The sequence below is a fragment of the Mixophyes fleayi genome, chromosome 3 (genome assembly GCF_038048845.1).
Source record: "Mixophyes fleayi isolate aMixFle1 chromosome 3, aMixFle1.hap1, whole genome shotgun sequence".
Classification (NCBI taxonomy): Eukaryota; Metazoa; Chordata; class Amphibia; order Anura; family Limnodynastidae; genus Mixophyes; species Mixophyes fleayi.
Window position 1 is genome coordinate 881,168 of NC_134404.1, and position 72,089 is coordinate 953,256.

The following is a 72,089-nucleotide window of genomic DNA, read 5'->3' on the forward strand; positions in this document are numbered from 1 at the left end:
TCAACATCTTGAAATTGGATCACTACATATTAGTGACTGTGCTTGAACCGAAGTTTAAGAGCTATGTCTTCGCTTTATTTCAAACGGACCCAGATCATAAGAGATGCAATGAGCTCCTGGTGAGCAAGTTGACAGCTCAAGTGGTACATAACACAACAACGTGTCTTCCTGCTAGGCAAAATCTTAGCTTTCCCAAGACACCCAGTGGTGATGCAGATGAGTCTGCACAACATTTAGACATTTGGTGTGGTCTAAAAGTATTGCCCAAAAATTGTGACAGCTCTGTCGTAAAATTAACTACACATTCCACAAGGAAGGCCATTACCGGCACTTACATCAAAGTACAGAGACTTCTGTAATGATGGATTCCAGCAGGGATGAATTAGTATTGTGTGAGGATGATGTACAAACTAGTGAGGGTGAGGACGAGGGTGAGGATGATGACAGTGTAGATTTCAGGGGCTGAGATCTAGCTGAGAGAAGGGAGCTACCTGATTTTGGTATGCTTGTTAATATTTTGGGTAGAATGGCATGCTGGCATTTTTATACTTTTCTACAGTAAACTTTCCCTTTATTAGAGAGGTGTCTTTTTCTTTACTAATGTAAAAGCTGGTGTCACGAACACTCTCCCAGGTGCCGTGACTTTAGCGGTGTTTGCAGACTGCGGTCTCTCTCTACCTATCACACAGGTTATAGATCTACTGAATCGCCCCCAAACAGCACTCACACCTCACACACTTCAGGTTTTCCACCACCTATTGAATATGGGCAATAGGACCCCAATATACTGCCCCACACTGGCACACAAGGCTTCTAGCTGCTCACAGACTAGCAAGACCCACAACAGTAAACAAAGGGTTAACTCTTCACACCTCCAGATTGTTACACAAATACAAATGCAAGCACACTGTTACTCCCCTACCTCCGTCCCGGTCGTCGCTATGGCGACCGGGACGCCACTCCCGGGGGCTCGGCCCGGCCGTTGCCTAGGCAGTATTCTGACAGAGCTAGGCTCTGATTGGTTGGTGTTAGTATTTAAGGCAATGAGGTCTGCTACCTCATTGCCGGTTATAGCTTCTGTGCTCCAGTCTGCTGACCTGCTTGTTCCTGCTCTAGTCTTCTGAGACCACTTCTGATTTACCGTGTATGACCTTTGGCTTTGAACTGACTCCGCTTGTGTATCCTGTGACCCTGATCCCTGGCCTGTTTACCGTTTCTGCTATCCGCCTGTGACCCCTGACTTCAGCTTGTTTACTGATACCGCTGTCTGCTGCCGGCCCTTGACCTCTGCGTGGACCTGACTCTGCTTGCCTGGGTTCTCCCCAGCGGGTACACACTTCACGACCCTCTGTCAGTCAGCAGCCCAGTCTGTCCCCACCATCAGGGGCTCCAGTGAACACCTGACTGGCAGAGTAGATTCCGGGTTGTGTTGTGCCGGCTGGAGGGGTTCCTAACATTATAACCGGCCCACACACTGAGACGAGGTTGCGATGGATGGAAGCGGATCCACACCGTCTCCGGCACAAGCCTTAGCAGCCCATGTTGAGTCCTTGTATCAGATGATCCAGGGATTGGCTGAGCGTCTGTCTGTTCAAGAAGAAGTCGCAAAAACTTCTCAACCCACTCCAAGTTCCACCTGTGAACCTAAGATGAATTTGCTGGATCGCTTCTCTGGAAATAGATCTCTGTTCCGGAATTTCAGGGAGAGCTGCAAGCTCTATTTCCGGTTGAGACCCCGTTCCTCCGGGTCAGAGCATCAAAGAGTCGGGATCATCATTTCCCTCCTACAAGGTGACCCCCAGTCCTGGGCCTTTTCTTTGCCACAGACCAGTCCTGCCATGCAGTCCGTAGATGCTTTCTTTGAGGCATTGGGTCTACTATAGGATGACCCGGATCGAGTGGCCTCCGCGGAAGCTCATCTACGGGCCTTGAAACAGAAGAATACTGCGCTGAATTCCGTAGATGGTCACCTGATAGTGGATGGAACGACCCCGCCTTACGTAGTCAGTTCCGTCTCGGCCTATCGGAACAGATCAAAGATTCTTTGGTGCAATACCCATCTCCTACCTCTCTGGAGGATCTGATGCACCTCTCCATTAAAATTGACAGGAGGTTTAAAGAGCGGAAAACCGAAAAGGAGACATCATCACCTCCATGCGCCTTCGTTCCTGTTTCCACGGATGGTGAGGAACCGATGCAATTAGGAGCATATCGCCTTTCCCCTGAGGAAAGAGACAGGAGACGATCACAAGGCCTATGTCTTTATTGTGGCACAAGAGGCCATTTCTCCCGTTCCTGCCCAAATAAGTCCGGGAAAAGAGCATGCCTAGGGAACGAGGGGAAAGTTCACCTAGGTCTGCAGATTGTCTCCCCGAAAAATGCCGTATTGATCCCTGCGCAGCTTACGTTCAATACCCGTTCCATGGGCCTGGCAGCCTTCATTGACAGTGGAGCTGCGGGCAACTTCCTTGACATCGGGGTCGCCCGCGCTGCTGAAATTCCATAGGTAAGACTCAAGTCTGCTGTTACTGTCTGTGGCTTAGATGGAGCTCCGTTACCTGATGGCAAGATTTCCTGGGAGACCCCGCCACTACAGTTGAATATCGGAGCCCTCCATTCGGAATCAATAACCTTCCTCCTTATTGATTGCTCATCGGTGCCCTTGATCCTGGGCCACCCATGGCTTTCCTGGCATAACCCTGTAGTGGACTGGATAAAAGGAGAAATTGTCCACTGGAGTTCTTATTGTGAACAGTCCTGCTTGTCACTACCGCTGCGGGTGATCCAGTCTATTCCAGAGCAACTTCCCTCACAATAGAACGACTTCTGGGACGTGTTTTCCAAGAGAGCGGCGGATACCCTACCACCTCACCGTGACTTTGACTGCGCTATCGAGCTCATACCTGCTTCCAAATTGCCTAAGGGATGCCTGTATTCCCTCTCAGCTCCCGAGACCAAGTCCATGCAGGAGTATATTGAGGAGAATTTGGAAAAGGGCTTCATCAGGCCATCCAAATCTCCAGTAAGAGCTGGTTGTTTTTTTGTGTCTAAAAAAGACGGAGGACTAAGACCCTGTATTGACTACAGAGGATTGAACCTCATCACACTCACATAACACCTACCCACTTCCTCTCATCTCTGTATTGTTTGATCAACTAAGAGGTGCAACAGTCTTCACCAAAATTGATCTTCGGGGTGCATATAACCTCATACGTATAAGAGCAGGTGATGAGTGGAAGACGGCATTCAATACGCTCTCTGGCCACTATGAATATTTGGTCATGCCGTTTGGTCTTAGTAACGCCCCTGCAATATTTCAGGATCTAATTAATGAAGTGCTACGTGAGTTTCTGGGACATTTTGTTGTGGTTTACTTGGACGACATCCTCATATATTCAGACTCGTTGTCAGTACACCAGGGTCATGTCAGACAAGTTTTACAAAAGTTGAGAAAACATCATCTCTATGCTAAACTCGAAAAATGTGAGTTTGAGGTTCAGAAGGTATCCTTTCTTGGTTATATAATCTCCTCGGAAGGATTCTCTATGGACCCAACCAAGGTCCAAGCAATCCTAGACTGGGTACAACCGAATAACCTCAAGGCGGTCCAGAGATTCCTGGGATTCGCCAATTATTACAGGAGGTTTATTGGCGGCTTTGCGGATATTGTGGCTCCTATTGTCACCTTGACTCACAAGGGAAGCGACCCAGCTAACTGGACATCTCAGGCAATAACTGCGTTTGAAACCCTGAAGAACGCCTTCGTGTCTGCTCAGGTCCTCAGAGACCCGGATCCTAAGTTACCGTTTATCCTTGAGGTTGATGCCTCTGACGTCGGTGCGGGTGCCATCTTGTCTCAAAAAGATTCCCAGACTCACCGCTTACATCCATGTGCCTATTTCTCTCGCCAGTTCTCTTCAGCGGAGGCCAACTATGATGTGGGAAACCGAGAGCTGTTGGCAATCAAATGGGCCTTTGAGGAATGGCGACATTGGTTGGAAGGCGCTACACACCAGATCTCCGTTATAACGGATCATAAAAATCTGCAATATATACAGTCGGCCAAACGACTGAACCCTCGGCAGGCTCGTTGGTCGCTGTTCTTCACTCGTTTTAACTTTGTAATTACATATCGTCCAGGATCTAAGAATGTCCGGGCAGACGCCCTGTCCAGAAGCTTTCTGGCACACCATGCTCCGGTTACTAATCCAGAACCTATTATCCCCTTGTCTATGATTCATGCTGGGTTAACCCAAGACCTGAGCTGTACTTTACAAAGGTTTCAGAGATTAGCTCCTGATAATACTCCAGTAGGATGTTTGTTTGTCCCAGTTCATCTGAGGAGGGCAGTTCTTGCTGAAGCACACGATAGTCAAACTGCTGGACATCCGGGAGTCTTTAAGACATTAGAAATCCTTTCCCGTACTGTATGGTGGCCATCTTTGTCTGCTGACGTCAAGAGTCACGTCCTGTCATGTGAGGTTTGTGCCAGAAACAAAGTCCCCAGGGCCCATCCAGTAGGTCAGTTAGTTCCTTTGGCCATTCCTGCAAAACCATGGACGCACTTGTCCATGGACTTTATAGTTGATCTACCACCTTCTGCAGGACACACTACCATTTGGGTCGTGGTAGACCGGTTCAGCAAAATGTCACATTTCATTCCACTAACCAAACTGCCTACTGCTCGGGATTTGGCCGTCTTATTCATTCAACATATTTTCCGGCTCCATGGACTTCCTACTGACATAGTCTCCGATCGGGGTTCTCAGTTCATAGCCCAATTCTGGAAATCCTTCTGTACTCTCCTTGGAATCAAGATCAGTTTATCATCCGCATATCACCCTCAGTCAAATGGGCAAACTGAAAGAGTTTACCAGTCACTGGAACAGTTCCTCTGATGTTATACTTCAGAATTCCATGACAACTGGTCCTTTTTGCTGCCCTGGGCAGAGTTTGCCTACAATAACTCATCTCACTCATCTACTCAAACTTCCCCGTTCTACTGTAACTTCGGTTTCCATCCCAGGTCTAATTCGCTATATTCTCTCAAATCTGCTGGTATCCCGGAAATTCGTTCCACAGCTGCTGATCTGAAAGTAATTTGGAGGAAAGTTCAGTCCTCCTTGAGAAAATCTTCATTGTCTGCTAAAAAGATTTCGGACCGCCATCGTACCACCTGCTCATTCAAAGTGGGCCAGAAAGTGTGGCTTTCAACTCGGAATGTTAGGCTCAGACAGCCTTGTAAAAAACTGGGGCCTAAATTTATTGGTCCGTTCATGATCACCAAGCAGATTAATCTGGTAGCTTTTAGATTGAAGATCCCTGGCTCTCTGAAAATTCCCAACACGTTTCATTGTTCGTTACTTAAGCCAGTATTATACCCGAATCAATCCCAGCCTACAGGTCTTCACCTTTAGCAGCCGCCTTTCACATAAATTCTAAGGTAGTAAACTTAAACTCTACTTAAACTCTAAGGTAGTAAAAGCTAATCAGGGTCTAGTGAACTGGAATACTGGAGGGAGGTGCAGAGTCTAACGCACCTCAGGTATTCACCAGGGACCCTCGCAAGGGAGTATTGGTTTCGCTGTGGGAGATGCACAGGTTGCGGCCCTCCAACTGAGAATAGAGAATAGTCAGGGAGGCCGAGTCGGTAGGGAGCGGACAGCGAAGGTACAATAGGATGATCCAGGTGGAGTGGTCACAACAAGCTGGGTCGGTGACGTTCGGACAGTAGAAGTACACAAGGAAGATTCGAGTGAGGGGTCAAGCAGCAAGCAGAGAATGGATACCAGCTAAGCCAAACAGGAGAAAACCAGGAGAATAGTCAATAGGTAAGCCAAGGTCATACAGAGTATCTGGAGATAATGAATACACAGGAATGATGGAGCTGAGGGATGCAATACTCTGGCAGCCTTACATAGAGTGAGAGCTCCTATGATTAGTGCCGGTGGAGCAGAGTCACCGGACGCTGCTGCAGCTTCCAATAGTGTACTGATGGGACACACGTGCGCAGAAGAGCCGCGCGAGGGCCGGAAAAGTCGTGTCTGGTTGCTAGGCAACCAGACGCAGCAAGACAAGGAGAAGACGGCTGTCCCGACATGGAAGAGGGATGGCGCCTGAAAAGTAGCCAAAAGGTCACAACGAGCAATCAGGTCAGGAGCAGTAGGATATACACAGTGAAGCTGGTCAGCAATTTCTTTAGCGCAGTAACACTATAACCGGCAAGGAGGTGTCGAAGTCAGCAAATTGGATGAAGTCATTTCAATTAAAATCGAGCAAACTTGGTTGTCTTTGTCTGAAAAGATGCGTACGGCACGCTACGGCGTGGAAGGGCGTACGTCGCCACAACACGTGGCAACAAAAGTATTTACGCTTTTACATACATTCGCACCAAGACACACATTTGTAAAATAGTACACATTAATGGTAGTTGCAACACATAGTTATTTATGTCGAAATATAAAAGTGTTTATGTGTAATATTATAAGTTATATGCATATCAGTAGAACATATGGTACAGGTTGAAGGAATCATGTCATGTGTGGTATCATATTAATCCCCTTTACATTTGCGACTGTCCGGTTCACTCTGCGAAGGGATCGTAGAGTGCATACGCAAGTTATTAATGTTAGGGAATTATGGACTATTAAGACTATGAATCTTGGCGGGAAAATCGGAGCAATATCCCCTGGAGAGATGACCCCCACCTTTGGATTCTTTAGGTTGAACTAGCCAATGATCGACAACCCCCTGGGCCTTCTTGAAACCTGGACCAATAGAAGCAAGCTATACCAATTGCATTGTTTACTGTATCTCTGTGTGCATATAAGCAGCAGCTCCTCATCTAGTGTTCAGTCACCTTGACCACAGACTTCAGACCTGAATGACTGTACACTGGATCCAGAGCACCTGCGATAAGTAACGGCTGTACTTATTATTATTTCGTTTGAATATATTCTGCTACTTTTTGAGAATAAATATTTGTGCATTGGAAACACAAATCGAGATTCGACAATCGTTATTGGATAGCGGACAAAACGCTCATAACAATTTAGGGGCTCGTGAGTTTGGAGGTTTCGTTGCCGGACAATACGCAAGACCAACGGATTTCGGTTCCCCAACAAAGGGTGGAGACGCGTCATATACGGGTAAGAATACAATGTGTTCAAAACCTGAATTTTACTCTGTGTTGTGAAACCGAATGTCCGTTTTGCATAATCTGAAGGTGCGCTAACTAGAATCAAGGGACAAAAGAGAAAACGGTTTCTTTTTCTGTCATATTGCCTTTTGATATATTGTATTGCATAGCGTATGTGTACTTCCTGCTTAGCGTATGTGTACTTCCTGCTTAGCGTATGTGAACTTCTGGTAGATTTGCCACGTGGTTAAACAATCGTTTTGATAGTTATTATAGGTGCATACTATAATTACTTGTGAAAGCCTCTGAGACATTATTACTGTTGTTGGGAACTTTTGATTTTCTGCGCAGAAAAGGTGTATAGTGTGTGATTTTGTGCCGTAGATACACTGTTTATTGTTGAGGTGCTCAGTTGCTGTCTGACGAGGCAGGTTGCCCAACTGAAGGACGGTATACGGGGCAGGTATACCGGGAGCAAAAACAAAGGAAGTTTTCGCACGCGCTTCCAAGAGCCATCGCAACGTTTATTCATAGTTAGTATTTGTAAGCGTTGCGATTGGACCGCACGGCAAGGAAAGCTTCGGAAGGCAGCGGGGAGGAATTACATTGGAAAGGTTGGTTGATTGTATCGACTTTGTGCTGCCAGTTGTTATTAACTCAACAGATTTTTGTGGTTTAGCCAGGGTATCGAGGAGCCGATAGCCCTTGGGTCCCACAGTGATATTTTCTGTGTTAGGGGTCCTCGTTTGGTACGAGAGGAAGCGAGTGGACACGGCTTGAGCAAATACGTCCACGGCCAGTAAGAGATCTCTAGCGGTAGAGTGTTTGTAGCAAAGGGTTGAAAGTGTTTTTGGAAGTGTGGTCTGCATAGACTGGTACTGTTCAACATGGGTGCTAAGCATACGCTAGAGATGGCCAGTGTACTGCCTAAGGAAGGGCCTATTGGTTCAGCACGGTTTCTTATGTGCAAAAAATATGGTGCTTACGCAACTGCGTATTGTGACACGTGGGTCGAGATGACCAAGGAGTGTGTTAGGCCTTTCCCAACAATAGGGAGTTTTAATGCAGGGGTACTAAATAATATAAAAGATAAAGTGTGGTTGATTAAGTCAACAAAAGTGAGAAATAAATATACTGACTGTTTAAAATTGTGGCAAATGGAAGGCAACACGTGGCAGAGCAGCGAGTGCACAGCGGAAGTAGGCGTGGCGAAATGCGAGCGCACAAAGGAAGTAGCCGTTGAAAAGCGTGGGGAACTCAGCGCAAGCCTATGTGGCGGTGGGAGTAAGTACAGCAGTTATTAAAAATGACAAAAAGGAAATTGCTAAGTTATATATCTATCGGTTTAAGTCAGTTTAAAGCAGGTGTTTCTGAAGAAGAGTATGAACCCACGGTAATTTCAGCCATTGCCCATGCTGTTCATATGTTAGAGGTTCAGCGTAAGTATGGAAAGGGGGCAATGGCTGAGATAGGTGAGAGTAGTGTGACCACTAGGAGAGACAATATTCAAAGTACTGAAGTAGCTAACCCTGAAGATAGTGAACCGGTGGGTACGTATCCAGTCCGCACAATATCAGTTCCTAATGGGAAGGCGGATAAGGATGGTGTAGTTCCTTTAAGAAATGTTACAATGCATTGTCCCTGGACTAGATCAAAATTACGTTCCATTATGACTGAATTCCCAGATCCTAGAAAAGAGTTGGCAAAGTGTCAGAAATTTGTTAAAGACTTAGGAAATGCATACAAACCAACCGATAAGGATTGGCGTGTAGTGTTGAGGGCGTGTCTTCCTCCCAATACTAACGTACAACAATTCATTAGAGATTGTTCGTTGGAGGAAGACGACACCTTGACAGATGCGATTAATCAAGAGAATATAGAACAAATTATCCAACATTTTGCCATCTATTTTCCAGTAGTAGCGAATTGGAGTAAAATTTTTACCATCAAACAGAAAGATAGTGAAAGAGCATCAGATTACTTCATTAGAGCTATAGCAGCGATGACACGGTTCACTGGGATATCAAACATAGGTGAGGACCCACATCACAGGGAAGTAGCTGTAGGAGTACTAATGGATGGTCTTAGGGAAAATTTAAAAACCAGAGTACAAACCACATTACCTAATTGGAGAGGCATCACAGTAGATTCTCTTAGGGAGTCTGCTGTGGAGCATGACAAACACCTTTTTAGAAAGAAGGAAGAGAAAAGTGATAGGTTGATGACGGTGAGTATACAGGCTCTAGAGAGGATGCATACACGACCACTAGCATACAACCCACATAATAAGAAACAGAGTGATCAGATGTTTCAACTGTAATGAAGAAGGACACATTAGGAGGGATTGTAAAAAGGACAGATACAACCCTAGAGGTGGGACACAGATATCCTCCAAGGAAGAACTCACATAGAATAGAAGATTCACATCTACCCGCACATATTATAGCAGCAAATGCTGTGCGGGAAAGCGATAGTCAGCGCTAGGAGTCAGGTCATACCTGTAGTCTACAGCCAGTGAGGTTAACAGAGAGTCTGAGAGAAGAACCAACAATGATAGTTGACATAGCTGGTAGGAAACAAACTTTTCTTGTAGATACAGGGGCGGACAGATCTGTGATAACCTCTCCTTTCAATCTACAGGTGACCAGTAAGACTATTCCAGCTATGGGGGTAACGGGAAGAGTGTTACATTATCCTATAACTCAGTGGTTCCCAAACTTTTGCAGTTCGCGGCACCCTTAGAGTCTCCAAATTTTTTCAAGGCAGCCCTCCAAAATAATTATTGAGCAGTCCTGTTTTAGAAGTAGTTGGGTCAAAAAATTCTAATAAGTATTTAGGTCAGGACAGAAATACTTATTTAGTTGTATGCAAAAATGCCCCCTCTGCATCCAGATACACTGCCCTCTCTCACACTGCCCCCTCTGCCCTCTGTCATGCTGTCCCCCCTCCTCTGCTCTGTCACGCTGTCCCCCCTCCTCTGGCCTCTCTCACAATGTCCCCCTCCTCTGGCCTCTCTCACGCTGTCCCCTCCTCTGGCCTCTCACGCTGTGTCCCCCTCCACTGACCCCCTCACGCTGTGTCCCCCTCCACTGCCCCCCTCACGCTGTGTCCCCCTCCATTGCCCCCCTCACGCTGTGTCCCCCTCCACTGCCCCCTCACGCTGTGTCCCCCTCCACTGCCCCTCTCACGCTGTGTCCCCCTCCACTGCCCCTCTCACGCTGTGCCCCTCTCCACTGTCCCTCCTCTGCTCTCTGTCCCCATCCTCTGCCCCGCTGTCCCCATCCTCTGCCCCGCTGTCACCATCCTCTGCCCCTCTGTCACCATCCTCTGCTCTCTGTCCCCCTCCTCTGCTCTCTGTCCCCCTCCTCTGCTCTCTGTCCCCCTCCTCTGCTCTCTGTCCCCATCCTCTGCCCCGAGCCAGGCGCCAGCCATAAAAAAAAACCCCCACAAACTTACAAATCCGTTGGGTGCCGGGACCCAGCAGCCTCCTCTCTCCCGCAGCTTGTTACTGACATCGATATTCAGCTACAGCTGCGGGAGAGAGGAGGCTGCTGGGTCCCGGCGCCCGACGGATTTGTACACATACGCTATGCAATACAAGTTTCTGTGTTCTTTTTTTTTTTTATGGCTGGCCCGCGGCACCCCAGTGACAGCGCCGTGGCACCCCTGGGAGCCGCGGCGCACAGTTTGGGAACCGCCGCTATAACTAAACCCACAGAAGTTACTATCGGGCCCCTGCATACTAAGCATTTGTTTCTCTTGGCTGCAGCGGCTCCTACTAACTTGCTAGGGAGAGACTTGTTATGTAAAATGGGATGTGTCATATACTGTTCTTCAGATGGTGTGTTCTTAGATATACCAGAGAAGGTCGCGCATGAGGTACAGGATATATTGGACACCCCTCAAAGATTAATGTTGCACTCTACCGTTGTAGAACAAAGTCCATCTCAAGTAAAGGGGATGTTGCTGGAAATACCAGGTTCACTATGGACCAGAGATGGACAGGACACTGGATTGATGGCAAACGTAGCTCCTGTTATGGTCAATCTAAAAAGTGGTAGGATAGCTCCAAAAATCCCACAGTATCCATTAAAACCGGAGGTGGAACTAGGGGTATATCCTGTTATTGAGAGGCTGTTACAACAAGGGATTTTAATTCGTACAGCCAGTACAGCAAATAGTCCCATTTTCCCTGTGAAGAAGAGTGGGGGGAGGGGCTATAGATTAGTCCAGGACTTAAGGGGAATTAACAAAGTTGTTGAGAGCCAATTCCCCGTAGTGCCGAATCCAGCTGTCATCCTCATGCAGATTCCACCGTCTGCTAGTCATTTTACTGTCATTGATCTATGTTCTGCTTTCTTCTCAGTCCCTCTTCACCCTGACTGCCAATACCTTTTTGCATTCTCCTTTAGGGGAGTGCAATACACATGGACCAGACTTCCCCAGGGGTTCATTGACAGCCCCAGTATTTTCTCCCAAGCCTTACATGACTGTTTGCAATCCTTTCAACCCCACAATGGGTCTGTTCTAATTCAATATGTGGACGATTTGTTGTTGTGCTCGGATTCTTTTATGTCATGTTTACATGATACTAAATTGTTGTTGCTTCATCTTTCACAAACAGGGCACAAGGTGGCAAAGGATAAATTACAGCCATGTCAGACTAAGGTCAAATACTTAGGACACTGCCTCACTAAGGGGCTAAGACACTTGACAACGGACAGGATTGAGGCCATACAACACATGACTCTGCCGCAGAGCCAGAAGCAGATTTGTACTTTCCTGGGGATATGTGGATACTGTAGATCCTGGATCTCAGGTTTTTCTATTCTGGCATTACCATTGCAGGAGCTAGTCTCTTCCTCAAAACCAGAACGTGTTGTACACACAGAAGAGTCAGAGCAAGCGTTCTTTAATCTTAAAGATAGTCTGACTAGAGCACCTGCATTCGGAATACCTGATTATGAAAAGCCTTTTGAGCTATACTGTACTGTTTCCTCTCAGGCTGGTAGGAAAGCAATGTCATGTCTTACTTGTTCGAGAAAAAATGTCGGGAAAACTAATCCAACTGAGCCATCCCACATCCCTCCTACAGACGGACCTTTTCAGGTAATACAAATTGACTATATTCAATTACCACCGTGCAGGAATCTAAAGTATGTGTTAGTATGTATTGATGTGTTTTCCGGTTGGGTAGAAGCATATCCGGCAGCCACTAATACTGCTGTGTTCACTGCAAAGAAAATTGTACAAGACTTTGTGTGTAGGTTCGATATCCCTAGAATCATTGAAAGTGATAGTGGTACCCACTTTACTGGTGATATATTCCAAAATATGTGTAAACTCATGGGAATCAGTAGCAGACTTCACACCCCTTACCGACCACAAGCCAGTGGTAAGGTGGAAAGAGTAAATGGTACTATTAAGAACAAGCTTGGTAAGGTAATGGCTGAAACTGGGTTAGCGTGGCCTGAAGCTTTGCCACTAGTCCTCCATAGCATCCGAACCACTCCTAGACCTCCTCTTAATCTGTCCCCCTTTGAGATACTGTTCGGCCGACAACCTCATTTGATCGCGACTTGAAGTGTAATAATGAAGTGACTGTGCAATATCTTATTAAAATGAGCAGACAGCTAAAGCAACAGAAACAAAAACTAAAAACGCTGTCACCTGGTATGCCAGAAACGAACTGTCATGATGTTGAACCTGGGGACTATGTTATGATCCGCAATTTCTTACGCTCAGGTTGTTTAACAGACCATTGGGAAGGCCCGTACCAAGTGCTGCTGACCAGTACAACATCACTGAAGGTTGCAGAGAGAGACACTTGGGTCCATTCCACCCACTGCAGGAGAGTCCGTAGCCCGGAGAAAGTGTGAGATAAAACTGAGACTGACGACACAGATCTGTCACTCGTAAATCTGTTCCAGGAGACCTAAAGCCTGCAGTCAAGACACCTTAACCAGAGGCGTTGCATCAGAACTATCTTTCCAGCGATGGAGTGGCTCAGAACTATCTTTCCAGCGATGGAGTGGCGGTTTTTGTTTTTCTTTTGTTCCAGGATTTTCCTTGTTTTTACTTTTTCTAGGACATTCGATTTTTGTGAAGGAGAATGGAGGACAGAGGAAGGTTCTGGCAGTGATATGGATGAGATGGAGATCGTGGAAAAATTACTAGAGTACTCAGAGCAGCCCATTATCAAGCTTGGTCCAGGGGTAATGAAAAGGTCTGCTAGCTCAGGAACTCTGAGACAGTGTGAGGGGCTATTGTCTGATGAGTATTGTATCTGCAAGTTCTGTGACTCCCTAGTTGAAGAGAGATGCATCCAGCGATGCCAGTCCACCGATAATCTGAATGTGGGCGGGCATCCTCTGGAGGATTATCACTCCTTGGTGGGTAAGGTCCTAAACCAAACCGAGTGCTGGGTGTGCTCTCACGTGCCGCAGGGGCAGCAAAACATAGGACTAGTGCCATTCCCTTTAAACATCTCCGAAGTACTCGAATTTAGGAGTGGGAGGCCCATAGAGGGGAGGTACAATATCACTAGGTCCCCTAGTCTAACGCTTCGACAATACTCTGTAGACAGATCTTTGCTGTGCCTAAATATCTCTCATGCAAAGCATCTGGAGAATTGGAAAGCTGACCCATCAGATCAGACAATGGCTCGCCACGCTCATTTTAGAGGGAGAATTATAAGGTCACCAATAGGCAGGAATGTTGATGGAAGTCACAAATTAGGGCGTATAACCAAACATAAGAAAGTATCCATTGGAAAAGTCTCTAAAGGTAATTGTAAGAATGTCATCCATGCTGACACGTGTCTTGAGCAAATGGAGACACTAGGCATGGGTAGTTTAATCAAAAGCCTGTGTGATATAATTAATGGGCATACTGTTCCTTATGTTCTCCCTGATGATGTGTAGTTTGTGTGTGGGAGGAAAGCTTATTCCTGGGTGACTCTGAGTTCCAAGGGCTTGTGTTTCTTAGGTAAACTGGTTCCTGAAATCATGACTATTACTCATGAAGAAATGGTTGGTATTCACAAGACTACATCACCACCATACATACACACACACACACAGTATGAACACCGTGGCAAGAGAAATAGGATTCCTGGTGAGGAACCCATAGCTACAAAATTGATTAGTGAAACCGCTGGTTTTCAAGTTATGGTTGCTCTAGATCTCACCAGGACCGCTCTGGGAACATTAAACTTTAAATATATACAAGATCTAGCTAAATTGATAGACAATATCACCGAGATGTATGATGACACTTTCAGGTATACAGGAAGGGAGCTACAAGCGTACAAGAAGGAGTTGGTGCAACATAGACTGATACTAAATTATCTCACCTCTATTACTGGTGGGTACTGTGTGATGTTGGCCACCCAGTTTGGTGTCAAATGTTGCACGTACATCACCAATAATACGGATGACCCTAAGGAGGTTATAGACCGGAAGATGGATGAAATTCTGTAACTGAAATGGGAATTTCTAAGGAACCATAATTCTTCGTTATATGAGATCGGGGAAAAGGTGGCAGGATGGTTCTCATGGTTGAATCCTGTGAAATGGTTCTCCGGTCTGGGGGAGTGGGTACAGGAAATGGTTGCTAGTGTAGGTAAGCTCCTTCTCCTTATACTGGGTGTCATCTTAGCAAATGGTTTATGTGTCAAATGTGTTCCTACTGTCTTGAAGTGTGGAAACAGTCTTCTTGGAGAAACACTGAGAACGAGACTGAAAGGGTGGTGCAAGATACCGAGATCATGGTTTGTGGAGAAGTGTTGTATAACCCTGAACTTGAAACGGTGATTAGGTGATAGTTTATTACACTATCAAAGGGCGTGGAAGGGCGTACGCAGCCGCAACACGTGGCAACAACAGTATTTACGCTTTTACATACATTCGCACCAAGACACACATTTGTAAAATAGTACACATTAATGGTAGTTGCAACACAGTTATTTATGTCGAAATATAGTAGTGTTTATGTGTAATAGTATAAGTTATATGCATATCAGTAGAACATATGGTACAGGTTGAAGGAATCACATCCTGTGTGGTATCATACTAATCCCCTTTACATTTGCGACTGTCCGGTTCACTCTGCGAAGGGATCGCAGAGTGCATACGCAAGTTATTAATGTTAGGGAATTATGGACTATTAAGACTATGAATCTTGGCGGGAAGATCGGAGCAATATCCCCTGGAGAGATGACCGCCACCTTTGGATTCTTTAGGTTGAACTAGCCAATGATCGACAACCCCCTGGGCCTTCCTGAAACCTGGACCAATAGAAGCAAGCTATACCATCTGCATTGTTTACTGTATCTCTGTGTGCATATAAGCAGCAGCTCCTCATCCAGAGTTCAGTCACCTAGACCACAGACTTCAGACCTGAATGAATGTACACTGGATCCAGAGCGCCTGCGATAAGTAACGGCTGTACTTATTATTATTTTGTTTGAATATATTCTGCTACTTTTTGAGAATAAATATTTGTGCATTGGAAACACAAATCGAGATTCGATAATCGTTATTGGATAGCGACAAAACGCTCATAACAGAGGCTAAGCCCTCCCTGCCTTAAATACATGGGTAGACCAGTCAATGTGGAGTTACACAGAAGGCGTAATCAGCCTTCTCAGGCTGTTATAATTTACGTAAATGAGGTGTGCACTTGCCTGGCTGTCTTAGTTGGGCCGCGTCGGTGAGAGAGAAAGCGTCCCGGCTGTTGCCCTGGTAACAGCCGAGGTGTGACGTCACGGCTGTCAGGGCAGCAACTGGGACTCGGCCTCTGTAGTAAGAGATGAGTCACCGCATCAGCGACTGGTAACAGTACTTCCCCCTTCAGGAGGGGTTAAGGAACCCCAACATCCTGATTTCCCAGGAAACTGTTTAAAAAGCTCCTTGATGAGCTTGTCAGCATGAAGGCGCTTTCACGGAACCCAAGATCGTTTCTCCGGGCCGTAGCCCCTCCAATGCACCAAGAAATGAATTTGCCCCTGGAAATTCTTGGAGTCGAGAATCTTTTCCACAAGAAATTCGTAATGCCCATCCACTTTGACTGGCCGAGGTCTTAGTGATTTGTGAAATTTGAACTTGTTAGACGAGACAACACATTAAAGAAAGAATAATGGAACGTGTTCAGAATTCTCAGGGAAGGTGGAAGCTTAAGACTGAAGGTGATGGAGGAAAAGGGTCTAATGAATCTAGGCCCAAGTTACTTACAGGATTGATTGAGCCTAATGTTCCAGGTGGATAGCCAGATTTCATTACCTACTTTGAGGGAGCAATTCCTGCGATGGCAGTCCGCAAAGAATTTGGACCGAAAGGAGGACTGGAGCAAAGCGGATTGGACCTTCTTCCAAATAATTCTGAGGTGAGAGGCTGTAGGTTGTATACCAGGAAGACCAGATGTAGAAATGGCAGAAAGTGAATTAGCCCTGGGATGAAATCCGAAATTACAAAAGAATGGAGACAGCGGATGTAGGAATGACAGGAAGTAACATAGGCTAATTCAGCCCATGGGAGCAAGGAAGACCAATTGTCATGAAATTTGGAGATATACTGTATAACCCAAGGAATTTTTCTAAGCATTGATTAACCCTTTCTGTCTGTCCGTTTGACTGTGAATGATATGTAGAGAATAGGCTGATGTTGATGCCAAGGAATGTGCAGAAAGATCTCCAAAACTGAGCAAAGAATTGAGAACCACTTTCAGAGACTCTATCTTCAGGCAGTCCATGGAGACAAAAAATATACCAAGGTTTGGCCATTCGGTGGCTGTGCTAGAGGAACAAAGTGGGATATTTTTCTAAACCAATTCATCACTACCCAGATAGTATTGTGACCTGATGACCCAGGTAAATCTATTATAAAGTCCATTGAAAGATGTGACCAAGATTTAGTTGGACTAGGCAAGGACATAAGTTGACCCGGAGGATAGTTTCTGGCGGACTTGTTTCTGGCACAATCCTCATAAGAGAGAACAAAATCTTTGACATTGGAAGACAAGGAGGGCCACCAGATGGTACGTGAGAGGATCTCAGTGGTCTTGGAAATGCCTGGATTTTATTTTCATGAGCTTTAGGCAATATGGCCTTCCTGAGATGGACTGGTACGAACAACTTGCCTTTAGGGGTCTCCGGAGGAGGTTTTTGGAATCATTGAAACCTCTCCCCGAGATTTTGGGATAACCCGGCATGAATTGAAGAAGATGGCATAATGGGAAGAGGTTCAGCCAGTGGAGAGTCGCAAGAAACAAAACTTCGGGAGAGGGCATCGGCTTTGGAGTTCTTAGAGCCAAGTCAATAGGAAATGATGAACCTGAAGCTGGTGAAAAACAATGCCCAGCGTGCCTGCCTAGACTTCAGGCATTTAGCAGACTAAATAAATAACAAATTCTTATGGTCTGTAATGAAAAAATCATATGCTCTGCCCCTTTTAACCATTGTTGCCATTCTTCAAAAGCCCATATTATATTATATTATATCCAGGATTTCACGGTTACCCACATCATAGTTAGCCTCGGCATTAGAGAATTTCTGCATGAAATAGGCACATGGATGTAAATTGTGGTCACGAGGGTCCTTCGGAGACAATATGGGACCCACGCCAATATCAGAAGCATCTACTTCCACCTAGAAAGGTAGATCTGGATTAGGGTGTCTCTGGATGGGAGCAGAAATGAATGCAGCCCTCAGGGCCTTGAAGGAAGTGATAGCATCAGAGGTCCAGTTAACGGTAAAGGCTCCCTTGCGGGTTATGGCAGTTATTGGCGCCACCAGGTCCGAGAAGGTTTGAATAAATCTCCGGTAATAGTTTTTAAAGCCCAAGAATCTTTGTATGGCCTTCAGATTGGTTGGCTGTACCCAATCCAAGCTAGCCTGAACCTTACTAGGGTATATAGAGAACTCAGTGAGGAAAATCACATTTCTTAAAAACAGGCCTTCTGGATTTCAAATTCACATTTTTCCATCTTAGTGAAGTTTTAAGAGAACTTGCTTGACATGAAGATGGTGTTGAACTAAGGCCTGCGAGTAAATCAGAATATTATCCAGGTATAGTACAACTAAATGATCCAGGAATTCACAGAGTACGTCATTGACTAGATCCTGGAAAACTGTGGGAGCATTACATAGGCCAAACGGCATTATGAGGTACTCATAATGGCCTGACTGGGTGTTAAAAGCAGTTTTCCATTCGTCAACCTATATGATGCGTATAAGGTTGTATGCTCCGCGTAGGTTGATCTTGGTGAACACTGTGGCACCCCGGAACTGATAAAACAGAATCGATATGGGTGATCTTATTTAACCGACAAAAGTCTATGCAGAGTGGTAGAGTTCCATCTTTCTTGCATACAAAGAAGAATCTGGCTCCTACAGGGGAATTAGAAGGCCTGATAAAGCCCTTTTGGAGATTCTCCTTTACATAATCTTCCATGGCCAGAGTTTCGGGTACAGAGAGAGAGTATAATCTCCCCTTAGGCAGGTTGGAGCCTGGAACTAAATCTATTGCACAATCATAATTGTGATGTGGGGATAACGTGTCAGCTGCCTTTTTGGAGAAGGCATCCCAAAAGACATGATATGGCAAAGGTAACTGATAAGACATGGACTGAAACAACCGGATGGGCAGGGTTAAACAGGAAGAGGAACAGGAAGAAGCCCAATGAGTAATTTCTCCCTTGTTTCAATCAATTTTCGGGTTGCGGAGTTTGAGCCAGGGATGCCCCAAGATTAGTAAAGACAAGACAAGGACAGGGACCGCACAGTGATCTGCAGAAGAGGTGTTTGAAGAGATATTTTATCACCAGGTAATCGGCCACCATCAAGACCACAGACAGTGATGGCTGGATCAACCTTAATGAGAATAATTCCCAGGGAGCTGGCAAAATTGACATCCAAGAAGTTCCCAGCAGTGCCAATATCCTAGAAGGCAGAGATGAGAACTGTATTTGCACCCCAAGAAATCAAAGCTGGAACCAAAAGGGCATTTTTGGAAGATATGATCTGCAGAGCTAGACGAACCTCATCTTCACTCTCTAGGCCTTCTCTTTTCCCAGCTTGTTAGGACAGGAACAGAGAAGATGGCCCTTGTTGCCACAGTATAGACAAAGGCCCAAATTACATCTCCTTGTTCTTTCGACGATAAGCCCCTAGCTGCATGGGTTCCACAGTTTCCATAGGAGGAGGAAAGGAGGTTGAAGGTGTACAAGAAGAAGGTGCTTTCTTATCATCTTTATTCTCTTTGATGCATCTATCAATTTTGATAGCAAGCTGCATAAGTCCTTCCAGAGAAGTGGGTGATAAATATTGTACCGGAGCATTCTTGATTTGATCTTATAACCCTAGGCGGAATTGACTGCATAATGCTGGGTTGTTCCACTCACTGTCAGTGGACCACCATCGGAACTCAGCCTAATGTTCTTCAGCGGAGCGACAACCTTGCTTCAGCGACCTCAAGTGTGTTTCGGCAGAGGCCACACAATCTGTATCGTCATACAGAAAGCCCAATGCATTAAAGAACGCATCCACTGATCGTAGAGTGGGACTATCAGGTGGCAAGCTAAAGGCCTAGGTCTGAGGGTCTTCCTGTAGCAGTGAAATTACAATTCCCACTCTCTGTTGCTCAGAGCCACAGGAGCATGTTGTAGGTGGACATACAATTTACAGTTCTCCTTAAAATTCGGGAATAAGATTCAAACCCTAGAGAAACGATCCAGAAGATATAATTTGGGCTCTACAGATGGGGCCAGAATGACCTGTGAAAACTTAACCATCTCCTCTTGAAGGGATAGCTGATGGAACAGTTCCTGGACAACTTGGGACAACATTTGTGATTTGGCCTGCCAGGACCTGGGCAGGACTAAGAGTTGTCTGACTGGGGTTCATGTAAACAGAGTCTTCCAGTAATTCCTTGCTTAAGGGCCAGTTATAATGTTGGCACTACGACTACTTAGATAAACCTTCGAACCAAGCTAAAAGACGTCTTCACTTTTTGCAGCCACCCGTACCATAGAATTAGAATTATTTTGCGATGCTTGTATGCCCCCAGGATTTAAACTCTAAGGTAGTAGAAGCTTATCAATATAGCCATAGTGCAGGGTGTAGGAAACCGGCAGATATCGGTGTAACAGATTCTGGATTACTATTACTAATCTTGGAACAGGTAAGTGGTAACTTGTTGCTCTGACAAGGCTGCAGTGTCCAGGTGAGCTTAATATAGTCTGTGGATAGTAAAAGCCGCCTCCCAGCCACGATCATGTGACCACCCAAACCAGGAAGTGCTGCTGTACACAGAGACAGGAAAATCAGCAGCATGAAAGCAAGTAAGTTTGTGAGAATCGGACAAAAGGTTGTAGATACCAAAAATCAGGCAAAAAGTTCAGGACAGGTAGCAAATGTGGAATTTTCAAGATGCAGGCAGAGGTCAAGGGGCACAGGAGTTTTAGCAAGGTCCAAGGAATAGCCAAAAGGTCACAACGAGCAATTAGGAGCAGTCAGGAACAGCAGGATATACACAGAGAAGCTGATCAGCAATTTCTGTAGCACAGTAACGATATAACCGCCAGGTAGGCTAAGCCCTCACTGTCTTAAATACATGGTCTGTTGCTGGGAACCAGCTGGCCTTACTTTGCCACCGTTCCCTTTCGTTATCCCAAATGCACCCTCTTGCCGCAGTAGGAGGGGCTTACAAATGCTGCCACCACTGGACTCTTTTACCGGTATCCAGAAACTGGGTTTCTTCTGGGCAACTGACGTTGCGAGTGTACCCTGTTGCTGGTGTACCTGGGCTGGTACTCCTGACCTCTTACTATGGATCAGGTTGCTGGATCCCCCGTGGCCTATCACACTGGCCAGAGCTGCTGGGTAACGGGCAGAGTGATGGTACTGGATGCTGGGTCCAAACCTCAGAAACAGCCAGGAACGGATTAGATTTTAGGTCTAATCTGTAGGTCACAGGAATAGAGAAGTTTCATAGCAGGTCTTTGAAACACGTGATGTTTAAATAAACATCACTTGCTCACCCTGATTGAAGGTACCGGGGAGCAGGTCAGATAGAAGAACATGAAGAACAATTTTCAATACAAGACAGTGCTTTTTATACAGATTTGAACACAGCCTAACAGGGTAGGCCAGCCCCCTTGAGGTCTGAGCTACTTTTAGAATCAAGATGCAATTTGTTTACCCAAGCATGGATTTACATAAAATGCAAAGCTAACAATATTTCCACTTATCTGTGATATTCTGAAACTTGCTGTGATTTCCTGCATCTCATTGCTTTTTGCCTTAATTAAACCTTCCTGTGCCTTCAGGTGCTGGACCCTCACACATCAAAATGTCTAATTAACATGAGATCAACGTGGGTCACAGAATACACATTCCCAAACAAAAGTACAAACCCCTAAACAAGTCATTTCCCCACATCACGATACACAAAAGACTTCCTGAACAAAGGCTTATTGTATCAGATATATACCTCAGAAATTATGCATTTCCTCTAGCAAAGATAAAACAAACGATTTTCTTCCTCTGGTCTCAGAAATAAAGATATCTCTTTTACCAACATACCCACAATATCAAAAATAAGTACATTTTCAATTATATAAATAAGCGCCCTGTGCTATTTCCTTTAAATACATTTTTACCAAGTTATCTCTAAGTGATCCAGTCACACATGGGTAGACCGATCAATGAGGAGGTACACAGAACATGTAATCAGCCTCCTGAAGCTGTCAGATTAGCCGGGCCGTGGCAGGGAGAGAGAATGCGTCCCGGCTGTTGCCCTGGTAACAGCTGGGATGCTGAAACCGGAAGTGACGTTCCGGCTGTCAGGGCAGCGGCGATTAGTAACAACTAGACAATAAAACCAATTGTACAAAGCTAACTACCCCAGGTAGAGGTGATCAAGGCTGACATGATAATATGGAAATAGCAGACTACCTACTAGGTAGAACCCACATATCAGTCACCAAGGGGGAGTTTCTTTGCTTTTTCCATTCCAGAACTAGATGTCTTTTATTCATTCTTACAATTTTTTCATTAAGGTCAAATGTGCTGTTCCAGAAACCCCATGTACCCAGATGGGAAGCAGCTTTGGAGACCTCCAGTAGGTGGCAGACTAGGAGGTTATTAGATATATATAAATCCTGTGTCCTCAGAGATGTCATGTGCCTGACAAACTAAAACATATGTTTCTGAGAGTAAAGTAAGATGCCTAGCGCATATAATAAAGGCTACTTTACTGGGTAATTGCTACTCCCATCCACATTGTGTATCGTATATACTTAAGTGAAGGTTGTAAATATGTCTATCATAGGTTGTAATAAATGTAACACTGTTCAGTGTTTCATTATTACTGTTGTGCTCACTTGTCAAAAGTGTTTAAATTGCACCAGTTGTATTTGAATGTTTATAGTTAAATAGGAATTACTGGCGAGTTAGAAAATTGCTCCGAGAGCCACATGGACATGTCCAGCTGGACAGTTAGCTGGCCCGGCGTTCTCTCCGGCCCGGCGTTCTGTCCGGCCCGGCGCTCTGTCCGGCCCGGCGCTCTGTCCGGCCCGGCGCTCTGTCCGTTCTATAGGCGGACATCCATTAGATGATTATTATTCATTGGTGGGTAAGGTCTGAAGCCAAACTGAATGCTGGGTGTGTTCTCATATGCCTTATGGACAAAATAATGTACGACTAGTACCCTTTCCACTACATATCTCTGAGGTACTCGAAATACAGGGTGGGAGACCAATTCAGGGAATGTATATTATGACAAGCTCCCCTGTTTTGACACTCCTACAATATTCAATAGATAAGTCTTTGATATGCCTAAATTTTACCCACACAAAGAAACCCGTGCATTGGGAAGGTGACCGGAATGATCAGACAATAGCCCACTTTACAAGTGTTAATGAAAAACCCGTTGATATCGTTAAAATGCAGGGGTATCATGGACGAGGCCAGGTTAACAGACCTAAGAGAGTGTTGATTGGAAAGGTACCTCTGGGTTACTGTTTAAACGGTATCCAAGCTGAGACGTGCATTAAACAGATGGGAACATTAGGTATGGGTAATTTTACGAAAACATTGTGTGATACTATAACCATTTTGTGCCTTATATCCTTCCAGACAATGTATATTACATTTGAGAGTGAAGGTCTCAACATGGTTAACTCCAAGCTCTAACAGAATATGTTTTCTATGAAAAGTAGTTCCTGAAGTAATGACTATTTCCCATGATAAAATGACATTCACAAAACAACATCACCCCCACACGTACACACACAGTATGAACAAAAAGTCAAAAGAAATATGATTCCAGGTGAAGGACCTTTAGCTGCAAATTTAATTACAGAAACCACGGGGTCTCAGATTATAGTTGCATTGGACCCAACTAAGATCACTCGGGGAGCCCTAAATTATAAGTATATACAAGATCTAGCAAAATTAATTGACAATATTACCAATATGTATGATGACACATTCAGGTATACTGGAAGGGAGCTGCAGGCTTATAAGGAGGAATTAGTGCAACATAGATTGGTACTAAATTATCTCACGCCCATTACTGATGGATATTGTGTAACATTGGCCACCCAGTTTGGTGTTAAATGTTACACTTATATTACTAATAATATAGATGACCCTAAAGAAATAATGAATCATAAAATGGATGAGATCTTACAGTTAAAATGAGAATTTCGCAAGGTCCACAATTCCTTTTTGTGACTTGATCACTTATAAATAACGTATGGTATAAATATATTTAAAAGGAAATAGCGCCGGGCGCTTATTTATATAATTGCAAATGTACTTATTTTTGATATTGTGGGTATGTTGGTAAAAGAGATATCTTTATTTCTGAGACCAGGGGAAGAAATTTGGTTCTTTTATCTTTGCTAGAGGAAAAGCATGATTTCTGAGGTATACATCTGTTACAACAACCCTTTGTGGAGGAAGTCTTTTGTGTATTGTGATATGGGGAAATGACTTGTTTGGGGTTTTGAACCTTTCTTTGGGAATGTGTATTCTGCAACTGTCTGAAGAAAGGACCCATGTTAATTTCATGTTAATTATACCTTTCAATGTGTGAGGGTCTAGCACCAAAAGGCACAGAAAGGTTTAATTAGACTGCTGTGTCCAAAATAAGATGCAGGAAATTACAGCACAGTTTTAGGATATCACAGATAAGTGTAAATATTGTTAGCTTTGCATTGCATGTAAATCCATGTTTGGGGAAAACAAATTGCATCCCAAATCTAAAAATAGCTCAGACCTCAGGGGGCTGGCTTACACATTGAGGCTGTGTACAAATCTGTATAAAAAGCCCTGTCTTGTATTGAAAAATGTTCTTCATGTTCCATCTGACTTGCTCCCCAGTACCTTCAACCAGGGTGAGCAAATAAACATCACTTGCTTGAAAGACCTGCTTGGAAACTTCTCTACCCAACATCAAATCTGTTCCTGGCTGTTTCTGAGGTTTGGACCCAGCATCCAGTACCACCGGTCTGCCACTACCCAGTAACTCTGGTCAGTGTGATAGGCCAGGGGGGATCCATCCACAGCACCCTGATCCATAGGAAGAGGTCAGGGGTACCAGCCCAGGTACACCAGCAAGGGGGTACCCTAGCAGTGACAGTTACCCAGAAGCAACCCGGTACTGGATGCCGGTAAGGAATCCACTGGTGGCAGCATTTGTAAGCCCCTCCTACTGCTGTGAGAGGGCGCATTTGGAATACTGAAAGGGAACGGTGGCAAAGTAAGCCCAGCCGTTTCCCAGCAACAACAGACAGGATGACATAGGCGGTCCAACCTGTCACACTGAGATAGGGGAGAAAGTAGCAGGATGGATGTCATGATTCAATCCAGTCAAATGGTTTTCAAGTTTAGGAGAATGGGTACAAGATCTGGTTGCTGGTATAAGTAAGCTCCTTATGCTTATAGATGGTGTCTTGATAGTAATTGGTTTATGTTTTAGGTGTGTTGAAGTGTGGTAAACATTCGACTGAGGTGACCCCAGAAAATGGTAATGTGATGGTATTAAGAGGGACAGGTGTCACTGAAAATGAAGTGTTATATTACGATCCTGCATTAGACTCTTCAAAGGCTGAGAGAGTTGGATATACTCTGAAAGGGTGGAACTGTTAAAGTAAAATAATTGGATGAAGGTTGTAAGTAATTATTTCTGTACACTACAATCAGTTGTGATGTGATGAATACACAGCCTAATTAGAATCGCAATAACATTTTAAATAAATGTAATGTTTGTCTATTGTTTCATATAAATTATTAAGTGGTAAAGAGGCTTAAAAATGTTTAAAACTTACAAATGATATCGAGTTTGGTATCAATCCGTTCACAATTGCATTAGAATATTACCAGTGTTATTTATAGACCGTTCGCACTTTGCAAACGCTAATTATAAATAATATCACGTTTACATACACTAAATGTCCAGCTCACAGGGATAATAAAAAACAGTTTAAATAGGTCTAGAGGGGGGAATGTGAAGAAGGACACCTGGCAATTCCAAAGAACAATGACCACAAGAATCCACCAATGCTGGACCGAGTTCTTGGGAGGTCAGGACCCGACAACCTATGAATGAAGACCTTTATACTGTAACTGTACTTTGTGATGTCATTGAGCAGTGTATAAATTGTACTTCTCTGGCCTCAGAAAACAGAGCGTTCTGATTGAAGCTTGTTGGTGTTAACGAGCGCACACGTATGTATACCAAACTTTGCCTTGTTATTCTCTGCTAAAAAAATCCTTTGTGCTTTGGAACCCCAACGTCTGCATCGGAGAATCTTTATTACTGACGATAGTTAAGGACGTAACAATACCGCAAGAATACTCCGTTACGCTTAGCTCCTGCCATAAGAAGATGCATCTGTGTGCCCATGCTCATCTCATATTATACAATGACTTGTCACAAAAATACACAAATGGAGCCTCAAAATAGCATTTGCATCGAATTGCCACATTTTTACACTTACATAAAAGCCCTTTAGTGAGTGGTAAAAATAATTAGAATGGATATAAAAGACATAACTTGGTCATTCAAAATATTTTGGGATTTATAGCTGTTTATAATGTGTCCTGACTATTTCGATCTCTGAGACATTAAACATTTAGGCCCCACATAGGTTGGATCTCTGCCCTTGTCCTCTGTAATCTGCTGATTCCTCTATGATTAAGTAATTTTTCCTTCATTTACTATTTATGGTCATTGTGAGATCCAGACACAGTGAGTAAGTCAGAGGTTACGATTACGATAGAGGATGGTGGGAAATTACCAGGAGAGATAGATACTACGAAAAGGAACATATAACTCATGTTTCTCTATCTCTCCACATACTCTGTGTTCTTGTTAACCCCCTGTGTCCTGCCGAATTATGTGAGACCTCAGGACATTCCCAGCACATGTGGAGAGGTGTGACGTGATATATAAAGCACCGAGGCTCTCAGGTAACATGTTACAAACTGACAGGTGCACGCTATCACCTGATATACATCACAACAGGAGTTTAGTCACCTGTTCCTCCAGGTGGGCATTAGAGGTGGGGGAGATTTAATTACCCATGAATAGTGATATTTGCCACATTGCAGCAAAGTTCTGAATGGGCCAAAGCTGCTGGATGGATTCCTCTGCGTCCCTGTTGGAGCCACGTTCCCAGAGAGACACCAAAAGTGTGGTCTGAATTCAATTGCTGTCTATGTAGCAAGTTAGTCTGTGATTGGATGGTGATGTCATATTCTATGTAGCAGGTTAACCTGTGATTGGATAGTGATGCTATAGTCTATGTAGGTGGTTAGTCTGTGATTATTGGTGATGTCATACTATATAGTAGCAGGTTATTCTGTGATTGGATGGTGATGCCATAGTCTATGTAGCAGGTTATTCTGTGATTGGATGGTTATGTCCTATTCTATGTAGCAGGTTATTCTGTGATTGGATGGTGATGTCATACTATATAGTAGCAGGTTAGTCTGTGATTGGATGGTTATGTCATATTCTACGTAGCAGGTTAGTCTGTGATTGGATGGTGATGTCATACTATATAGTAGCAGGTTAGTCTGTGATTGGATGGTGATGTCATACTATATAGTAGCAGGTTAGTCTGTGATTGGATGGTGATGTCATACTATATAGTAGCAGGTTAGTCTGTGATTGGATGGTGATGTCATAGTGATGTAATAGACATCATAGACATCAACAACACCACCATCTCCTCTGTCACCCAACTCCGCTGCCTAGATGTCACCCTTGACTCCTCTCTCTCTTTTGCCCCCCACATTCATTCCCTTGCCCAGTCCTGTCGCTTCCAACTACGCAACATCGCCCGCATCCATCCCTTCCTCTCTCAGGATGCCGCCAAAACTATCATCCACGCACTCATCATCTCCCGCTTGGATTATTGTAACCTCCTCACTGTCCTCCCCCACTCCCATCTCTCTCCCCTCCGCTCTATACTCAACGCGGCTGCAAGACTCATTTTCCTCTCACTCCGCTCCTCCTCTGCCTCGCCTACACTGGCTCCCCTTCCCCTACAGAATCCTCTTTAAGCTCCTCACCACCACTTACAAGGCTCTCTCCCACTCTACTGCCCCTTATATCTCTAACCTCCTCTCCATTCACACTCCCGCCCGCTCCCTGCGCTCAGCCAATGATCGCCGCCTCTCCTCCTCTCTTATCACTTCTTCCCACTCCAGAATCCAAGACTTTTCCCGTGCAGCCCCCCTTCACTGGAACGACCTCCCTCGTTCCATCCGTCTCTCTCCTACTTTGTGCTGCTTAAAACGTGCACTGAAAACTCACCTCTTCCGCATAGCCTACCAACCATCTACTTGACCACCTCACCTCCACTACTCGCTCTCCCTTCTCTCTTCTGGCTCCCCTTGTGCCTGATTCTGTCTACCCTCCCTTAGAATGTAAGCTCACATGAGCAGGGCCCTCTTCCCTCCTGTCTCCTCACCTGTTCTTCTGCTCCGTGCTTATTGCAGCAGCCTGCCTGGAGTTTCTGAAGTATTGGTATTTTTGTTTATTGTTCTGTACTGTTTCACCCTGTATAGTCTACTGTTTGTACTTTGTACGGCGCTGCGGAAATCTTGTGGCGTCTAACAAATAAATGATAATAATAATAATAATAATAATAGCAGGTTAGTCTGTGATTGGATGGTGATGTCCTAGTCTATGTAGCAGGTTAGTCTGTAATTAGGTGATGTCATACTCTATATAGCAGGTTAGTCTGTGATTGGATGGTGATGTCAGTCTATGTAGCAGGTTAGTCTGTGATTGGATGTTGATGTCTACTTTATATAGCAGGTTAGTCTGTGATTGGATGGTGATGTCTACTCTATATAGCAGGTTAGTCTGTGATTGGATGGTGATGTCAGTCTATGTAGCAGGTTAGTCTGTGATTGGATGTTGATGTCTACTCTATATAGCAGGTTAGTCTGTGATTGGATGGTGATGTCAGTCTATGTAGCAGGTTAGTCTGTGATTGGATGTTGATGTCTACTCTATATAGCAGGCTAGTCTGATTATTAGTGATGTCATAATATATAGTAGCAGGTTATTCTGTGATTGAATGGTGATGTCATACTCTATGTAGCAGGTCAGTCTGATTGGATGTTGATGCCTACTCTATAAAGCAGGTTAGTCTGTGATTGGATGGTGATGTCATTGTCTATGTAGTAAGTTAGTTTGTGATTGGATGGTGATGTCAGTCTATGTAGCAGGTTATTCTGTGATTGGATGGTGATGTATATGGCTAAGTACACACTGGAGTATATTCCGACCGATTTGTTATCTACAACGATTGTACCTGCGACTGAAGATTCGATCGGTCTGGAGATTCATGCGTACCCGTGTTTTAAATGATTTGTTGAAGACCAACGAACCGGGCAGTGACTTTTGACAGCAATATTGTTCTCTTAAAAGATTTTGATTTCGTATACACTGAAACGATATATGAGGTCCCTATAGCGACATGCAGAAAAAATTTAAATAAAGGGCAGACCACCTCCGGCAAAAAACAGCCCTGATTGGTCCATATCAAAAACAAACGCCCATGTCTGTGCTTATAAAATTAGAGCGGAGCCAGTCTGGCGGATGATCAGCAGGTGTTGGTGGCGGTGCAGGAGCAAAGTGAGTGAAATTATGAATGAGTGGGAGGAAATGGAGAAGAGGAAATGCAATTAGCCGATAAAAAAAAATGAGTATTAAAAGTGCTAGGTTCAGTGTTCTACAACTGTTAAAAAATTTCTTTAAAAAATTAAGATTATTGAAACTAAAAGAAAGGTTTAAAACATTTTACAGAAAGAATTCACAAAGAAATGTGCTGCGTAGCAAGTGAAGAAGTAAAAGTAGAAGAAGGTGCAGCGATTATAGAACAAATAAAGTAGCATAGCAATTAGAGAAATGAAACCTTAAATAAAAGAATTGTAATGAAAAGTTTTATGAAATGTTGGGAGCACCCTGTTCCGGTATACTGGCGCCTGTCTTACAGGTGCTATGCAGCAACAGGCCGGTTTGATTGTAAAAAAACAAGAGGGACCAGAACATAAAGTTATTTCAAGCAGAGACCAAGGTGAGGGAATTGTATTTTGCACTATGGTAGAAGCGAACTTATGTTCCGTTCCTTCGTTCGATATAATTAAAATGCTTAAAATGTTTTTCCTTTCCTCATATAGATAGAAGGGATGTTCACTGACCACCGTGTTTTGGTTTTAGTTTTTTTCTGTATTCTTTTGCACAAATTGCTAAAATCACATAATTTGGCTCTTTTCTGTTTCTACATTATTATTAGCTTCAATAACATTAATTTCCAGTTATTTCCAGTCAATTTTGACCACCTCACAGGTCACAATATTATTTTCATTCAGTTTATGTCAAAGACTGCAGCGAGCTGGCTGTTTACTAAGCAACAGAGCAACAGCACAAGCACATGTAATAGTTGATTCCAGCGGGGATGAATTAATATTGTGTGAGGATGATGTATACACTGATGAGGGTGGAGATGAGGGCAGTGTACATTGCAGGTGCTGGGATCTAGCTGAGAGAAGGAAGCTGATGCTGGACGGCTTGTTGTTATTTTGTGTAGAATCAGAATGGCATGTTGGCAGTTTTATGTTTTTCTACAGTAAATTTTCCCTTTATTAGTGTTTTTTTCTTTACCAATGTAAAAACTTGTTTTTGGATTTCAGTTTTCCTGACTTAAACCCACTATGAACTTGAGCATAGGCTTTATTAGATGATGTAGAAGGACTAGTATCATCATGAATGGTGCTAGCAGCTGCTTGGTGCTCCTGCTCTTCTATGGACTGATCAGGATCCATATTGATGGCACAGCACAATGGCACTGGAGAGTGACAAGAACACTGTTACCCGTCCTGTTTCTATGTGAGCCATGGCACTGACCAATGTCACTGGAGAGTGACATGAACACTGCTACCTCTCCAGTTTCTGTGGGAGCAATGTCACTGAGCAATCTCACTGGAGACTGGAGAGTGACAAGAACATTGCTACCCCTCCTGTTTCTGTGTGAGCAATGGCAATGAGCAATCTCACTGGAGACTGGAGAGTGACAACAACACTGCTACCTCTCCTGTTTCTGTGTGAGCCATGGCACTGAGCAATGTCACTGGAGAGTGACAAGAACACTGCTACCCCTCCTGTTTCTGTGTAAACCATGGCACTGAGCAATGTCACTGGAGACTGGAGAGTGACAAGAACACTGCTACCCCTCCTGTTTCTGTGTGAGCTATGGCACTGAGCAATGTCGCTGGAGACTGGAGAGTGACAAGAACACTGCTACCCCTCCTGTTTCTGTGTGAGCCATGGCACTGAGCAATGTCACTGGAGACTGGAGAGTGACAAGAACACTGCTACCCCTCCTGTTTCTGTGTGAGCAATGTCACTGAGCAATCTCACTGGAGACTGGAGAGTGACAAGAGCATTGCTACCTCTCCTGTTTCTGTGTGAGCCATGGCACTGAGCAATGTTGCTGGAGACTGGATTGTGACAAGAACACTGCTACCCCTCCTGTTTCTGTGTGAGCCATGGCACTGAGCAATGTCACTGGAGACTGGAGAGTGACAAGAACACTGCTACCCCTCCTGCTTCTGTGTGAGCCATGGCACTGAGCAATCTCACTGGAGAGTGACAAGAACACTGCTACCCCTCCTGTTTCTGTGTGAGCCATGGCACTGAGCAATGTCACTGGAGACTGGAGAGTGACAAAAACACTGCTACCCCTGCTGTTTCTGTGTGAGCAATGGCACTGAGCAATCTCACTGGAGGCTTGAGAGTGACAAGAACATTGCTAACTCTCCTGTTTCTGTGTGAGCCATGGCACTGAGCAATGTCACTGGAGACTGGAGAGTGACAAGAACACTGCTACCCCTCCTGTTTCTGTGTGAGCAATGTCACTGAGCAATCTCACTGGAGGCTGGAGAGTGACAAGAACACTGCTACCCCTGCTGTTTCTGTGTGAGCAATGGCACTGAGCAATCTCACTGGAGGCTGGAGAGTGACAAGAACATTGCTAACTCTCCTGTTTCTGTGTGAGCCATGGCACTGAGCAATGTCACTGGAGACTGGAGAGTGACAAGAACACTGCTACCCCTCCTGTTTCTGTGTGAGCAATGTCACTGAGCAATCTCACTGGAGGCTGGAGAGTGACAAGAACATTGCTAACTCTCCTGTTTCTGTGTGAGCCATAGCACTGAGCAATGTCACTCGAGACTGGAGAGTGACAACAACACTGCTACCTCTCCTGTTTCTGTGTGAACCATGGCACTGAGCAATCTCACTGGAGAGTGACAAGAACACTGCTACCCATCCTGTGTCTGTGTTAGCAATGGGTAGGTACTAATGGAATCTAAAACCTGCGAGATCCGACGACGCAACAATGACGTTTTGCCTCAATTTCAGATCCGAGGAAGAGGGCGAGTAGCTAGCCAGCTCGGCTCTGTACTGATTTGCGATGTTCTGGGGGGTTCGGTTTTTAGAAAACCGAGGCTGTGCATCTCTAATAAATACCGTCGTCATATCTGATGAAAGTTCAGAAGGAGAGAAGGATACAACACGTAGTAATATTTGTAGTCCTTCCTGTGATGGGAAGGGTGTGGTGGAGAGGATGATAAAGCTAAACGAATATATTACTGAAATAAGGGCCAACATCAATGATGTTACGAAATGTGAAAATAAAGTCCTGGAATTGTGACAAGTGAGAGAGTTATGTCAGACTGCAGTAACCAGGTTATTTGTTACATTAGTCAGTGGATTTAGTGATGCTTTTTTTTTTTGCTATATCCATTTCTATGGATATTGTCTACTAAAAATGAGTTGGATTAAAAAAAAAGAGTAATTTCTTTGGTGAACTTGCAATATATATATATATATATATATATGTACTTACAATAAAGTCATAGGTATGATACATCTTGTAGACTGTACTGTCAAAGGTGAATAATTAGGCAAGCAGACATATGTACACATCAGTGCAACAGTCCTTTGCCGGCTGATTAGCACAATGATTGGATGCAAAAACCTTCAGTGTGTACCTAGCCTTACTCTATGTAGCAGGTTAGTCTGTGATTGGATGGAGAGACACTGCTTTATAACAAACAGGAGCTGTGATGTATGTGACGATCTGGTCCCTCCTGCCGTGTGTCACATCTGCATCTCCTTCGTCTATCTCAGTGATGGCTAACCTGTGACACTCCAGGTGTTGTGAAACTACAAGCCCCAGCATGCTTTGCCAGTAGATAACTAGCTGATAGCTGGCAAAGCATGCTGGGGCTTGTAGTTTCACAACACCTGGAGTGTCACAGGTTAGCCATCACTGGTCTATCTTGTATCTATATGTTCAGTAATATATGATTTGAAGGGGCTGGCTGGCAGATTTTAGCCGAAGGGGTCAGCACGCAGCACTGGCCCATAAGTAGCGGCCCATTCTTAAAGGGTGGTTTTTGGTACAATATATATTTATCAATATAAAATGAGGTCATTTTAGTGTTGATTAATCCAGCGATACTTTATTATTATAAATGGTAACTCTTAACTAATAAAAATAAATAATGCAACAAAAAACAAACCTCAATTTATACTGCACTTTATTTCATATGTTCCTTTCCCTACAGCACTTTTTTCTCCCCACATACCTGTCTGATTATAATGGGATTTTCAAAATGCAAAAAATCTGACTGCTTTAAAAACCTGGGGGTAAATGTATCAAGGTCCGATTTTGCAAATCCAGTGATTTTATCGTGAGAGTTGAAACTCGCCGATGTATGAAGCTGAGTTTTCATACAAAATCGCCAGAGTTGTGCTTCTGTCAAAATCGCTGTTTGCAAAATCGCCAGAGTTCAAACTCCCGACTGTTTGCCACTGCAGCTATACAAGTCTCCAATGTATGAAGCTGCGAGTTAGCAAACTCAGGAGAGTTTGCTTGAAAACACACCAGATCCAACAGGCTGCTTGATAGCAGCGTGTTGTACAAACACATCACTGTTACACTGCCCTGGCAGTGTAAATACTGTAAAGAACAGATAAAAGTAAAAAAAAAAAAAAAAGCGTGGGGTCCCCCATCTATTCATGCTTAACCCTAGTGCTGCCTGACTACTGCTGGTCCCGTGAAAATCGGGGAAAAATTTGCGTGGGGTCCCCCCGATTTTCACTTTACCAGCATCAGGCAAACCAGCCGGGGTTGGCGGCACTATAGCAGTGGGACACACGGCAGGGGTCCCCCTGCCATAATGACTAACCACCCCTAGACTGTTCAGCCCTGGGCTGGATTCCCTAGGGAGTGTGGTTTGCCGAAAAAAACGAGCGGGACCCCCCTAGAGACCCCCAGCCCAGTGCTGATAGCACTAGGGCTCTTCCTACTACCCCTGGGCTGTGGGTAGTAAGGTAATACAGCGATAAAGAGTTAAAATAACAAACAGACGCCATTTTGTTTTGTGGAACAACAAGTCCCAGCCAGCCAGGTTGCCCATAAAAAGTGTAGCAATGCTGCTGCTTGTATAACTACAAGCACCACCATACCCACGGCAGCCAGGCCATGTTGGCACTTGGAGAACACAAGTGCCAACATGCCCTGACATCCCTGGCTTGCTGGGACCTGTAGTTCCACAAAAAAAAAATGTTAAAAAAACCACAACACCCTGGTAAACACCACATATATTTAATAAAAATAATAAAACCCCTAATACTCACCGATGAAGTCTTCTTTCTGTCACAAATGTCCCCAAACAATTTGTAATTCCAAATGTCCGGCTTGCCCCAGTCCCAAAGTATTTGTACCATCCAAAGTCCTGGCTTGAAAATGTCCAAAAATAAATTGTACATCCAAATGTCCATGCTTGCCCCAGTCCCACAGTATTTGTACCATCCAAAAGTTTTGGCTTGAAAAATCTCTTCTTGGCTTCGCCCAGGAGGGGCCCCTTGTTGATTGTAGTCTTCTTTGCTTCGGCCAGGAGGGCCCCATATTTGTACATCCCGACACTTTAATCTTGCCTGAAGAAAAATAAATAAAGCAGGAGCCGCCGCTAACACCTCCTACCTAGTAGGAGGTCCGGTACGCAATGAACTTACGTTCATTCCGCAAGCTCTATGTACTGTATTATGTGATTTTCCCACGCTATTGGGGAAAACACCTAATACTGACACATGCGCAATGAACTACGCTACTTGCGTAAGCTCTATTTACAGTATTAGGTGATTTCCCCAATAGCGTGGGGCAGTGTAACAGTGATGTGTTTACAACTCGCTGCTACAACACAGGAGAGTTTGCCAAACACAGGAGAGTTAGCTAAACTGGGGAGTGTTTACATCGCAGCAAATCGCCAGAGATGACCAGCGATTTTGAAGATCAGCGTCAAAATCACAGCTTGATACATTTCAGTTTTTTTTTACTAAAATCGCAGGTTAACCTAACCCGCGATTTGCCGCGATTTTAACACACTGTCAAGATCGGACCTTGATACATTTACCCCCTGTTTTTGCCAGCAAAGGGCTTGTTTTTGCTTTGCCCTCTATACTAATAGGGTAATTATTTTAGTGTTAACCTAAAACAATATGAGGGGTGGTACTGGGAGGAGGAGTAGAGCACTAGGTATCAATCTTACACCCTGGCACAGAGCTGGATTAAGGCTCTGTGGGCCCCGGGACACTTTAGACAGAGGGCCCCTATGATGTAACATGGTTATCATTTTAGACAAATACACAGGTAATACTGTGTGCACTACTGTTAGGTCCACGCAGCTCTGGCTTCACGAGCAGTACAGTGTGAAGGGGCACTCCCACCAGATTCCGGACAGTTGGCAAACTGTCCTGTTCTCTCCTACCTGTTCTTGTCACTTTCACCACCTGAGGCTGCTGGTGTCTTTAGAGCAGGTAATTGGAGGGAGTGTTTGTTCTGTAAAAGGCCTAGATGAACTTTCCTTTTATCCCCTGTTTTAGCCGAGTTAGAGAAAGAGAAAAAGTTCTGCGGATGAGATTCCTTTTCCAGTCTTCTTTCATTTATTTGCTGACCAATGCGAATTGCCAAACACATAAAGGACTCCAGAGAATCAGGAGATGGATATTGCACCAATATGTCCTTTATTAGTTCAGAGAGACCCAAATGAGACTGACTGCAGAGAGCTGGATCATTCCATTCACAATCTGTGGTCCATCTGCGGAATTCTGTACAGTATTCTGTATTCCTCCGCAGAACGACGCCCCTGTTTCAAAGATCTAAGTTTAGACTCTGGAGAAGAGCCTTTATCAGGATCATCATACAGGAGACCCAAGGCTTGAAAAAGGAATCTACAGATAACAATTCCGGACTGTCAGGGCACAATCCAAATGCCCAGGTTTGCAACAGTGAGAACAATACCCACTCGCTGCTGTTCCGAACCGGAAGACTGAGGACGTAGCTTGGAATATAATTTGCAACTTTCCCTAAAGTTGTGGAAAACCCTTTGGCTGCCAGAAGATCTGTCTGGAAGATGAAGCTTGGGATCTTGAACCTCAACCTCCTGAGAAGAGGTAATCCTGGAGGCTTGTTCCTGAACAGACAATCTGGTAGAAATGTCTTGAACAATCTGATATTGAGCCAGCAGTTGTGCTAGGGATCAAGGAGTAGGATCCATGGGAGTAAATCCCAAGTATGTGGGCCGGTTATAATGTCATAAATCACCCTATGAGTTAAGTTACCAGAAGCTGTGGTTGACGAGAGCGTCACCTTTAGCAACCTCCCTTCCCACAGAACCAGATATGTTCGCAGGTACTCTGTTGTCCCCAGGACTTAATCTCGTGTAGTGGCAACTAAACTCAGCTAGGTGGCACCACAGAAGACTAGACAGTGGGATGTAGAGCTGAGATCTCTATGGCATCCAGGATGCAGGATGCACCTGGACCAGATTTAGCAGGTATACTGAATTTGCAACAGGATGCAGTACCAACCTCCAGCAGTATAACAGATTAGATGTGTAGAGTAGAGGATGGTGTAGTACCAGCTGTGGCCTGTGTGAGATGGCGCTAGAGAGCAGCACAGTACAAGGAAAGTGCCGGAGCAAGATCGAGCTGTGGATCTGTCCTGTGAAATCTGCTGACACAGATGAGTCCGATGGAGCGGAAAGCAGGCCCCAGGATCCTGTAGCTGGGAGGTGATCTCACAGACGAGAAGGCAGAGTCATATAACAGGCAAATGGTCTGTCGAGGCAGAGATATTCAAAGTCATGGTCACAAGCAAAGGTCTATCCAGGCAGCAACCAGGGATGGTCAGGAAACAAGCAGAGGTCAAAACCAAATTTTAAACACGAGCACACAATACACAAAAATAGGAGCATGGAAAAGCAAGCGTGTGAATCAGCAAAGGTTCAGTGAAAGTGACAAGAATTTAAAGAAGGAGTAGCCAATCAGGGCAGGTGTCAGATTGAGCTGCAGATGAGAGGAGTTCAAGGGATCACACCCAGGCTAAAAACAACACTGCAACAGACAGAATGAAAACAGCAATGACCTGCTGTTCCTAACATCCAGTGAAACCCATTTCACTGAAGCACAGTGCCTTCTAAGTGAGATATATTTAATCAGTGACCTTTGTGTTATAGTGATTTATGCTTGGATAATGCTGATTCCTAAATTGTTATTTACTTTGTGATGTGTTGAATAACTTTGCATATTGAAGGTCTTGTGTTATTACTTTCCTACACTATTGCTACTAGTCTGAAACAGTGGTAAAACCTTATGCCGCAAGCAAAGAGAATACAATTATGAGTTTATGCAGTTTTAGTTCTGTGTCCCTTGTTTCATTCCAACACTACTTCAGCGACATTTGTCTCTCTACCATACCATGTAAGGAATCCTATCTTACACTGCTTGTGGGGCAACAACCAATAGCATTAAGGTCTTTACCAAACACCTACTGCGGCGGGTGTCAGGTCATAATTTCAAATATTAGTTAAAATGGCATTACTAATTAAATGGTGCACTACAGGTCCAAGAATGCCCATGACAGCCAGGCATGCTGGCACTTGATGAACCACCATGACTGTCTGTATAACATGTGTCCTGAAAGTGAGGGGACTCCTGGACTATCTGTCTTATATGTGTCCTGTGTCACACACCAGGCTCTCAGGTTCGGTCACTTACCTCTCTGCTGTCTTTCCAAGCTGTCCATGCGGTCCTCAGGCTCTGCTGGTTTCAGACCTCTGTTAAGATGGTGCTCAGTCTGTCTCTACTCCAGTGATCCTTCCAGAATCAGGGTATGGGCGCTGCCATCTTGGAATCGATCACATGATTCCTCTCAGCCAATCAGGTGATAACAGCCTACATTCCAGGTTTCCCTCCAAAACCAGTTCATGGGAGCTGCCATCTTGGATATAGTCACCTGATCCATCCCAGCAACTCAGAGTGCTGTTTCTGCCCAGCTGACTGCAGTCTCCAATAAGGAATCTTCAGCTACTATAAAAGGACTTCCTGGAGCCCTCACCTGTTGTCAGTGCAACGTTGTATTTCAGACGCCAACCTGGTTTCCAGCAGTTTGCAGTCTTGCTATTAATCCAGCTCTGACAGTGCAGTCTACATTCCGGCTTCAGTCCAATTCCAGCATTCTGGTTCCATTCCGGTTACAGTGATTTACCCATACTTGCCAACTCTCCCGGAATGTCCGGGAGACTCCCGCATTTTGCGAGAGTCTCCCGGACTCATGGGCGAGTGTGGCAATCTCCCGAATTCTGCCTACTTCACTAGGAAGTGCCCCACTTCCTAGTAAAGTGGGCAGAATTAGATCCCAAACGCCGCGATTCCCAGTGAATTGCGGCGTTTGGCCCGCCTCTGCTGTCAAATGACGCAATTTGCGTCATGACGTCACAGGGAGTGGGGCCGAAATGACGCCCCTTCACGCCTCCCTCCACTGGCTGGCTCCCGGAAGGGAGCTGAAGAAAGTAGGTAAGTATAGATTTACCGGTTACAATATTCCAGTAACAGCATTCCAGTTCCAGTCCAGTCCAGCACTCTGGTTCCAGTCTGGTTCAGCACTCCAGTTCCTGTTTGCTCTCCCCTACTAGTGTAATCACCATCTGCACCAGTCCTTTCACTACATGCAGAGGAAAATTATCAGGCCACCAAGCTTTGTCCACGTAGTCACCAGTCCAGCTCCAGAGACACAACCCAGTCTGGGTACAGATAGGTCCTCAGGCGTGTCATCCTGAGAGTGAGGGGACACCGGGACTGTCTGTATTACATGTATCCTGAGAGTGAGGGGACACCGGGACTGTCTGTATTACATGTGTCCTGAGAGTGAGAGGACACCGGGACTGTCTGTATTACATGTGTCCTGAGAGTGAGGGGACACCGGGACTGTCTGTATTACATATGTCCTGAGAGTGAGGGGACACCAGGACTGTCTATATTACACGTATCCTGAGAGTGAGGGGACACCGGGACAGTCTGTATTACACGTATCCTGAGAGTGAGGGGACACCGGGACAGTCTGTATTATATGTGTCCTGAGAGTGAGGGGACATCGGGACTGTCTATATTACACGTATCCTGAGAGTGAGGGGACACCGGGACTGTCTGTATTACACGTATCCTGAGAGTGAGAGGACACCGGGACTGTCTGTATTACACGTATCCTGAGAGTGAGGGGACACCGGGACTGTCTGTATTACACGTGTCCTGAGAGTGAGGGGACATCGGGACTGTCTATATTACACGTATCCTGAGAGTGAGGGGACACCGGGACAGTCTGTATTATATGTGTCCTGAGAGTGAGGGGACATCGGGACTGTCTATATTACACGTATCCTGAGAGTGAGGGGACACCGGGACTGTCTGTATTACACGTGTCGAGAGTGAGGGGACACCGGGACTGTCTGTATTACATGTGTCCTGAGAGTGAGGGGACATCGGGACTGTCTGTATTACATGTGTCCAGAGAGTGAGGGGACACCGGGACTGTCTATATTACACGTATCCTGAGAGTGAGGGGACACCGGGACAGTCTGTATTATATGTGTCCCGAGAGTGAGGGGACATCGGGACTGTCTATATTACACGTATCCTGAGAGTGAGGGGACATCAGGACTGTCTGTATTACATGTGTCCCGAGAGTGAGGGGACACCGGGACTGTCTATATTACACGTATCCTGAGAGTGAGGGGACACCAGGACAGTCTGTATTATATGTGTCCTGAGAGTGAGGGGACATCGGGACTGTCTGCATTACACGTGTCCTGAGAGTGAGGGGACACCGGGACTGTCTGTATTACATGTGTCCTGAGAGTGAGGGGACACCGGGACTGTCTATATTACACGTATCCTGAGAGTGAGGGGACACCGGGACTGTCTATATTACACATGTCCTGAAAGTGAGGGGACACCGGGACTGTCTATATTACATGTGTCCTGAGAGTGAGGGGACACCGGGACTGTCTGTATTACATGTGTCCTGAGAGTGAGGGGACATCAGGACTGTCTGTATTACATGTGTCCTGTGAGTGAGGGGACACCAAGACTGTCTATATTACATGTGTCCTGAGAGTGAGGGGACACCGGGACTGTCTGTATTACACGTGTCCTGAGAGTGAGGGGCATCCGGACTGCCTGTATTACATGTGTCCTGTGAGTGAGGGGACACCAAGACTGTCTATATTACATGTGTCCTGAGAGTGAGGGGACACCGGAACTGTCTGTATTACATGTGTCCTGGGAGTGAGAGGACACCAGGACTGTCTGTATTACATGTGTCCTGAGAGTGAGGGGACACCGGGACTGTCTGTATTACATGTGTCCTGAGAGTGAGGAGACACCAGGACTGACTGTATTACATGTGTCCTGAGAGTGAGGGGACATCAGGACTGTCTGTAGTACATGTGTCCTGAGAGTGAGGGGACACCGGAACTGTCTGTATTACACGTGTCGAGAGTGAGGGGACACTGGGACTGTCTGTATTACATGTGTCCAGAGAGTGAGGGGACACTGGGACTGTCTGTATTACATGTGTCCTGAGAGTGAGGGGACACCGGGGCTGTCTGTATTACACGTGTCCTGAGAGTGAGGGGCATCAGGACTGCCTGTATTACATGTGTCCTGTGAGTGAGGGGACACCAAGACTGTCTATATTACATGTGTCCTGAGAGTGAGGGGACACCGGAACTGTCTGTATTACATGTGTCCTGGGAGTGAGAGGACACCAGGACTGTCTGTATTACATGTGTCCTGAGAGTGAGGGGACACCGGGACTGTCTGTATTACATGTGTCCTGAGAGTGAGGAGACACCAGGACTGACTGTATTACATGTGTCCTGAGAGTGAGGGGACATCAGGACTGTCTGTAGTACATGTGTCCTGAGAGTGAGGGGACACCGGAACTGTCTGTATTACACGTGTCGAGAGTGAGGGGACACTGGGACTGTCTGTATTACATGTGTCCAGAGAGTGAGGGGACACTGGGACTGTCTGTATTACATGTGTCCTGAGAGTGAGGGGACACCGGGACTGTCTGTATTACATGTGTCCAGAGAGTGAGGGGACACTGGGACTGTCTGTATTACATGTGTCCTGAGAGTGAGGGGACACCGGGTCTGTCTGTATTACATGTGTCCTGAGAGTGAGGGGACACTGGGACAGTCTGTATTACACGTGTCCTGAGAGTGAGGGGCATCAGGACTGCCTTTTTACATGTGTCCTGGGAGTGAGAGGACACCAGGACTGTCTGTATTACACATGTCCTGAGAGTGAGGGGACACCAGGACTGTCTGTATTACATGTGTGCTGTGAGTGAGGGGACACCAAGACTGTCTATATTACATGTGTCCTGAGAGTGAGGGGACACCGGGACTGTCTGTATTACATGTGTCCTGAGAGTGAGGGGACACTGGGACAGTCTGTATTACACGTGTCCTGAGAGTGAGGGGCATCAGGACTGCCTGTATTACATGTGTCCTGTGAGTGAGGGGACACCAAGACTGTCTATATTACATGTGTCCTGAGAGTGAGGGGACACCGGAACTGTCTGTATTACATGTGTCCTGGGAGTGAGAGGACACCAGGACTGTCTGTATTACATGTGTCCTGAGAGTGAGGGGACACCGGGACTGTCTGTATTACATGTGTCCTGAGAGTGAGGAGACACCAGGACTGACTGTATTACATGTGTCCTGAGAGTGAGGGGACATCAGGACTGTCTGTAGTACATGTGTCCTGAGAGTGAGGGGACACCGGAACTGTCTGTATTACACGTGTCGAGAGTGAGGGGACACTGGGACTGTCTGTATTACATGTGTCCAGAGAGTGAGGGGACACTGGGACTGTCTGTATTACATGTGTCCTGAGAGTGAGGGGACACCGGGACTGTCTGTATTACATGTGTCCAGAGAGTGAGGGGACACTGGGACTGTCTGTATTACATGTGTCCTGAGAGTGAGGGGACACCGGGACTGTCTGTATTACATGTGTCCTGAGAGTGAGGGGACACTGGGACAGTCTGTATTACACGTGTCCTGAGAGTGAGGGGCATCAGGACTGCCTTTTTACATGTGTCCTGGGAGTGAGAGGACACCAGGACTGTCTGTATTACACATGTCCTGAGAGTGAGGGGACACCGGGACTGTCTGTATTACATGTGTCCTGAGAGTGAGGGGACACCGGGACTGTCTGTATTACATGTGTCCTGAGAGTGAGGAGACACTGGGACTGTATGTATTACATGTGTCCTGAGAGTGAGAGGACATCAGGACTGTCTATATTACATGTGTCCTGAGAGTGATGGGACACCGGGACTGTCTATATTACACATGTCCTTAAAGTGAGGGGACACCGGGACTATCTATATTACATGTGTCCTGAGAGTGAGGGGACATCAGGACTGTCTGTATTACATGTGTCCTGAGAGTGAGAGGACACCGGGACTGTCTGTATTACACATGTCCTGAGAGTGAGGGGACACCGGGACTGTCTGTATTACATGTGTCCTGAGAGTGAGGGGCATCAGGACTGTCTGTATTACATGTGTCCTGAGAGTGAGAGGACACCGGGACTGTCTGTATTACATGTGTCCTGAGAGTGAGGGGACACCGGGACTGTCTGTATTACATGTGTCCTGAGAGTGAGGGGACACCGGGACTGTCTGTATTACACATGTCCTGAGAGTGAGAGGACACCGGGACTGTCTGTATTACATGTGTCCTGAGAGTGAGGGGACACCGGGACTGTCTGTATTACATGATGTATTTTTGTACTCCTTGGCACAGAACACAACTTCCCAGCCATTTACCAAATATGAATAGTTTTATTTAGAAAATTGAAATGTAATATTGGCAGAGAACTAGGTGCGGTCAGAGCACCCAGCTAGTACAGAACGCTCCCAGTCTTCTCAGCTCCTTCTCTCCGCATCTGAAACCATCTACCACCATTAAGTTGTATGGACTTGTAGGCTCTTGGCTATTTTTGCACTCTCGGGATATATTAGGGCAGTCACTGTAGTGTTGTAAATGCAGGAAGCAGAGACTGCCGGGAAGTCAGGGTGAGAATGATGAACTGCTCTTTATAACATTCCCAGAGGGATCCCACACACTTCAGACTTCCCAGAAACCACCACATCTCTGATGATCTCCAGATGACACATGTCAAAGGTTTTAGAAACAGACGTTACCAGAGGTTTCATGTAACTGCCGCTAGGATCCCACAGCACAGAAAGTAAATGTTTGTAGTTTAACATCTTTTAGCCTACTTGTAAGTTGTTTTTATACAATTAAATGAGCGTGTTTGAAGAAAGTGTCACAAAGAGGGTTTTCATATATTTAAAAGCAGCTCATCCATCATCATGTTTTCTAGCTATCCTCGTCCCTGCAGCTATAATATATAGTTATTATTTATTTATAAAGCACCAGCATATTATGCTGTACATTGAGGGGACCATGATATAAACTACATACAGTGACATGAAACAGAATATAAAGATGACTCTGCCCACATGAGCTTACAATCTAAGAGGTGTAAGCAACAGATGATACATGAGATTGTAGCTGGTGGTGGAGACTGTAGGGCAGCTGTATTATCAGCCATCAATAATAAATCCATCATTGGTAACTGGCATTTCTGTGCAGCTACTGGTGGAGGGTACGGATGGAATGAGCAGAGATACCAAACATGTTATTGCATAAGTCCTCCTGTGGTTCTAGAGAAGTCCTCCTGTGGTTCTAGAGAAGTCCTCCTGTGGTTCTAGAGAAGCCCTCATGTGGCTCTAGAGAAGTCCTCCTGTGGCTCTAGAGAAGCCCTCCTGTGGTTCTTGAGAAGCCCTCCTGTGGTTCTTGAGAAGCCCTCGTGTGGTTCTTGAGAAGCCCTCGTGTGGTTCTAGAGAAGCCCTCGTGTGGTTCTAGAGAAGTCCTCGTGTGGTTCTAGAGAAGTCCTCGTGTGGTTCTAGAGAAGCCCTCGTGTGGTTCTAGAGAAGCCCTCGTGTGGTTCTAGAGAAGCCCTCGTGTGGTTCTAGTGAAGCCCTCGTGTGGTTCTAGAGAAGACCTCCTGTGGTTCTAGAGAAGTCCTCCTGTGGTTCTAGAGAAGCCCTCATGTGGCTCTAGAGAAGTCCTCCTGTGGCTCTAGAGAAGCCCTCCTGTGGTTCTAGAGAAGCCCTCGTGTGGTTCTAGAGAAGTCCTCGTGTGGTTCTAGAGAAGTCCTCGTGTGGTTCTAGAGAAGTCCTCGTGTGGTTCTAGAGAAGTCCTCGTGTGGTTCTAGAGAAGCCCTCGTGTGGTTCTAGAGAAGCCCTCGTGTGGTTCTAGTGAAGCCCTCGTGTGGTTCTAGAGAAGACCTCCTGTGGTTCTAGAGAAGACCTCCTGTGGTTCTAGAGAAGTCCTCCTGTGGTTCTAGAGAAGTCCTCCTGTGGTTTACTGCCAGTTCAGAGTAACTGTGCGCCCAGTGTTGTCTTTAGCATCACTCTTGCTGCTGGACGTACCGCCAGGACACTTGTTTCCCATGTTCGGATGCAGAAGTTGTCATGACGGAGGCCACGGAGATCACCAGAGGAAGAGCAGAGATAGTAGCAGTATGAAACTGTAGGGCTCCCTAACATTGGTTTAAGGCATATATAGCAAGAATATCTGTACCATGGGGTAATGCAGATAGAGTAACTCTAACCGCGAAGCGAGGTGCAGTCTATGGTATCATAAAACAATACCTGGCACCAGGAGTGAGAACGCCCACACAGTATAATGGGAAACACAGGAAATGTGTCAGAAAAGAGGGTGAGATGGCATCTGCTGTAGACACACAGAGGGATAGTCATAAGCACATTACCCAGAAAGGATGAAAGGGAAGAACAAGGGCATAACATTATAGCATACTGTCCAGTGAGGATATCGCTAGGGGAACTGACGCGGACATTGGGGCGAGTAGAGGTAACTGGGTGACAGATCGGTGATTTCTGGGTGTCACATCGGACAGTGTGGGAAAAACACCAGATATGCCAAGTTCTCATCAACATTGACGCCCCAGATGGGCAGGTTTAGGATCCGTCCATGAGGAATGAGGGGATTTTTCTAACCAGTGGAATCCTACAGCACATATACTACAATAGATATACTACAGATACGTACAGCAGACACAATATTATCATAGTGACATATAATACATAATGGCCCAGAGTCTTCCCAGAGTTAAAGCCCCATCGCTTACTACAGACAGTTGCTCATTACCACCAGGCTTGCTTTGGGACGCCATGTATTGTTTTGTGGATGCAGATACCAATATTGTATCTATCTACACGATTACATAACGATGTCGGGAAGAGCAGCACATACAACAGAGTCTCATACTGCCAGCGGTGACAGTGGTTCAGACCAGACACCACCCAGTGTCTGTGACTTGTACTTGTTCTGTGGTCACAGAGACAACCGTAATCCCCAGTGGGGACATCTTACATTTAGGGCTGGTGAGATATCTGATGGTATCTTCTGGGGTCATATAAGGATATTACCGATTTGCTCCGTCTTAGGACTTGGAAAATCACACACGTATATAATCTACAGACGCATTCACCAATTACCCAGCTGATTAAATCCATAATACAAATGTTGCACAGTCGGCGCCGCAGATGTGGGAACACATGTCCTAAATTACATTGTGAAATCTACTGTTTGTAGCTGGGCCAAGAAATGTGCCGACTTAGACATCGGATATCTGCTGGATACTGAAGTGTAGAAGTGCATTATAGATACACAGAGACATACAACATATAAGGGCCCAGTCCACCCACTGGATTTATTAGGAGCTGTGTAATTATTAATGACATCTATCCTCTTATACCTGGAAAATAAACATATATAGTAATATAGGAGTTTGACTGTGCGGAGCCCATATAAACCTTTACTAGAGGACTGGTGTCTTCTGGGAGACAAGTAGTGATTTCTGTGCTACTGATATCGAGCTTACTTTGGTGTAACGAGTGGTTACATATCGGTGGCTGTGGGCTACATTGCTGTACGCTTGTCACCGGGCCGCCATCAGGGGAGTACAGGGGGGACCCTTGTACCGGGCCCCACGATGGCGGCCCTGCTTGTCACTGTATTGCAACTTACTACACTATATTATCATTTATGTTTTGTTGTTACAAGTTTATGTATCACCACAAAGAGAAGGAGGATGAACACAATGATACATCTAATGGTGAACACTGTGTATTGTTTGTCAACTTTATTTTGTCATGATTGGTCTCCATTTATTACCGATGTTGTGTTTTTGTTGATACAATTGAATTTTGATTTGAAATCATGACAGACACAATTTTGTGACGCTCCAGGTTTGTTGTGTGAAATATTGTACAGAAAGAGAGGTGCATCTTTCATCATCACCAGGAGACCTGAGCTGAAAATAATTATTTAATCCTTGAATTAAAAATGTCAGTAAAAAATGAACAGATAGTATATTTGTCATCTCCCCAATAGAGCACTATGGGGACTGAGATTACCAGCATTTATATTAGTTATAATGTGCATCATGAACATGTGAATAAAGAACCATTGTTATATAATCCTATAATACACTGTCAGCAGCTCCCTCTTACCATGTTGTCTGTCTGTTAAAAACCCAGTCTTCTTTTATTACTGGGTTACTGGTAAAGCGCTGCAGTATATACTGGCGCTATATAAGGCATACTTGCCAACTCTCCCGGGCGAGTGTGGCAATCTCCCGAATTCTGCCCACTTCACTAGGAAGTGCCCCACTTCCTAGTGAAGTAGGCAGAATTAGATCAGAAACGCCGCGATTCCCGGTGAAGCGTTTGCGCCCCCCCCCCCGCTATCAAATGACGTCACATGGGGCGGGGCCGAAATGACACGATTATGGCCGCCCTGCGCCCCTCACGCCCACCTCCACTGGCTGGCTCCCGGAAGAGAGCTGAAGAAAGTCGGTAAGTATGATATAAGTAATGTTACTACTAATAATAATATTAGATCATACTGCATCTCTTGTGTGTTTGTGCAGAACAACTTACTGTTCATAGAACATATGTGAAGAATGATGCAACTAACAGATGAAATTCTTGTGTGTAATGCATGTGGTTCAACACATATTATTCTCAGAAATATTGTAAAACAAATATACATAATATAAGTATTAAATATCCTACTCATTCCAGTATCTGTGAGTGTAGAAGGACTTAGTGGGGTCAGCGCCCACATATATCCGTTTTCTGGAAGCTGAGATGGAAAGTGGACTCCTGGCTGTCTGTTCCCCACATATTACTCTGTGTGATCGGAGATCTGTGTACGTTGTAGGCAGTGGGTGATGAAGAGATAGTAATAATATTACAGATGTGCGCTGACCCTCGGGTTTTGGTTTCGAAAACTGATGTCGGTTCTAACCCAGCTTCATGTTTTGGCTTTGCTACTGGTTTTGTCAAACTTCCACGAAAGGCTTTGGTTTTGGATCTGGATTTAATTGAAAAATGTGAAAAATAGGTAAAATAATGTAATTTTGAGCTGTTTTTGCTACAATATTACTATTTATAGCACTAACATTAATTTCCAGTCTATTTTCTAATGATCCCTTCACAATGGTCCCAATTTTCAATTGTCTTAATGAAGGATTTGGTAACTTTGTATCGTTGCTTTCTCTGATTCAATTCAAAGAAGAATAAACTGAATATTGTTGATATCTCCGTTTCATTACATCCAAACCTCCTGAGCACGTTCGGACTTATTAATGCCTTAACTGAATGAATAAATAACCACACGGGCACCAATGTAAATTTGGCAAAAGGTCACAGTTTTTATTTAAACAAAAATGGTGGCGGAGAGAGCGGAGCGAGTGAGCTAACTACTAATAGCAAAACCAAATAGTGAGAGGTCAGATTGTTATTACACCACTGGGCCCAGGATATAATCCTTTACATGGTTTCAGCTTAGTAACTGTTATAAGCTTTCAGAACTAGCAGGAGAGGTCTTCACCTATAGCAGCCGCCTCTCCTGTAGAGTAACACGCACTCACAGGTACTCGGATGCTCTAGGACGTAGTCACAGCTAATGAGCAGGAACTGGGAGCAGAGAGATAGGAGAAATGGGCCCAAGAGCTCACACCACACGTCCTCTCAGGAGGCAGAAATTATTTCATTTAAAAAGCTGCGCGCCCGGCTGCCTGTTACCAGCCGGGTCACAGCCCTGGCATCACAGTGAGTACACCCCTTCATGGGGACCATCTCTGCTGCCAGTGTCAGGCAGTCTCCTTTACCCCGGGGTTGGATGAAGATTACACCAGGGCAATGATTTTTCCACCCTCCCTCCCACATAAATGGTTACGACTCCCCTGGTTTAATTCAGAAGGGCAGCATTGCGGACATGTTTTGGGCAACCAAATCTGCATCAATGTAAGTACTATATATACTTGTGTGAGAAGGGCGACTATGGGCCTATCTGAACTGTCTCTATTACATATGTAGCGCTGGCGGATGTGAGCGTCCACACATGCGCAATAGATTCAAGATGGGAGGGGGAAAAGCTACAAGTCCCAGCAAGCACTAGGGGGAAGGGGGGTGGGAGAAACTGCCAAAGGAGAGAGAAGAGAGGAGGTGGGAAAAGAAAAAGCAAACTGTGGAGAGAGCCAGGACAGGGCCGTGAAGGACAGCGCTGACAGGAATATAAACTACTCCAGCTGAGGGAGTCAGGGCAGAAAGTGGATACAACGCTTGCAGGGGTGGAAGCATTTGGCTGCAGTTCAGGTGGGAGTGACACAGTGTAACGCCATCTTGTGGACCCAGTGTGGAGAATAGAACCAGAATATTCATAAGCAGGGCTGCCAAGAGGAATTCAGGGCCCCGATACAACAAATTCATGCCCCCCTCCCCCCTTATAGTCAAACATGCAAAATAAAAATTCAGCGCAAATTTATCGGGGGTGTGGTCATACATTTGGGGGCGTGGCAAATGCGCCATTGGGGCGTGGCTAACATCAAAATCACTAGGCTCTCAATGCGCCGGAGCGTCACATATGTCCAAGCACTCCTGACTTTCAGGACATCTAGCACCAGTGTAGTATACAAAGAATGCAGTGTGTACACAAAGAGTTCAGTCTTGGCCTGCGCTTTACATTGGGCACAACACTCACCAAAAATTGGTATTGTCCCTACTAAAATCACAACATTTCACATACTGTGCTGCTCTCTCCTACCTGTTCTTCTCACTTTCACCACCTGTGGCTGCTGGTTTCTTTAGTTGCAGCTTGTCTGGATCCTGGAATGTTGGAGGACCTATTTGTAAAAAAAAAAATGGCTACATTTAGAAAATTACAGCCAGCCCCGGCGTTAAATCAATAGCACCCACGATTAATAATTAGGCCTTCCTCCAGCCCCAACATTAAAATAATAGTATTCACATTTAATAAATAAACCTATTTCCTTCCTGCAAACAGCAAAACCTATTTCCCGCAACCGTCACTGCCATTAAATAACTCATAGTCACATTTAATAAATAAACCTCATTCTCCCTAAACTCACCCCCATATTCAATAGCCCCCAAACCACCCCATCTTAAATGAATAGTCCCCACTATTAAATTGCCCCACCATCACTCTACAAACAAAATAGCGCCCATTAATTAGCCACTTACCTCACACACATTGCAACAAGCCCCCTGTGTCACCACACACACATTACTGTGCCCCTTCATCACAACTACACCATACTTACCAACTTTTTCCAGTTGGTGTCCGGGAGACTCTTGCTTGCAGGTGGGCATGTGGGGGGCGGGGCTCTGAAATCGCGTCATTTTGGCCCCACCCCCGCGACGTAATGATGCAAAACGCGTCATTTGACAGCGGGGGTGGAGCCAGATGGCGCGATTCACTGAGAATTGCTGCGTTTTGGCCCTAATGCGGGCAGAAGCGGGAGATTGCCACACTCTCCCGGGAGTCCGGGAGACCCACTCGAAATGCGGGATTCTCACGGACATTCCGGAGAGTTGGCAAGTATGAACTACACTGTGCCCCCTTATGCTCACACTGCGCCCTCCATGCTGCCTTCCCCCTTCTTTTTCACTCTGTGCCTCCCCTTTTTTTTTAATCTGTGCTTCTCTCCCCTTTTTTATTTTACGCTCAGCCTCTCTCCCCCGTTTTTTTACTCCCTCTTCTTTATAGCACTGTCCCTTTCTGTTTTCCTCCCCTGCCTCTCCATTTCTTTACTTACCTTTTGTTAGCTTCTTTCTTCTCTTTTCTTCTGTCTTCTCTTCTTTCTTCTGGCTTGGTCCTGGCTGCGGCGCTCCTCACTGACTGTCGGGCGTGGCTTGATGACGTCACGCCCGACAGTCAGTGTGAATGGAGAAGAGAGGAGGGACGCGGCACCGCGATCACGTGAGTATGATTTCCTTTTTTTTTTTTTTGTTCCAGCTCCCCCCACCAATGAGCTTGATGGAAAAAAATAATAAATTAAAAAAAAAAAAATTAAAAAAAATCGCAAGATATAAAAAAAAAAAGAAAAATGAAAAAATTGGAAGCGAGGGCCCAGGTAAAATGTACCCGCCCCCCCTTTTGGCGGCCCTGTTTATAAGGAGAAGAGCATCCTGACGCTGAGCCTGGACGCAAGACGCATATCTCCCATTTATTGTACGGGACTACGTTTAATATATATTACTATAGTAGTTAGATGTGCAGCAAAAACATTATTTTTAAAAATTATTATTGCAGTACCGTGTCAGCCAGAATAATCTATGTGATGTTAATAATGATGTTAAACTGGGGGGGGGGGGAGGTGAGTATGAGACAGTAGTAGAGATGGATCAGGGAGGTAGGTGGTGAAGCACAAGAGAACAGGAACAGGGGGATGAGTATGAGACAGTAGTAGAGATGGATCAGGGAGGTAGGGGGTGAACCAGGAGAGAACAGGAACGGGGGGGTGAGTATGAGTCAGTAGTGGAGATGTATCAGGGAGGTAGGGGGTGAACCAGAAAAGAACAGGAACAGAGGGGGGGAGTGAGTATGAGATAGTAGTAGTGAACGATCAGGGAGGTAGGGGGTGAACCAGGAGAGAACAGGAACAGAGGGGGGGAGTGAGTATGAGATAGTAGTAGTGAACGATCAGGGAGGTAGGGGGTGAACCAGGAGAGAACAGGAATAGGGGTGAGTATGAGTCAGTAGTGAGCGATCAGGGAGGTAGGGGGTGAAGCACGAGAGAACAGGAACAGGGGGATGAGTATGAGATAGTAGTAGAGATGGATCAGGGAGGTAGGGGGTGAAGCACGAGAGAACAGGAACAGGGGGATGAGTATGAGATAGTAGTAGTGAGCGATCAGGGAGGTAGGGGGTGAACCAGGAGAGAACAGGAACAGAGGGGGGAGTGAGTATGAGATAGTAGTAGTGAACGATCAGGGAGGTAGGGGGTGAACCAGGAGAGAACAGGAACAGGGGGATGAGTATGAGATAGTAGTAGTGAGCGATCAGGGAGGTAGGGGGTGAACCAGGAGAGAACAGGAACAGGGGGATGAGTATGAGATAGTAGTAGTGAGCGATCAGGGAGGTAGGGGGTGAACCAGGAGAGAACAGGAACAGGGGGATGAGTATGAGATAGTAGTGAGCGATCAGGGAGGTAGGGGGTGAACCAGGAGAGAACAGGAACAGGGGGATGAGTATGAGATAGTAGTAGTGAGCGATCAGGGAGGTAGGGGGTGAACCAGGAGAGAACAGGAACAGGGGGATGAGTATGAGATAGTAGTAGTGAGCGATCAGGGAGGTAGGGGGTGAACCAGGAGAGAACAGGAACAGAGGGATGAGTATGAGATAGTAGTAGTGAACGATCAGGGAGGTAGGGGGTGAACCAGGAGAGAACAGGAGCGGGGGGGGGGGGGGGGGTGAGTATGAAATAGTAGTAGTGAACGATCAGGGAGGTAGGGGGTGAACCAGGAGAGAACAGGAACAGGGGGTGAGTATGAGTCAGTAGTGGAGATGGATCAGGGAGGTAGGGGGTGAACCAGGAGAGAACAGGAACAGGGGGTGAGTATGAGTCAGTAGTGGAGGTGGATCAGGGAGGTAGGGGGTGAACCAGGAGAGAACAGGAATAGGGGTGAGTATGAGTCAGTAGTGGAGAGCAATTAGAGAGGTGGAAGGCGATCCAGGAGAGAACATGAACACGATGTGGGGGGTTTAGAGGATTCCTTTACTCGTTCTCTGAGACTGATACATCCATGTATACTGATAGATACTTTATACTAAAACCCTATACTCAGTGATGACCTGATTTGTTAAGGGGTGAAACAACCCATTGCCAATTGGAAACATATTTGTTAAATATAGATTTAAAATAGTAAAGGATGGAGACAGAAGCTTACACTCTAATGCATTAGCTGAAGGAAGTTAAGGCTGGACCCAGGAGCTTACAATCTAACATATTGGGTGGATACAGTAATGGCTGAACCCAGGAGCTTACAGTCTAACATACTTTATGTAGACAGGCTGGTGACACATGGAATCCAGAGGCGGAGAAGGAATGTGCATGTTTATTACGTGTGGCCCCTGGTCCTGGGTGACCACTCTGAGTTCTGCTTTGTAAGTAAATAGCCGGAGGGAGCAGTGACCCGGCCAATTACAGCTTCAGCCTGAGCTCCATAAACTCTCTGCATCCTCCGGCTTTCATCCTGCCCAGGAACAGATGTTGCAGTGATTTATCTCTCACCCTGCTCTGTAATTGTGTCCTGGCTCTGAGGTTTGGGGGATGGGAGAAGCTCCAGGACTGAAATATTTCTTCTGTACACAAAGCTGTAGCTGGAATTGGGACAGTCTGGGTACAGTCAGCTGGGGAGAATAAACAGTGCGCTATGTGGGTTATCTGGTAGTTATAGCATGTGAGCAATAATACATACCAGGCAGCGTTATAAGACAGATTTACCACAACAATCCACATTCTGTATCTCTTTACATCCAGTGTTATACATTACAGAAGGAGTAGGCGGTACCAGCTCCTGAAGAGTGACACATTAATACAGACCCGCAATGAGTTCTGAGAATGACACAAGTATTGGTTTTCACAGTTTGCTGCTTCAGTGTTTTTAGACCTTTTTGTCAGATGCTGCTATGTTATACTGAAGTAACATTACAAGCATTTCATAAGTGTCAAAGGGGCGTATTCAATTGTCAGCGTTAACGCTGAAAAACGAGCGCTCAAAAAATATTACCGTTTATACGGTAATATTGCACGCGAAAACCGTTAATACGGTAGTTTACTCGCGGAATTTCAGGGAGCAGCGAGCTGAAATTCCGCGAGTAATTACCGTATTAACGGTAAGATTTTTGGAGCGCTCGTTTGTTAGCGTTAACGCTAACAATTGAATACCCCCCAAAGGCTTTTATTGACAATTACATTAAGTTTATGCAAAGAGTCAATATTTGCAGTGTTGACCCTTCTTTTTGAAGACCTCTGCAATTCGCCCTGGCATGCTGGCAATCAACTTCTGGGCCACATACTGACTGATGGCCGCCCATTCTTGTCTAATCAATGCTTGGAGTTTGTCAGAATTTGTGGGTTTTTGTTTGTCCTCCCGCCTCTTGAGGATTGACCTCAAGTTTTCAATGGGTTAAGGTCTGGGGAGTTTCCTGGCCATGGGCCCAACATTTCGATGTTTTAATCCCTGAGCCACTTAGTTATCACTTTTGCCTTATGGCAAGGTGCTTATCATGCTGGAAAAGGCATTGTTCATCATCAAACTGTTCTTGGATGGTTGTGTTCTTAGGCAAAATTGTGAGTGAGCCCACTCCCTTGGCTGAGAAGCAACCCCACACATGAATGGTCTCAGGATGCTTTATTGTTGGCATGACACAGGACTGATGGTAGCGCTCACCTTTCCTTCTCCGGGCAAGCGTTTTTCCAGATGCCCCAAACAATCTGAAAGGGGATTCATCAAAGAAAATGACTTTACCCCAGTCCTCAGCAGTCCAATCCCTGTACCTTTTGCAGAATATCAGTCTGTCCCTGATGTTTTTCCAGGAGAGAAGTGGCTTCTTTGCTGGCCTTCTTGACACCAGGCCATCCTCCAAAAGTCTTTGCCTCACTGTGTGTGTAGATGCACTCACACCTGCCTGCTGCCTTCCTGAGCAAGCTCTGCACTGGTGGTGTCCGATCCAACAGCTGAATCAACCGTAGGAGATGGTCCTGGTGCTTGCTGGACGTTTTTGGATGCCCTGAAGTCTTCTCCACAACTTTTGAACCTCTTTCCTTGAAGTTCTTAATGATCCGATAAATGGTTGATTTAGGTGCAACCTTACTAGTAGCAATATCCTTGCCTGTGAAGCCCTTTTTGTGCAAAGCAATGATGACTGCACTCGTTTCATTGCATGTAACCATGGTTAACAGAGGAAGAACAATGATTTCAAGCACCACCCTCATTTTAAAGCTTCTAGTCTGTTCTTCTAACTCAATCAGCATGACAGAGTGATCTTCAGCCTTGTCCTCGTCAACACTCACCAGTGTTAATGAGAGAATCACTGACCTGATGTCAGCTGTTTTATTTGTGGCAGGGCTGAAATGCAGTGAAAATGTTGCTTTTGGGATAAAGTTCATTGTCATGGCAAAGAGGGACTTTGAAAATTAATTGCAATTCTGATCACTCTTCATGACATTCTGGAGTATGTGCAAATTGCCATCATAAAAACTGAGGCAGCAGACATCATCATCATCATCATTTATTTATATAGCGTCAACATATTTCGTAGCGCTTTACAATTGGGGACAAACATAGTAAACTAATAAACAAACTGGGTAAAACAGACAAAGAGGTGAGAAGGCCCTGCTCGCAAGCTTACAATCTATTGGACAATGGGAGTTTGACACATGAGGTTAAGTCTACATTTGTAGTCGTCCTAGCCAGACTGCAAAGGTAAAAGTGACTCATAGGCTAAATGATCCTGTCACACAACAATTTTGGTCAAGGGGTAGTTGTATAACAGGTGGTAATAGGGTAATGTAGTGAGGTTAAGAGGATGGTTGAGGAATATTATAAGCTTGTCTGAAGAGGTTGGCTTTTAGAGAATGCTTGAAAGCTTGCAGACTAGAGGAGAGTCTTATTGTGCGAGGGAGAGAATTCCATAGAGTGGGTGCATCCCGGAAAAAGTCCTGTAATCGGGAATGGGAGGATGCAATGAGGGTGGATGAAAGACGCAGATCTTGTGCAGAACGGAGTTGCCGAGTTGGGAGATATTTTGAGACAAGAGAGGAGATGTATGTTGGTGCAGCTTTGTTGATGGTCTTGTAGGTTAGTAAAAGTATTTTATATTGGATTCGGTAGAAGACAGGCAGCCAGTGTAGAGACATACATAGTGATTCAACAGAGGAATAACGATTTGCAAGGAAAATCAATCTTGCCGCAGCGTTCAAAATAGATTGTAGGGGTTTGAGTCTGTTTTTGGGAAGGCCAGTAAGAAGGGCATTGCAATAGTCAATGTGGGAGATGATAAGTGCATGAATTAAGGTTTTTGCAGTGTCTTGCGTGAGATATGTGCGTATTCTGGAAATGTTCTTTAGATGTATGTAGCAGGATTTAGATATAGAGTCAATGTGGGGAACAAAGGATAGGTGTGAGTCAAGGATTACACCTAGGCAGCAAGCTTGTGCGGTGGGATTTATGGTCATGTTATCAACAGAGATAGAAATGTCAGGTATGCTCTTGTTGGTGGGTGGGAATAATATTAACTCTGTTTTAGAAAGATTAAGTTTGAGTTGGCGAGAGGACATCCAAGATGAAATGGCAGAAAGACAGTCAGTTACACGGGACAACACAGATGTCGAGAGATCAGGAGAGGATAGATAAATTTGTGTATCATCCGCATAGAGATGATACTGAAAGCCAAAGGAACTTATTAGATTTCCAAGAGAAGCGTTATAGATAGAGAACAGCAGAGGACCTAGCACTGAGCCTTGTGGTACTCCAACTGATAGGGGAAGCAGAGCAGAGGTGGCTCCAGAGAAATTAACAGTGAGACACTGAATGACACACACAGAATTACACTGATACAGACAGTGCCAGATGAAAACTGAAACACAATCACACAGATGTGGCTGGATCACCTATAAATAACTTATTGTAATAATATATTTCAATTATTAGCGCAGCGTGCCAATTTATATCTGGCAGGGCTATAAAGAATGAGCTGTGAGCAGGAATTAATCGGGATAGAAGGAATGAGCTGGGATATAAGAAATGAGTTGGGATATAAGGAATGAACTGTGTGCAGCAGTGAGTTGGGATATTATCATCATCATAAGTATATAAGTAGAGATGTTACTGACTCCCAGGTTTTGGTTTTGGATCTGTATTAAGTGTGTTTTAGTTTTGGCAAAACCACCCTCGCATATTTTAGTTTTGGTTTTGGATCTGTATTTCTTACAAAAATTGCTAAAATATGAAAAATCACATCAGTTTGCTCTTTTTTGCTCCTACATTATTATTAACCTCAATAACACTAATTTTCAGCCATTTCCAGTCAATTTTGACCACCTCACAAGTCACAATATTATTTTCATACACCTTCGGCCAAAGGCAGCGAGCTGACTGGATACTAAGCGACAGAGCAATGGCACAAACACACGGCAGTTCATAGCACATCTAGGAAACATTGCCACACAACAGTGGCAGAAAAAAAATGGTGCAAGATAGAGTTGTCCTTGGGCTCTCCCACCCACCTTTATGTTAGATATTAAAAAGGACATGTACAGTTTAACAAACCAAGCACTCCAGCGACAAGCAGCACCACTTTTGTGGCTGAAGTGCTTGGCTTGTTTGGGCCCCCACAAAACAAGCTAACAGTAGCTTAGCTGCCTTAAGCCCAACAGTGTTGTCAATGAACTCTACAGTGGCAAGATATTGTTGTCATCATCCTGACCCTCATCAGTGTCTACATCATCCTCACACAATATTAAATCATCCCCGGTGGAATGCACCATTACAGAAGTCTCAGTAGTTTGATGTAATTGCCGGTAAAGGCCTTTCTCATAGAATTTGTAGTTCATTTTTTATGAACATCATCTTCTACATATTTTTAAGAAGTAGCCTCCTACGCCAATTGCTGACAAGGTGCTCGGCTGTGCTGAAAACTCTTTCTGAGTACACACTACAGGGTGGGCAGCTTAGGTATTGCAAAGTGAGTTTGTACATGTGTCTCTAAATTGCCTTTTTTCCTCCCAGTATGTAAAGAGACTATCTGACGTGTCTATTTGTCCGCTGTCATTAAAATAACCCTCCACCATTCTTTGGATGTTGATAGTAGGATCAGGTGGAGTTACGACAGAGGTGTCACGGTTTTTGGTCAATTCTTTTAGAACAGACCAGATGTCAAAATATTGTGCTGAGTCATCTGCATCATCCCTGGGTCTCTTGGAAAAGCTAAGTTTTTTCCTAGCAGTAGTTGCCTGAGAAACTGAAGGAAGAGACACAGTTGTGTCATGTACCACTTGAGCTGTCATCTTGTTCACCAGGAGCTCCTTGCATCTCTTGAGATCTGGGTCAGTTGGAAACAAAGAGATGACATAGCTCTTAAACCTAGGATCAAGCATAGTCGCCAAAATGTAGTGATCCGATTTCAAGATTTTGATAACTCTTGGATCCTAGCGAAGCGAATAAAGTACTTGACATGTGACAACCTTAGCATAATTGCTTTGTTTCATCTCCTCCTTCAGTTTCTCAAGCTGATTTTCCAAAAGTCTAATTAAGGGAATCACTGTGCTCAAGCTAGCAGTGTCTGAACTTATTTCACAGGTGACTACTTCAAATGGTTTCAGCACCTTGCACAACACGGAAAGTATTCTCCACTGGGCTTGACTAAAATACAACCCCCCTCCTTTCCCTACTTGTGGAGTAAGCGTGGATGTCTTTTCGCTGTTCCTCCATCCTCACAAGCATATAAAGGGTGGAATTCCACCTTGTTACCACCTCTTGCTTCAGTTGGTGGCAGGGCAAATTAAATTGTTGTGGTAGCTGCTGCAATCTCCTACACGTTGTTGCAGAATGCCGGAAATGTCCCGAAATTTTACGGGCCACAAACAGCATCTCCTACCGTCCCTGTCATTTTTCAAGCAGCTCTGCACCACCAAGTTGATTTCATGAGCAAAACAGGGAATGTGATGGAATTCACCCGGCTGTAATGCTCTCACAATATTGGTGGCTTCTTTATGAGTACAGTATCAGAAAGGTCAGGCTTACACATAGCACTCGAGGATAGACTCTCCTCAGGGATTTGTGTAATTTCTGAATCTGAACATACAGTTTCTTCTAATATATAAATTGAATTCAACGCTTTAACCTGGAACGCACGACTGCTCAGACTGTCACTATCGCTCCGTGGACCTCTGAACTATCTACACTGCACAAACGAACAATTTACCCTCTCCAATCTAGGATTATCTCAGAGACCTGCTACATCTGGACATTCATCACCCTTTCCCTCTAGATGTGATCCTACCTTGGACTTTGAAATCGCAAGTATAGACTTTGGTCTTACATACCAAATCGAACTTTGCCTCCGCTTATTGCTGTCAATATATGCAACATATCCATCGGACACTTGTTTCCATTTCTGGTTTGGGAAATCCCACTCCAGTAACCATTGTGTGCTCTAAATGTGTAATGTAACATGCTTTTAATATTTGTCTGATAAACTTGATGTTTTACAATACCTATGAATCATTCATTTTGATACATATATAGGTTAAAGCGCTGAATTCAATTTATATGTTGGTAACATGTACAGGTTGGACTCTCCTGACAAATTTAGCTGCTTAGCCCATATTACACCTCCAGTCAGTGTGCTCCTCTCTTTGCTAATACAGTTTCTTCTGCCTTACTTTTTTTCTCCAGCTCGACTTTTACACTTTGAGTCTGAATGACTTGCATGACCTTACAAGAAGATGTCTCACTGTCAGTTGCAGAACTAGCACCCCAGAAAGGCGAAGGCCTGATTCTTTCCTTGCCACTGTGTGTGTAGATTGGCATGTTGGCAATTTTATTTTTTTCTGCAGTTAGCTTTGCCTTGATTACAGGTGTTTTTTTCTTTACCAAGGTAAAAGCCTTTTTTTACATTTTTGTTTCCCTGACTTAAAAACACTATGCACTTTAGCATAGGCTTCAGCTGATGATGTAGAGGGATTACTATCATTATGACTGGTGCCAGCAGCTGCTTGGTGCTCCTGGTCTTCTAAGGACTGATGTGAATCCATATCAGTGGCAAAGAGCAATGTCACTGGAGACTTTTAAGAACACAGCCACCCCTCCTCTTTCTGTTTCATCAATGATGCTGCCAAACTGCACTGGAGACTGTGTGGGCTTGGTTTTCGGAAAACCAAGCCAGAGCATCTCTAGATATAAGGAAGAAGCCAGGATATACAGAATGAGCTATGAGCAGGAATCAGCTGAGATATACGGAATGAGCTGTGAGCAGGAATGAGCTGTGATAAAAGGAATAAACTGCGAATGAGCTGTGAGCTGAAATGAGCTGGGATAAAAGGAATGAGATAGAATATTAGGAATGAGCTATGAGCAGGAATCAGCGAGGATATTAGTAATGAGCTGGGATGTAAGAACAAGCCAGGAGAAACAGAATGATCTGTGAGCAGGAATCAGTGGGGATATATATAGGGAATAGATTGTAAGCTTGCGAGCAGGGTTCTCTTACCTCTCTGTCTGTCTGTATTACCCAGTATTGTTTTATTAATGTTTGTTACCAATTTAAAGTGCTACTGAGTTTTCTGGCGCTATATAAATAAATGATGATGATGATGATGATGAATGAGATGTGTACAGGAATGAGCTGGGATATAAGGAATGAGCTGGCAAATAAGAAATGAACTATGAGTAGCAATGAGTTGGGATGTAAGGAATAAGCCAGAATATGCAGAATGAGCTGAGAGCAGGAATCAGCGAAGGAATGGCCTGGGATAGAGGAAATGGCCTGGGATAGAGGAAATGGCCTGGGATATAAGGAATGAGCTGGGATATAAGGAATGAGCTGGGATATAAGGAATGGGCTGGGATATAAGGAATGAGCTGGGATATAAGGAATGGGCTGGGATATAAGGAATGAGCTGGGATATAAGGAATGGCCTGGGATAGAGGAAATGGCCTGGGATAGAGGAAATGGCCTGGGATATAAGGAATGAGCTGGGATATAAGGAATGAGCTGGAATATATGGAATGACCTGGGATATAAGGAATGAACTATGGGCAGGAATGGGCAGGGATATTGGGCAGCACGGTGGCTCAGTGGTAGCACTTCTGCCTCACAGCACTGGGGTCATGAGTTCAATTCCCAACCATGGCCTTATCTGTGTGAAATTTGTATGTTCTCCCCATGTTTGCGTGGGTTTCCTCCGGGTGTTCCAGTTTCCTCCCACACTCCAAAAACATTAATTGGCTGCTTTCAAAAATTGACCCTAGTCTGCCTGTGTGTGTATGTGTGTGTGTATGTGTATATTTAGGGAATTTAGACTGTAAGCTCCAATGGGGCAGGGACTGATGTGAATGAGTTCTCTGTACAGCGCTGCGGAATCAGTGGCGCTATATAAATAGATGATGATGATATACAGTATGAGCTGTGAGCAGGAATTACCTATGAGCTGGGTTATAAGGAATGAGCTGGCAAATAAGAAATGAGCTATGAGCAGGAATGAAGTGTGATATAAGAAATTACCTGGGATATACAGAATGAGCTGGGATATAAGGGAAGAGCTATGAGAAGCAATGAGCTGGGATATACAGAATGAGCTGTGAGTTGGGATGTAAGGAATAAGCCAGGATATGCAGAATGAGCTGTGAGCAGGAATCAGTGAGGGTATAAGGAATGAGCTGGAATATATGGAATGACCTGGGATATAAGGAATGAACTGTGGGCAGGGATTATTATTATTATTATTATCCTTTATTTGTTAGACAATGAGTTCCGCAGCGCCGTACAATGCACAAACAGTAGACAGTACAGGGTAAAACATTACTGAACAGTAAGCAAAAAATACTAACACTTCAGAAGATCCAAGCAGGCTAATGCAGTAAAGACGGAGCAGAGGAGCAGGTAAGGACACAAGAGGGAAGAGGGCAGGGCTGCACCCAGGGGAGTTTCCTAGTCCCCAGAAACCCCTGTCCTACCTGGGGTGCCGTATGCTTACAGTGGCCCCTCTCCCGGGACCAGCCACTACTGCTTGTAGCTTGGGATCATCTCCCAGTCAGTCCCCTGCTGTGTGAGCTCAGCTCTCTGCCGGCAGTTTGGCCCCTTCCTTCCTTCCACGCGGCCAGCATGGCCCCGCCCCTTCCTTCCATGCGGCCAGCATGGGTGTTATGCAGGAGGCAGCAGCAGAAGAAGAAGGTAAGAATGTGTATGTGAGTCTGTGTTTGTCAGTGTGTTTATGTATGTGTGTGTTTATGTATGTGTGTGTGTGTGCTTATCTATGTATATGACAGTGTACATGTCTGTGTGTTTGATCCTGTGTGTTTATGTATGTGTGTGTTTATGTATGTGTGTGTGTGTGCTTATCTATGTATATGACAGTGTACATGTCTGTGTGTTTGATCCTGTGTGTTTATGTATGTGTGTGTATGTGCTTATCTATGTATATGACAGTGTACATGTCTGTGTGTTTGATCCTGTGTGTTTATGTATGTGTGTGTCTGTGCTTATCTATGTATATGACAGTGTACATATCTGTGTGTTTGATCCTGTGTGTTTATGTATGTGTGTGTTTATGTATGTGTGTGTATGTGCTTATCTATGTATATGACAGTGTACATGTCTGTGTGTTTGATCCTGTGTGTTTATGTATGTGTGTGTTTATGTATGTGTGTGTATGTGACAGCTTACATATCTGTGTGTTTGATCCTGTGTGTTTATGTATGTGTGTGTTTATGTATGTGTGTGTATGTGACAGCTTACATATCTGTGTGTTTGATCCTGTGTGTTTATGTATGTGTGTGTATGTGCTTATCTATGTATATGACAGTGTACATGTCTGTGTGTTTGATCCTGTGTGTTTATGTATGTGTGTGTTTATGTATGTGTGTGTATGTGACAGCTTACATATCTGTGTGTTTGATCCTGTGTGTTTATGTATGTGTGTGTTTATGTATGTGTGTGTATGTGACAGCTTACATATCTGTGTGTTTGATCCTGTGTGTTTATGTATGTGTGTGTTTATGTATGTGTGTGTCTGTGCTTATCTATGTATATGACAGTGTACATGTCAGTGTGTTTGATCCTGTGTGATTATGTATGTGTGTGTTTATGTATGTGTGTGTATGTGACAGCTTACATATCTGTGTGTTTGATCCTGTGTGTTTATGTATGTGTGTGTTTATGTATGTGTGTGTCTGTGCTTATCTATGTATATGACAGTGTACATGTCTGTGTGTTTGATCCTGTGTGTTTATGTATGTGTGTGTTTATGTATGTGTGTGTATGTGACAGCTTACATATCTGTGTGTTTGATCCTGTGTGTTTATGTATGTGTGTGTTTATGTATGTGTGTGTCTGTGCTTATCTATGTATATGACAGTGTACATGTCAGTGTGTTTGATCCTGTGTGATTATGTATGTGTGTGTTTATGTATGTGTGTGTATGTGACAGCTTACATATCTGTGTGTTTGATCCTGTGTGTTTATGTATGTGTGTGTTTATGTATGTGTGTGTCTGTGCTTATCTATGTATATGACAGTGTACATGTCTGTGTGTTTGATCCTATGTGTTTATGTATGTGTGTGTTTATGTATGTGTGTGTCTGTGCTTATCTATGTATATGACAGTGTACATGTCTGTGTGTTTGATCCTGTGTGTTTATGTATGTGTGTGTTTATGTATGTGTGTGTATGTGACAGCTTACATATCTGTGTGTTTGATCCTGTGTGTTTATGTATGTGTGTGTTTATGTATGTGTGTGTCTGTGCTTATCTATGTATATGACAGTGTACATGTCTGTGTGTTTGATCCTGTGTGTTTATGTATGTGTGTGTTTATGTATGTGTGTGTCTGTGCTTATCTATGTATATGACAGTGTACATGTCTGTGTGTTTGATCCTGTGTGTTTATGTATGTGTGTGTTTATGTATGTGTGTGTATGTGACAGCTTACATATCTGTGTGTTTGATCCTGTGTGTTTATGTATGTGTGTGTTTATGTATGTGTGTGTCTGTGCTTATCTATGTATATGACAGTGTACATGTCAGTGTGTTTGATCCTGTGTGTTTATGTATGTGTGTGTTTATGTATGTGTGTGTATGTGACAGCTTACATATCTGTGTGTTTGATCCTGTGTGTTTATGTATGTGTGTGTTTATGTATGTGTGTGTCTGTGCTTATCTATGTATATGACAGTGTACATGTCTGTGTGTTTGATCCTGTGTGTTTATGTATGTGTGTGTTTATGTATGTGTGTGTATGTGACAGCTTACATATCTGTGTGTTTGATCCTGTGTGTTTATGTATGTGTGTGTTTATGTATGTGTGTGTCTGTGCTTATCTATGTATATGACAGTGTACATGTCTGTGTGTTTGATCCTGTGTGTTTATGTATGTGTGTGTTTATGTATGTGTGTGTATGTGACAGCTTACATATCTGTGTGTTTGATCCTATGTGTTTATGTATGTGTGTGTTTATGTATGTGTGTGTATGTGATAGCTTACATGTCTGTGTGTTTGATCCTGTGTGTTTATGTATGTGTGTGTTTATGTATGTGTGTGTTTATGTATGTGTGTGTATGTGACAGCTTACATGTTTGTCTGTTTGATCGTGTGTGTCTGTGCTTGTCTGTGTATGGGACAGTTTATGTATCTGTGTGTTTGTAGCTACGCCCCTACACATACACATACTGGACACGTCCACTTGTATAGTGGCGTGGAAACCCCCCTCCTCGAATCCTGCGTTTGCCCCTGGAGCGCCCTGCTCAAATGAGCTTACATCCCAAGGGAGGGTGAACAAGACTCAGGTACAAAAGGGAGTGAGTTGACGTGTAAGGAAGAGAAGAGGGGGCGGGAGGAGGGAGGGGAGAAGGGGTTAGGTGGAAGGTTGGTAGGCTTTGAGGAACAGGTGGGTTTTTAGTGCCCGTTTGAAGGAGCTAAGAGTGGAAGAGAGACGGATAGAGCGAGAGAGGTTGTTCCAGTGAAGTGGGGCAGCACGGGAGAAGTCTTGGATTCTGGAGTGGGAAGAGGTAATCAGAGTGGAGGAGAGGCTTCATTGGCAGAGCGCAGGGAGCGGGCAGGAGTGTGAATGGAGGGGATGTTGGAGATATAGGGGGCAGTAGACTGGGAGAGTGCTTTGTACATGATGGTCAGGAGTTTGAAAAGGATTCTGTAGGGGATGGGAAGCCAGTGTAGGGCAAGGCAGAGAGGGGATGCGGAGGAGCAGCCGCATTGAGAATAGAGCGGAGGGGGGCGAGGTGGGAGAGGGGGAGTCCGGAGAGGAGGAGGTTGCATTAGTCTAGGCGGGAGATAATGAGTGCGTGGATGATAGTTTTGGTGGCATCCTGAGAGAGGAAAGGTCAGATGCGGGCAATGTTGCAAAGTTGGAAGCGACAGGCTTGGGCAAGGGATTGAATGTGGGGGTTAAGGAGAGAGAGAAGTCGAAGGTAACGCCTAGGCAGTGAAGTTGGGTGATAGAGGAGATGGAGGTGTTGTTAACAGTGATAGAGAGGTCATGGTGGGAGGGGAGCCTGGGGGAGGAAAGACAATGAGTTCAGTTTTGGAGATGTTAATTTTGAGAATGCGCGAGGACATGCAGGAGGAGATGGCAGAGAGGCAGTCGGATACACGAGAGAGAAGGGTGGGGGAAAGATCGGGCGAGGAGATGTAGAGTTGGATGTCGTCAGCATAAAGGTGATACTGAAGACCGAAGGAGGAGATGAGAGCACCAAGGGAGGAGGTATAGATCGAAAAGAGTAGAGGGCCACGAACAGAGCCCTGAGGGACTCCAACAGGGAGAGGGCAGGGGGTGGAGGAAGAGCCAGACGTGGATACAGAGAAGGAGCGGTTAGCAAGGTAAAAGGTGAACCAGGCGAGGACAGAACCAGATAGGCCAAGAAAGAGAAGAGTTTGTAGCAGGAGGGGGTGGTCAACGGTGTCGATGGTCGCAGAGAGGTCGAGGAGGATGAGTAGGGAGAAGTGACCCTTGGATTTGGCTAATAGGAGGTCGTTGGTAACTTTGGCCAGGGCAGTTTCGGTGGAGTGGAGGGGGCGGAAGCCTGATTGGAGAGGGTCTAGGAGGGAGTAGTCCGAGAGGTGTCTGGTGAGGCGGCTGTAGACAGTCCTCTCAAGTAATTTGGAGGCATAGGGGAGAAGTGGGATAGGGCAATAGTTAGCAGGAGAGGTGGGGTCAAGATTAGGTTTCTTGAGGATGGGAGAGATAAGAGCGTGTTTAAATGAAGAGGGGACCACTCCAGAGGATGGTGAAAGGTTGAAGAGGTGAGCGAGGTAAGAGCAGGCAGTGGAGGAGAGAGCGCGATGGAGGCGAGAGGGGATAGGATCGAGAGGACAGGTGGAGGGTGGAGAGGATAGAATAAGTGAGCGAACTTCTTCACCCGAGGAGGGGCAGAAGGAGCACCAGAGTTGGTTGGTGGGGGGAGGTGAAGGGAAAAAGGGGGAAAGAGAGGGATGGAGGAGGAGATGTTCAGTCTGATGGCCTCAATTTTGGAAGAGAAAAAGGTGGTGAAGTCAGAGGCGGAGAGGTAAGGTGGGATGGGAGGGGGGTGTGGAGAGAGGACGGAGTTGAAGGTGGCAAAGAGGCGGCGGGGATTGGAGGACTGAGAAGAAATGAGGGACTTAAAGAATGATTGTTTAGCAAGGGAGAGGGTAGAGCAGAATGAGGTGAGGATAAATTTAAAGTGAAGGAAGTCGGCCAGGGAGCGAGATTTCCTCCAGAGGCGTTCAGCAGTGTGAGAGCACTTTTGGAGGAAGCGGGTGAGGTTGGAGTGCTAGGGTTGGGGAATGAGGCGGTGCTGGGGGATATAGGAGGCCGGGGCGACAGCATCAAGGGCAGTAGTGAGGGAGAGGTTGTAGAGAGAGGACGCCTGGTCAGGGCAGTCCAGGGAGGGAAGAGGTGAGAGGAGAGTTTCGAGAGAGGAGGAGAAAGCTGTAGGGTCAATAGCATCATGGTTGCGCCTAGTGAAGGTAGATTTAGGCAAGGTGGGAGCCCGGGGGGAGGACAGAGTGAAGGAGAGGAGATGGTGGTCAGAGAGTGGGAAGGGAGAGATAGAGAAGTCAGAGAGGTCGCAGAGATGAGAGAAGACGAGGTCCAAGGCATGACCAAGACAGTGAGTGGGAGAAGAGGTCCACTGGGTGAGGCCTAGTGAGGTGGAAAGGGTAAGAAGTTTGATGGTGGCAGGGTCAGAGCAGTTGTCAATGGGGATGTTAAAGTCACCAAGTATGTTGGAGGGAAGGTCGGAGAAAAGGTAGTGAGGGAGCCAGGCAGTGAAGTTGTCAAGGAAGAGGGACGTTGGGCCAGGGGGACGGTATATGACAGAGACGCGGAGGTGGATGGGGGAGAAAAGATGGATGGAGTGTACTTCAAAGGAGGAGAAAGAGAGGGAAGGTATAGTGGGAATGACCCGAAAGTTGCAGCTAGGGGATAGGAAGAGGCCCACTCCACCTCCCGAACGCCCATCAGGTCTGGTGGAGTGGGTGAAGGAGAGACCCCCAGTAGGAGAGAGCAGCAGGTGAGATGGTGTCAGAAGAGGAAAGCCAGGTTTCAGTGATGGCGACGAGGTTAAGAGAGTTAGAGATGAAGAGGTCATGGATGGAGGGGAGTTTGTTACAGATGGACCTGGAGTTCCAGAGGGCACATAAGAAGGGGAGGGAGGGAAGAGGGGAGATTTGGAGAAGATTGTCAGGGTTGATGGAGCGAGGCGGAGGGTGTGAGAAGGGACAGTGAGAGTTGGGGCCAAGAGGGTGGCGAGGGGAGAGGATGGGTATAGGAGCTGAGTGAAATATACAGAATGAGCTGGGATATAAGGAATGAGCTGGGATATAAGGAATGAGCCATGAGCAGGAATATAAAGAATTAGAACTGAGGGATGGATTAAAAGATGAAGTTGTTGTACATAACTTTTTGGCCTCTCTAAGGATTAACAAAGCAGGAAGGTGATGATACCTATGTATATGTCATAGAGGGGGCAGTATCAAGGTGGACAGGCAATATAAGCACAAGGAGTCGTCAAACAGTTCTCTCAGGATCCAGACAAGCATCTCTCCCACCCATTCCTGGCTGCTGGATCCGGTGTCTCTTTGCCCGGGTTATGGTACTGGCCTGAGGCTTTGTGATAGGAGGAATAAGTAATGGGCTTGAAGATAACTGGTATGAGTATGCTGGTCTCGCCCCGGAGCTATGTTGGGTCCCTTGGTGCGTGGGCTGTAGTATGGTACGGGTGTGCTGATTTAGCCTGGGAGGTTTGATGGGCCACTTGGTGTGCAGGTCGAGGTATGGTACGGTGGTACGGGTGTGCTGGTCTAGCCCCGGTGGTATGTTGGGCCACTTGGTGCATGGGCCATAATATGGTACGGGTATTCTGGTCTAGCCTGGGAGCTTTGATGGGCCACTTGGTGTGCAGACCGAGGTAAGGTACGGGTGTGGTGTTCTAGCCCCAGAGGTATGATATATACCTCCTCCCTAGAGGAGGCTCTATACCTCCTCCCTTGATGCTCTCATCTCCTCCTTTGGTCTTCAGTATCACCTTTACGCTGACGACATCCAACTCTACATCTCCTCGCCCGATCTCCCCCCCTCCCTTCTCTCTCGTGTATCCGACTGCCTCTCGGCATCTCCTCCTGGATGTCCTCGCGCTTTCTCAAAATTAACATCTCTAAAACTGAAATAATTGTCTTTCCTCCACCCAGGCTCCCATTCCACCATGACCTCTCTATCACTGTCAACAACACCTCCATTTCATCTGTCACCCAACTTCGCTGCCTGGGCGTTACCTTCGACTCCTCTCTCTCTTTTACCCCCCACATTCAATCCCTTGCCCAAGCCTGTCACTTTCAACTTCGCAACATTGCCCGCATCCGACCTTTCCTCTCTCAGGATGCAACCAAAACCATCATTCATGCTCTCATTATCTCACACAACCAAAACCATCATTCAAGCTCTCATTATCTCACGCCTCGACTACTGCAACCTCCTTCTCACCGGCCTCCCCCTCTCCCAACTCGCCCCCCTCCGCTCTGTTCTGAACGCGGCTGCCAGACTTATCTTCCTCTCTCGCCGCTCCTCCTCTGCTTCCCCTCTCTGCCTTGCCCTACACTGGCTCCCCATCCCCTATAGAATCATCTTCAAACTCCTGACCACCACATACAAGGCACTCTTCCAGTCTACTGCCCCCTACATCTCCAACCTCCTCTCCATTCACACTCCTGCCCGCTCCCTGCGCTCGGCCAATGACCGTCGTCTCTCCTCCACTCTAATCACCTCTTCCCATTCCAGAATCCACTTCTCCCGAGCAGCCCCCCTTCACTGGAATGACCTCCCTCGCTCCGTCCGTCTCTCTCCCACTCTAAGCTCCTTCAAACGGGTACTAAAAACCCACCTGTTCCTCAAAGCCTACCATCCTTCCTCCTAACCCGCTCTCCCCTCCCTCCTCCCATCCCCTCTTCTCTCCTTTACATCATCTGGCCCCCTTTGTACCTGAGTCTTGTTCACCCTCCCTTAGGATGTAAGCTCATTCGAACAGGGCCCTCTTCCCTCCTGTGTCCTTACCTACTCTTCTGCTCCGTATTTTCTGCATCAGCCTGCTTGGAGCTTCCGAAGTTTTGGTATTTTTGTTTACTGCTCAGTAATATTTTACCCTGTACTGTCTATTGTTTGTGCATTGTATGGCGCTGCGGAACTCTTGTGGCGCCTAACAAATAAAGGATAATAATAATAATAATAATGATGAGCCACTAGGTGCGCTGGCTTGTGGTATGGTGCGGGTGTGCAGATCTAGCCTCGTAGGTAATATGGGACACTTGGTGCGCAGGCCGTGGTGTGATATGGGTGTGCTGGTCTAGCCCCTAAGGCAGGCCCGGCGCTCCCATTAGGCAACCTTAGGCAGTTGCCTAGGGCACCGGGACCTGCAGGGCGCCGCTGACTAGATTTTGTAATCTAGTCAGCGGTGTTTGGGACATAGTACAGTGGCGGAATGGCGCCTGCTGTTTCCATTTTTTTTTTAATGGATGCCCCCGTCCGCGCAGCACTCACACATGACCACTGACATCAGTCAGTGATCATGTGATATGTCTTCTTCGGCGGCGTCTTCAAGGTCCAGAGAAATGCTGTCCCCACCCCCTGTGTTCTCACATTGTCTGTCACTGGGGGGGGAAGGGCACCGATTTTGAGAAAGTGCCTAGGGCGCCACGGACCCTAGCACCGGCCCTGCCCTGAGGTATGTGGAATCGCTTGGTGTGCGGGCTCGTGTCTGGACTGGGGTACCGAGGCTGGAGTAACTTTTGGCATGGCAGGACAAAACGCTGCAGGCGATTAGCAATGTCTATAAAGCGCACATTGATGGTAGTGAGGTCTTTGGAACCCATTCATTACAAAGAGTCGGCTGTGGTTCGGTGCCTGTACAGCTCCTGGGGGCTGGTGTGCAGTGCGTTACAATTAGACCAGAGGGGTTTGGATTCCAGAATGCCTGAGGATTATTGCCCCAATTTAAAGCTGCACTGCAACGGTGCGCTTATGTAAAATGGCACATAATACAGATGTCCCGAGGATGGGACTCATGATGGGACATCCTGATTATTATTGATCAGTAGCCAAGGCTAAGTTCAGTGTTCTCCCTCCACCATATCAGTGCAAGGTTGATTCAAGGTTGGTGCGATGTCTCTTATTACATAGCATAAGTGTTAAGGTAAAGGATTATGGTTCTGTTATCAACCGCTAAACATTTTATGAGCTGGGATATAAGGAATGAGCTGGGATATAAGGAATGAACTGGGATATAAGGAATGAGCTGGGATATAAGGAATGGGCTGGGATATAAGGAATGAGCTGGGATATAAGGAATGGGCTGGGATATAAGGAATGGGCTGGGATATAAGGAATGTGCTGGGATATAAGGAATGGGCTGGGATATAAGGAATGAGCTGGGATATAAGGAATGAGCTGGGATATAAGGAATGGGCTGGGATATAAGGAATAAGCTGGGATATAAGGAATGGGCTGGGATATAAGGAATGAGCTGGGATATAAGGAATGGCCTGGGATATAAGGAATGGGCTGGGATATAAGGAATGAGCTGGGATATAAGGAATGGGCTGGGATATAAGGAATAAGCTGGGATATAAGGAATGGGCTGGGATATAAGGAATGAGCTGGGATATAAGGAATGGCCTGGGATAGAGGAAATGGCCTGGGATAGAGGAAATGGCCTGGGATATAAGGAATGAGCTGGGATATAAGGAATGAGCTGGGATATAAGGAATGGGCTGGGATATAAGGAATGAGCTGGGATATAAGGAATGGGCTGGGATATAAGGAATGAGCTGGGATATAAGGAATGGCCTGGGATAGAGGAAATGGCCTGGGATAGAGGAAATGGCCTGGGATATAAGGAATGAGCTGGGATATAAGGAATGAGCTGGGATATAAGGAATGGGCTGGGATATAAGGAATGAGCTGGGATATAAGGAATGAGCTGGGATATAAGGAATGGCCTAGGATAGAGGAAATGGCCTGGGATATAAGGAATGAGCTGGGATATAAGGAATGAGCTGGGATATAAGGAATAAGCTGGGATATAAGGAATGGCCTGGGATATAAGGAATGTGCTGGGATATAAGGAATGGGCTGGGATATAAGGAATGAGCTGGGATATAAGGAATGGGCTGGGATATAAGGAATGAGCTGGGATATAAGGAATGGCCTGGGATATAAGGAATGAGCTGGGATATAAGGAATGGCCTGGGATATAAGGAATGGCCTGGGATAGAGGAAATGGGCCGGGATAGAAGAGGGTCCATTACCAAGTATCAAGGATGTTATTTGTATAACAACAATACCTGTTCTGTTATTGTCTTCCCAGGATGGTGGTGACAGATTAATATCATTAATAAATAGGTTTATTGTTTGTTTTGTTTATATAAATTTAATCTGAACAGTTGCTGATATCAGGAGGGGCTGATTGGAGCATTGGGAGAGGGTTTGGACAACTATCAGACCCTCAAGTCTGCGCCTGGGTTACAGATAGAAGAGATACACAAAGCAGAAACAGAGACAGACAAACAGAAGGGAGAGAGAGACACACGAGGGAAATACACATACATACATATATACGTGTATACACACACATACACACGAGGGAGAGTGAAATACACATATATATATACATGTATACACACATACACACAAGGTAGAGTGAAATACACATACATATATACAAGTGGCTGGTTGGAGACATTTCTATAAGAGTCCAGAGTTTCAATACCAAAAACTACCTGGCGCTGGTGCGAGATAATGAGAAACCAAGATAGACTGAAATGCACTCGCAGCTGTAGAGGAACCTGTGAGATCCTCAAAATACAAAACCATCAAATACTATATAGCGCTGAAAGCAAGAAAGTCCACAAAAAGTGTAGAAAAAAAATGTGAGTCCATGAACATAAACATAAATGGATGTATGACAAATTTATTAAAATATAAAATGTCATAAAAATAAGAAATATAATAGAAATATAATATAACAGAATAGCAATATGGTAAAAATACCTCCACAATGAACATATATAAATGAAAACGAGGCAGAGCTCTGAACAATAGATATGTAGATCAAAATAGAAATAACTGTATAATAATGATTCCTACAGTGTTCAAAGATAAGGAAACAAATATATATGGATCAAATGGTTCCTTCAATCCAAATTCCAATATGGGAAAAATCTGCAGTTTCACAAGAAGGGTTTTCAAACAGAACTTCTGGGATTTGGATAATTAATATAAATAGTCACCCGATTCTCCAACACACTTTCCGCATAAAGACAGAAAT